Below are 61,130 nucleotides of genomic sequence, written 5' to 3'. Positions count from 1 at the left end.
ATCTCCTTCCAAACATCCTGGCAATTAGTACAGGGTAATTTATTCATTAAACAGTTCAAATAGAGGTTACCACAACTTTCAAAGAGACACATAGACAATAATACTATTTCACTCAAGTACCATCATAAATGTTAATATTCCTTTTTTGCTCTTTGAATTCAAATTATAGCAACAGACAAGACTTGTTTGCTTACATCACAAGACCTGAGCAAAAATCTCCCCTTCTACTTCTAACAATGCAGACTTGCATTTCAAAGCTCTGGTCATTTACATATCTTGCTAAGCAGTTCTTAAGGTTCACCCATGGGTCAGGTCAGTCGGTGAGGTGAGTTAATTAACTCTTTCTGGCCCTGTCACCTTTCAAGGAGATATTAGATTACACTTATAATGTCACAGTGGTGGTGAGTCGACTGCTGCAGCTCCCCGTAGACTCTGCCTGCATGTCTCACCAAGCTGGAGTACAACAGTCAAGGGGAGAGCACTCGATGTGTTGCATCTACACTAGCCACGATATATCGACCCCACTGGATCGATCGCTGCCCACCGATTCGGTAGGTGGTATAGACATACCCCGAGTATCTGATGATCAGAGCTGGACCTCGGAGGGGGACACATTGAAGGAACTCAGGGGTTAAGGTGCCTCTATTGTCAACTGTCAGGGTTGCTGTGGCTCAGAGGAGGGTGCTTGACTACCTGGCAGGCTTAGGTGCCGCAAACCTGGGAGGCAGGAGAAGTGAAGCGGTCACGGTGTGCTTGGGGTGCTCGTGCTCGGAGCAGGGGTGAGCTCGGGGGAGGGGAGGGTGCTGCAGGGCAGAGCGGGGGAGTTGCCACAAGAGGGGCGCCTCAGGGTGGAGATGGGAGCTGCCACGGGTGGGGCGCCTTAGGGCAGGGGCTCGGGGGAGGAGGGCGCAAGGTGGAAGTTTCGCCTACGGCATGAAACATCCTTGCACGAGCCCTGCCCCATGCCCTGCCTGCAGCCAGCCCTGCACCCCCTGCCCTGCCCTGCCCGCAGCCATCCTCTGTCTCCATCCAGCCCTGCACCTTCTGCCCTGCCCGCACCAGCCGCATCCTCCCTGCCCTGCCTGCAGCCAGCCCCACAGCCAGCCCCTGACACACCCCCTGCCCTGTCTCCAGCCAACTCCTGCCGCTCCCCCCTGTGGCCCTGCCCAAAGCCAGCCAGCCCCCACACACCCCCAGCCTGCACCAGCCCTGCACCCCCTGTCTGCAGCCAGCCCCGCACCCCCTACCCTGTCTCCAGCCAACCCCTGATGCACCCCCCAGCCTGAAGCCAGGCAGCCCCTCATCCCTTGCCCTGCCTGCAGCCAGACCCTACCTCCAGCCAACTCCATGTCCACTGGTGCCCTGCAGTTCTCATGGCAGTAACCATGCACATCTGCTTCAATGAACGGGGCAGGCAGCTGGGACCCACACATATGCACACTCTTGGGTGACCAGACAGTAAATGTGAAAAATCGGGACTGGGTGGGGGTAATAGAATCCTAGATAAGAAAAAGACCTCAAAATTTGGACTGTCCCTATAAAATCGGGACATCAGGACACCTTAGCACACCCCCAGGACTCCTGAGTTCCATTGCTGGGTTTCCTATTGGTTCCACTGCTGGTTGTTTTCCTTTTCCTGGGGGGACTTTCGGCAAGTTGCTCCACACTCTAGGGCTCTGTCCCCAGCAGTCAAATGGGGATTTCATACTTTCCCGCTATTGGAAAGTGCTGGGAGAATCCCCCAGCAAAAGCTGCTCTGACAGTGCTAAGCAGCATCTGACCATTCAAGGTCAGAGCTCGGTACCTGGGAGGAGTGTTTGGCTCTGGGATTTCACTTCAGCCCAGTCTAAAGAGAGGGGCCCAACCATGGAGTTTGGCTCAAGAAGACCAAGTGTCCAATTTGTTAAGGGCGTTTTGAATTCGAACCCTGTGCTCCTAAGTGCTTGGTGTCAGTTGCAAATTTTAGAAGCATGCTCTCCACTGCATTTTCCAAATCATTCATGAAAATATTGAATAGTATCGGACCGCGGACTGATCCCTGCCGGACCCACTAGGTACACCCTCTCCGTTGGACAGCCAAACATGGAGAAGGGCTCCTGGAGTCTGGGCTTTCAACCAGCTCTGCACCAGCATTACACTGATTACAGCTGGACTGTATTTCCCTCGTTTGCTTGTGAGAATGTGCTACGGGACTGTGTGAAAAGCCTTAGCAAACCCAAGCTAGATCCCATCTACTGTTTACCCACCTCCACCAGGCCCAAAACCCTGCCAAAGAAGGAAAGAGGATTGGTTTGGAATGATTTGTTCTTGACAAATCCATGCTCACTAGTCCAAAGAACCAAACTATTCTGGAGGTGCTGCTGACAAACTGAGTGCTTAAGAATGTATTGCAGGATCTCTCCAGCAATGGCAGTGAGGCTAGCTAGTCTGTAAGTCTCAGGGGTCTCTTTCTTCCCCTTTTCGAGAAAGGTCCTGTCTTGTTCATGGATGGGAAGATGTTCTTTTTCAGGGATCTCAGACGAGAACTGGGGCACAGCACCTGGTTTGTCAAGGCCACAAAAAAGGAGGCAGGAACCTCTTCTCTCCTGCTGGCAAAGAACCCCAGGTACCTGAAAGACAGGGACTCACATCCCTGAATGGGCTTTTAAAAAGGCACTGTTAAAGATTGGCCCCGACCATTTCTTGTTTCCATAGACTAGACATTTTAGCAAACTTTAGAATTCCTTGGTGCTAAACACTGTGAAACTCCCCTTTCTCCTTCACAGAGGGCTTTAACGCCCCTTATCTCACTCAGGCTCACAACTGCCTGGAGTTTGAGAACTGTCCCTGTTCCCATTGGACTGATGGGAGGAGCCTGAGGTGCAGAGAAGGGAAGTGACCTACCCAAGCGCCTACACAGTAAGGTGGTGGCAGAGCCAGAAAGAGAAGCCACCAGTCCTGACTCCTGTTCTAACAGACAATAACCCCCCCAGAGGCAGGGATAGAGCTCAGGAATCGAGATGGTGGGGAAATTTCATTGAATCCATTTCTGTCAGAAAATCCCATTCAGGCTAATCCGGTTTGTTTCTCAAAATCATAACAAGTGGGATGAAAGTTCTTTGCAAAAATATTGTATTGCAAAACAAAAGCATCTCCTCTTTGTCAGAGTGTGTTAAATTGTCTCCTCGCACACAAAGAGGAGACACTTATATCTCAAACATTAGATAAGAGGCTTCAGTCTGAGCTAAGTCATTGCTGCTCTTAACAATTTCAAAATAAAAAAATGCAAATAAAAAGACTATTTCAGCTATTCTATTACGTGTTACTCTGCTCTGACTAAACGTGATAGGACACCTCATATTATGCCCTACTCCTAGTGACACTCTCCAATGGATCCCCATCCTCCACCCACCGTCAGGTAGGTAAGAGCGGATCATTATTATTTCTACTTGAAAGAGGGAGAAGCTAAGGCTGAGAAAGGAGAATTGACTTGTTTTAGGTCACACAGCCAGTCAGAGGCAGAGTTGGGAATAGGACCCAAGAGCCCTGATTTTCAAACTACCCATTGGATCTTGAATTTCAGACACTGAATGACCTGAATAAAGTGCTCTCAGATGAGCTCCAGACCAACAACAGTGACAGTAACTATTCAGCACGTATTTGAGGAGAACTGCAATGTTAGAGAGAATCATGAACTGCTCAGAGACAACTAATGCAGAGAAGCGGCAAAATTCATCAAACATAGAACTGGTTTTGACTTATAAAGAGAAAAACAAGGCCCTGAGTCTCCTCCCTGTCAATAACCCCCGGCTCAGCCAGTCAGGGTAGAGACTGAGGATGGGAGGCTGAGGGATCTCACCAGAGAGCCCAAAGGATGATCCAGGTCACCAGTGAGGATCACTTCCCGAGCAATAGTTCAGCCTCACATTTTTGGGTAGACCTCCCACAGTGAGAACTGCAGAGCACTGCCCTGCAAAAAACTAAAAAAACCCACACACACTCTCTCTCTCTCCCCCCCGCTCCTGGTGTTGGGAGGGGAACAGGTAAAAGGACAAAGGAAGCAAGAGAAGAGAAAGGAGGGAGGGAGCGATGGAGGAAGAGGTGAAACAAAAAGGACAAACCCTAATGTCCCCAGTGATTTTAAGGGACAAAATCCAAGGTGCAAAATAAAATTCTGCCTCCTTAAGCTCGTGTTTTTCATGCCTCGAATTCACCTGTCACCAGATGGATCAGACTGAACAGCTTTCAAACCTCGAGGAGGCTCTTACCTTCTAAACAGGGACGGCTGTTTTCTAGTAAAATCACTAAAAGGGAAGGAGAAACCTTGAAAGAGGTTCCTCCTGGTGCTCACGTCCGTGAACCCGAATACTCTCTCAGTCCTCAAAGAGAGACCTGGAGAAGGAGACTTGCTGAAGCAAAGCCACAGGGGTCTCTGAGGTTTCCCTGGCCCCTCACCCCTGTCCTGCCTTGCTGATGTCAGCATCTCTCTGTGAGGTCACCATCTCCCCACCACCTTGGACCAATAAGTCTTAGGTCCTGCAAAAGGCCTTTGTGATGTCACTGCCACATCCCTCCTTTGCTGTGCCAATGTCCTGCCCCTGGCCTGGACCTTTGGAGGTTTGAGCTACTCCCTGTGGATCACCCCACTCAAGGAGCGTTCATTCTAGTCAGCAAGCCGGCTAGACAGGAAAACATCAGACGCTGCTCCCAATGCTACACTCAGTTTTTCAGAAATTAGTCGACTTTCTGGCCAGAAGAGACCATTAGATCATCTAATCTGACCCCCTGGATGTCACAGGCCTCCTGTATGACACAAGAGCTACTTTGGGGGCAAACACAATCAAGAAAGGCATCTAGTCTTCATTAAATGACATCAGGAGATGAAGAATCCACCCCTTTCCTTGGTAGCTTGTTCCTGTGGTGAATCATCCTCGCTGTTGACTATTTGTGCCTTAGTTGTAATAGGAATTTGTCTCTTTTCACCTTCCAATCATTGGGTCTTGTTATGCCTTTCTCTGCTAGATTCAAGAGCCCTTTAATAACCAATCTTTTCTCTCCATTAAGGCACTTCAACACTTCAGCGAAGTCACCTTTCAATCTTCTTTTCATAAGCTAAACAGGTTGAGCTCTTTCAATAGCTCACTAGAAGGTATTTTTCTCCAGCCCTCAGAACATTTGGTAGCTCTTTGCTGCCCTAGCTCCAATTTCTCAACATCTTTTTCAAATGAGGACACCAAATCTGAAAGCTATTCCAATATCAGTCTCCCTGATGTCATGTCGCCTCCTGTGACGTTATTAACATAATCTGTAAGTGTATAGATCACCGTTGCGACCACTGTTCTATATTTTCAGTCAATATTGTAGAAAGGTTGTTTTGTAATGGGTCTATGGAGAGGTTCTGATTGGCTGATTATAATGATGCTATCTCTAGATGTGTATCATTTTTGTAGTTGATGTTATGAATATTGGCTCTATGCTGCCCATATTTCAAACTTGTGCCATAATGGGGGACAAAACAGCTACCTTGTTAGAAGTGGCTTTGCCAACAGATGGAATCTGGGATTAAAACTCCCAATGATTGCACTATGTTTAGGATCCATTTGAATTCCTCTCCCAGGTCTTTGACACTTTCATCTCCACTCACAGCGACTCTGATAGAGGATTAAAGAAGTCAAAGCATCATCTCCAAGCACAGACAACGGAGAATGCTTCATCACATGACACTTTGAGAAGTGGATGGATAGAACGTGATGAAGATAAACTCTGCCTGGCTCAGACAAAAGATAACAGTTGTGCAGTGATGAGGAAGCAGGGAATCTCTGAGTCACCCGTCCACGGTCGCGTCTTCACAGTGCTCCCAAGCTGGAGAGTGAAGAACCCCCTCGGTCCCACCGTGAGACTGCGGAACAGGAGGCCTGTCACCCCCATTCCTGCCGTCTTGCATTCCTGGTGTCCAGCATCCCAGCGGGCCTCCGTGCCAGCAACGAAACTCAACCGTCGTCTGGACTCCCCAGTGCTCCTCCTCAACGGTTCTAAATCAGCGGGAGAGTGGAAGGTCCTGGGCGTCGCGCCGGCACCTGGGATCCACTGCACCTGAACAGTGGGGAAAGGTTTCTGTGTTGGGGCATTGTTTAGTGTTTTCTAGTTTCCAAGGGAGGGTTTATGGGCCTGAGCGTTAAGCTCCCAAACCCAGTCACTGTTTCATTGTATTCATTAACTTTGCATTTTCCCTGTTCCCCCAGCTTTCTGTACCTTTACCCTGACTACACTTACCTTTGTTTGTGCCAAACCACCTTGTCTCCTCTTTATTTTATTTACACCTCAGAAGGAGGGAGGCAAAATCCACTGGTGATAGAGACATGAGGGAGTCGAGTTTGTATCTCCTGAGAAAAGGGGCTTTTTCCTTTCCTATTTCTCCACTACCATTTCTAACATTTTCCTTTGAAGCGTTGCCTTATTCAGTTTGAGGAAACATTAGCTTTTAAGATAAAAACTACGAAATACAGAACTAGAGACATTTTTTAGAAATCTGGGATTTAGACATTTTATTTAAAGCCGGGGGGGGGGGGTGTTGGAGTTTCTGAGAAGGTTTCTGTTTGCAAGAAGCAACATTGTTGTGTCTGTTATTGTACCAAGTGGGGAGATGGTTGTCTATAAAGGAAGAGTCAAGACAAAATGCATCTAGTGAAAATGGGATTTGAACCCATGCATGCAGAGCACAATGGATTAGCAGTCCATCACCTTAACCACTGGGCCACCTCAGCTGAGCTGTAACAAAAGGGACAGGAGGAGAAATCTAAGGCCGACAGAGATAGGGACAATAAGGAGTTTTTAAATACTAAGCGTAAGCAGGGTCTGAATGAGCTCCCCCCTCACATCTAGTGAGGAGCTGGGGAAAGACTTCAGGGACAGACCGTGTTTGCATAGATACACCTACTCTGCCTAGCTATGCAGCATGATGGGGCCGCTTCCCCAAAATGACCAGTTTGGGACCGTCTTGGTTTACAAATCACTTTAGGATTGAGTAGAATAAAATGTTATTCTCCTTCCTGTATGAGTGAAGGGCAGCAGAACAGACCTAGTCCATCCTGATGGAGGGGTAGATGGGTGAGGAATAGCTTTTATTGGACTGCAGAGAAGGATTGAGGACATCACGCTAAAACGGTGGTCCCCAAATATTTCACATTGTGCCCTCTTAGCCATGGCTGTGGCCCCTCGGAAGCCACGGTCGAGAAGCAGGGCTGGGAGTGGGGCTGTTGCTTGCTGGGGAGAGGGGTGCGGACAGGGGCAACGGGGTCATCGCTGGGCTGGGAGCCAGAGGCCCAAACTGAGGGTGGGGATGGGGAAGAGCTGGTACAGAGTGGGGCTGAGTGGTGCTTCCTCCCTGCCCTCCATGGGGGCTGACTCAGGCCCTGAGATGCCCCCATGAATTTTCCTTTGTGTCTCCCTAGGAGTCATACCCCACATTATGGGGACCACTGAACCCTACTCGCTAAGCAGCGGCTAGTGATGCCAAAGCCCAGGGAAAGGGAGAACAAGTGTGGGGGCCCCAGCACCAGAACCATGCACCCCCTTCTGTCTGTGGCTCTGCCCCCTTCCACCCATAGCCCCATCCACTATCAACTCTGTTCCACCCCTTTCCCCACCAGCCCCACCCTGTCACTCCTTTACCCCTGCCCCGCTGCGGCCCTGAGACCAGAGAAGCTCCGTACCCCTGCTGCAGTCCCTGGGCTGTAGCAGGGAGTGGGATCTCCTCCAGCCCTGGGGCTGACATAGGGGAGACTTTTTCAGGGTGGCCTAATTTGGCCGGGGTCCCAGTCATGGGCCCCACTGTCCCCTTGGTGATGCAAGGTTTGGGGAGACTGAGCCCCCTCGACCTCCATTATGTGCCGCCCAGGCTACCGCTACTCAGTGTGGGGCGAGTCTCCCTGTGTTTTCTGCTGCTTGCGCTGGGGAGCCTGGCCGGCACTAGGGGTGGGGCCCCCAGCAGCCACCCAAGGCTCCAGGGGGTCAAAGGGCACCGTGTGGCAGTGCAAAGGTGCTCACTGCTCTCCCCTGCCCCAATGCTCCTCCATGGGCCCACAGAGGGTTGGGGGGAGTGAGGAGTAACACTATGTGCTCCATGAGTCCTGGTCACTTTCCCCATCTGGGCTGTGCTGTGAGGGGAGCATCAGAAGCTGCTGTTCTCTGCCCTCCCGTTATGCAGCCCAGCTGAGGAAAGTGACCTGGATGCAGGGAGCTCGGATGACGTCACTTCTCATCTAACCACCCCCACAGCCCCTAGAGGTACCCGGAGGAGCAGCATCCCAGGGAGGAGCAATGCTAGCTGCTCCATGCACACAGATCACTGTCCGCACATGGGTGCAGGAGGGGGCGCAGGGGTTGGGGACAAAAGAGCGGGGAAAGGGGTTGGGGTGAAGGGGGTGCAGGAGAGGGGCAGTGGCTGGTGGCACAGGAGGGGGTGCAGGGGTTAGGGACGAAGGGAATTCAGGAGGGGTCAGTGGCTGGTGGCACAGGAAGGGGTGCAGGGATTAGGGGTCAAGGGGGTTCAGGAGGGGGCAGTGGTTGGTGGCACAAGAGGGGAGTATGGGAGTTAAGGGCAAAGGGGACACAGTGTAGGGGTTAGGGCACAGGAGGGGGCAGGAGTTGGGGTGAAGGAGGTACAAGGGTTGGGAGTGCCGGAGCTAGGGGGTAAAGGGAGAGGGGGATCGTCTAGGGGCGATGGGGAAGTGCCAAAGTCTAAGTATTACCCAGGACACCATTTCCCCTAACGCTGATCCTTGGTAACATTTCTTGCCTGGAACGGGGAGGGGAGAGAGATGAGGCGTTTTCTCTCTATTTATTTCCTCTCCATTTTTTGCTCCTTCCTTCAATTCCAGGATCCTCCCTTGTGTTTCAGACTGTGCAGTGACGCCCTCCCAACCCCAGGCCTCTGGAGCCTTTGGAGCAGAAAGATCCCAGGAGCTGAGGATGAATCCAGGAGTGAGTAGCTGGCAGTAAGGTGTCCTTGCAGTTCTTCTAGGAGCACAGGTGAGGAATGACTCCCCCTTCCCTAGATTCTCCAAATGGGAACAGGGAGGGTTGTGTGATAAATTCCTGTAACTCTTCTGCCCCTCTGAGTTGGCAGAAACAAGGGCTGGGTTCAGTATCTAGGGGTTCTGCTTCAATAAAACAATACCAAACTGGCTCGAGCCCCCACCCAGTGACCTGGGACAATTACGCATCACCCCCCTGGGTGCTTCTAGGAGGCAATACTTCCCCTCTTGCAAGCAGGGAGTCTGAGCCGCTCCACTCCACCAGCCATTCCATGAACCACTACAGTGGTCCCTGCAAACTGCTCTGCTGGGGCAGCAAAGAGCCACCAAATGTTCTGAGGGCTGGAGAAAAATGCCTTCTAGTGAGTAGTGAAAGAGCTCAACCTGTTTAGCTTATCAAAAGAAGATTGAAAGGTGACTTCACTGAAGTGTTGAAGTGCCTTCAGGGAGAGAAAAGACTGGGTATTAAAGTTCTCTTTAATCGAGCAGAGAAAGGCATAACAAGACCCAATGGCCGAAAAGTGAAAAGAGAAATTCATATTACAAATAGGGTGCAAAAATTCAGCAGTGAGGATGATTCATCACAGGAACAAGCTACCAAGGAAAGTGGTGGATTCGCCAACTCCTGATGTCATTTAATGAAGACTAGATGCCTTTCTGGAATGTTTTTGCCCCCAAAGTAGCTCTTGTGTCACACAGGAGGCCTGTGATATTCAGGGGGTCAGATTAGATGCTCTAATGGTCTCTTCCGGCCATAAAGTTGACTAATTTCTGAAAAACAGAGTGTAGCATTGGGAGCAGCGTCTGATGTTTTCCTGTCTAGCTGGCTTGCTGCCTAGAACGAACACTCCTTGAGTGGGTTGATCCACAGGGAGTAGCTCAAACCTCCAAAGGTCCAGGCCAGGGGCAGGACATTGGCACAGCAAGGGAGGGGTGTGACAGTGACATCACAAAGGCCTTTTGCAGGACCTCAGACTATTGGTCCAAGGTGGTGGGGAAGTGGTGACCTCACAGAGAGATGCTGACATCAGCCAGGCAGGACAGGGGTGAGGGGCCAGGGAAACCTAAGAGATCCTTGGGGCTTTGCTTCAGCAAGTCTCCTTCTCCAGGTCTCTCTTTGAGGACTGAGAGAGTATTTGGGTTCACGGACGTGAGTGCCAGGAAGAACCTCTTTTGAGTTTTCTCCTTCCCTTGTAGTGATTTTACTAGAAAACAGCCGTCCCTGTTTAGAAGGTAAGAGCCTCCTCGAAGGAAGGGGTATCATGGGGTTGTCACAGTTCAGATGCCAATGCCCCACCGCCCCCACTGTAAGGAAGCTCCTGCCACCTGCTCTGTGTTTGCAGGGCGGGAGAGAGCAGCATCCATGGCAGAGATTTGCTCCTGGCTGCCGGAGCAGAGCAGCAGGCTTAGCTGTCAGAACTTCCTGGAGCTATGAAAGGGGAGGGTCCCATGGCTCTGTAGCAGAATGCAGGGCAGGCAAGTTCACGGCAGGCATTATGGAATACTGGAGGAGGCCAGTTATGGTTATATAATGAACGGCAGCATCTACACTGGCACTCTGTCCCTTTAAGTTTGCTGCAAAAAACTCTAGGCCTCTCATCGAAGTGGTTTTATTTTGTCACCAAAACAGGGCAGTTTTGTCACCAGATGTGGCATTGCAGTGTGTACACCAGCCACGAGCTGCAGACCGAAGGTGGTCAGACACTGTATTTTAACCAGATGCAAGCACCATGGCTTAGCTGGCTAAAGCACTTGCCTTGTAAGCAGGAGATCCTGGGTTCAGGTCCCTAGGGGAGTGGCTTTTGGGGTACATTGTATTGGCTACTGTCAGAAGACAAGATTCAGAGCTAGATGGGCCTTCGGCCTAGCCCAGTGTGGTTTTTCTTATGGTTTAAATTATGCTCAGAGCCACTGATAATAGAGTTATTGAAAGTTTGGGAGATAAGAGCTGATAGGACAGTGGTCCAGTCCCCTCGCAGCTGACCCCCTCCCTCTGAGACAGGGGCAGGTCTGAGCTCTCGCACCAAATGCTCATTGTGGCTGCCAGAATCTGTGGGCAGCTCATTTAATTTGCATTGAGGGTTGAGTCCTGCTTTGTGCCCAGTGTCTGAGAATGAAAATCCTAAACCGCCCTTTGAAACAACAAAAGCAGCAGGACGTGTTATTGTCCCTGCCCCACATCAGACAGACCAATGGAGAAATGCCACTGAGTCCACGGTAATACTCCACTGCCATTTTACCTTTTTTGCTTGCTAAACTCCCTCTCAACCTTGTGGGGTCCCAGACCCCGGTATTGAGCCTGAGCTGAGATGTCTACACTGCAAATTTACCACCCCACGGCCCAAGCCCCAGGAGCCGGAGCTGGCATGGGGCAGCCCTGGATGTTTCATTGCAGTGTGGACATAGCCTAGCATTATGTCTACACTGCCATTAGCACACCCAAGTCACTATTCTCAAACCCTGGGTCAGCTGATTCAGGCTTGTGGGGCTTGTGCGACAGGGTAATAAAATTACAGTGTAGACACTTGGGCTTGAGCCCAGCCTCTGAGATTCCACAAGGGGTGAGGGTCTCCGAGCCTCGGCTCCAGTCTCAGCCCAAATGTCTACACTGCAGTTTTTAGCCTCACAACCTGAGCCCCAGGAGCCCAAATCAGATCATCCAGGCCAGCCAGGCCACAGGGATTTTATCTCAGTATAGCTGCACTCTCAGGGTACGTCTACATTGCAATGCAAGCCCAGGGTTAGCAGAAGTCATGTCAGCAGCCCCAACACATAAACCTAAACTATGAGGAAAAGACCCACCCACAAATAAGCTGGGCAGTGTCCTTCTCCCTAAGGTTCGTAAGTCCAGCAACCAAAAGTCATTTAACATGAGCCATCTCCTCTCTGCACCCCACTCACAGCTGTTGTCCTTAGTCAGTGCAAGCCCAGAGGTGCCTCTGTAGAGTTCATCTGCCATCCTGGGTGGAAAAGGGGGAAAATAAGAAGGCACCGTACTCACTATGTTGTCTAGGGACTCACTCACCCCTCCACAGCCACCCTGTCCTAAAGTTGGTCTAACACATAAATTTTAGCATGAGGACTCAGGCCCCAGCCCACTTGGCTTTGGAACCAATGTCCCCTGCCTAGCAAGTGCTATTGAATTGAGGGTGAGTCCCTCCATCTGGGTCTGCCAAGCACAGTTCTGCTGCCCTCGATTCACACAACAAGGACAACAACCCTTTATTTCTCCTGTCCCAATAACAAGGAGACTGGGAATCCAACACCAGCCAAAAGTGATCTTTTTGTTAAGCAACCCAACATTTTTCCAACATACTGTAAAATCCACATGAAGACTCATACACGAAACCTTGCAAGAAAATCTTCCTGAGGGGGTCTGAAGCACCTGCTGCTGGGGGGAAGGAAGAAGCTGTGGCTTGAGATTGAGGGGCACTGGGAATAGGAGGGGGTTGTGGGTTGGGACAGAGGAGAAGGGTGAAGAGGAGCAGGCTCTGGTTGGGAGTGAGGAGCAGTGAGCATAGGAGGGACTGAGGGTTGGGACTGAGGGGCACTGGGCAAAGAGGGAACATGGGTTTAGGCTGAAGAGTATCCTCATTTGGGTATCCAGCAGAACAGGGGAAGGCAGCAGGTGATTCTAATTCCATAGGGATATTTTGTGTGTGTGCGTGCAGGGGAGGAACATGCTATATGCCCAGAGGCCTTTATTCCTCCAGCCTGCAAGGACAGAGGGGCTGTCAGGAAGTTGCTCCTTCAATCCCCCCCACACAAAGGCCCTTCTTAGAAAAGGCAAAATCCTGAAGAGAAAAAACATCAAAGAAGACTCCAGAAAGACAGATTTTTAAGATATAATGAGTAGTTTATTACCTGACCAGGGACTTGAACCCTCAGATTAAAAATCTGATACTTTACCAACTGAGCTAGTCACACTCACAAACAAATACAGCAAGTTGGTGCAGAGGAGAAACTAGTCAAGGAAACGAAAGCAGGAAACAAAAGGGGAAACCTGCTGCTCTCTCTGGCCTGGTCAACACTACGAGTTTATGTCACATTAACCCTGCATCCGTCCACACAAAGAAGCCCTTTATATTGATATAAAGGGCTCTTAATACCGGTATCTGTACTCCTCCTTGATGACGAGTAGTGCTGAAATCAGTATTGCCATGTCAGATTAGGGTTAGTGTGGCTGCAATTTGACGGTATTGGTCTCTGGGCGCTATCCCACAGTGCACCATTGTGACTGCTCTGGACAGCAATCTGAACTCGGATGCACTGGCCAGGTAGACAAGAAAAGCCCCGTGAACTTTTGAATTTCATTTCCTGTTTGCCCAGCGTGGAGCGCTGATCAGCACAGGTGACTATGCAGTCCCAGAATCAAAAAAGAGCTCCAGCATGGACTGTTCGGGAGATACTGAAGCTGATCTCTGTATGGGGAGATGAATCTGTTTTATCAGAACTCCGTTCCAAAAGACGAAATACCAAAACATTTGAAAAAATCTCCAAGGCTATGATGGACAGAGGCCACAATAGGGTCTCAAGGCAGTGCTGAAACTTAAGGAACTGAGACAAGCGTACTAGAAAGTCAAAGAATGAAATGGACGCTCATGGAGGGAGGGGCGACTGAGGATTGTAGCTATCCCACAGTTCCCGCACTCTCCAAAAACCATTTGAATTCTTGGCTGAGTTCCCAAAGCCTGAAGGGTCAAAAACATTGTCGCGGGTTGTTCAGAGTATATGTCGTTCCCCCGCCTCCTGCCCCCATGAAAGCAAAGGGAAAAAAATCCTCTCTCACCTTTTTTCAGTGTCACTGTATGTCTACTGGATGCTGCTGGCAGATGTGGTGCTGGAACACTACACAGCAGCATCCCCTTCCCTTCCCTTGCGGACGGCAGATGGTACAGTAGGACAGGTATCCATCATCGTCGTCCCGTGAGTGCTCCTGACTGGCCTCGGTGAGGTCGGCCGGGGTGCCTGGACAAAGATGGGAATGACTCCCAGGTTCATTCATAGCAGCTGGAGGCTGCGCTCTCCTCCCCGCTTTGATCCCTGCTTGCAGAAGCAATAAAGTCAGTGTTTTTTCAAATTCCTGCATTCTTTATTACTTCATCACACAAATGGGAGGATAACTGCCATGGTAGCCCAGGAGGGGTAGGGAAGGAGGGAAGCAATGGGTAGGGTTATTGCAGGGGCACCCACTAGAATGGCATGCAGCGCATCATTTCTGCAGGATCTCTAGGGCTGTGACCCGGAGCGCTCGTATGCCCCTCTGGTTCTTTAGTAGGCTTGCCTGATAATCTAGGCAGAACTGACTCTCCATTAGACAAAACATAAAGAAGAGAATGACCTGGGGAGTCATTCCTATTTTTGTCCATAAGCCCATGGCCGACCCCATCGAGGCCAGCCAGGAGCACCCATGACAGCAGCAGATGGTGCAGTATAACTGGTAACTGTCATTGTCAACTTGCAAAGCAGCAGACGGTACAGTAGGGATGGTAACCATCTTTGCTAACTTGCAAAAAGCAAGGGGATGCTGCTGTGTAGCACTGCAATACCACGTCTGTCAGCACTATAAAGAAGACATACGGTGACAGTGAAAAAAGACTGAACGGGCTCCATGGTTGCTGTGCTATGGCGTCTGGCTGGGCAATCCAGGGAAAAGGGCGCAAAATGATTGTCTGCTGTTGTTTTCATGGAGGGAGGATTGAGTGATGACATTAACCCAGACTCACTCATGACACCATTTTTGCCCCATCAGGCATTGAGATCTCAACCCAGAATTCCAATGGGCAGGGGAGACTGCGGGAACTATGGGACAGTTACCCACAGTGCAACGCTCTGGAAATTGTATAAAGTCTAGGACACAGGCCCATACTAAGCACATTAATTCGGCGGTGTGCGTCCATGTACCAAGGCTAGCATCAATTTCCCTGGCCAGGCCCTTTGGAGGTTTGAGCTACTCCCTGTGGTCACCCCACTCAAGGAGCGTTCGTTCTAGGCAGTAAGCTGGCTAGACAGTAAAACTTCAGATGCTGCTCCCAATGCGACACTCAGTTTTTCCGAAAACTAGTATCTGTAAAATTAGTCTACTTTCTGGCCAGAAGAGACCATTACAGCATCTAATCTGACCCCCTGCATATCACAGGCCTCCTGCATGACACAATAGCTACTTCTGGGGGAAAGGCATCCAGTTTTCATTGAATGACTTCAGGGGATGGAGATTCCACCACTTTCCTTGGTAGCTTGTTCCTGTGGTGAATCATCTTCGCTGTTGACTATTTGGGGCTTAGTTGTAATATGAATTTGTCTCTTTTCACCTTCCAATCATTGGGTCTTGTTATGTCTTTCTCTGTTCCATTCAAGAGCCCTTTAATACCCAATCTTTTCTCTCCATTAAGGCACTTCAACACTTCAGTGAAGTCACCTTTCAATCTTCTTTTGATAAGCTAAACAGATGGAGCTCTTTCAATAGCTCACTAGAAGGCATTTTTCTCCAGCCCTCAGAACATTTTGGTGGCTTTTTGCTGCCCCAGCTCCAATTTCACAGTATCTTTTTCAAATGAGGACACCAAAACTGGAGACAGTATTCCAATATCAGTTTCACTGATGCCGTGTCACCTCCTGTGATGTTATTGACATAATCTGTAACTTTATAGATCACCATTGTGACCACTGTTCTATATTTGCAGCCATTATTATAGAAAGGTTGTTGTGAAAGGGGTCTATGGAGAGGTTCTGATTGGCTGATTATAATGATGCTATCTCTAGATGTGTATCATTTTTGTAGTTGACTTTATGAATATTGGCTCTATGCTGTCTGTATTCAAACTTGTGCTATGCTTCCGAGGAACACCCCAGCCAGACAAGTTGGTGTCAGTTCTGCCTAGCTTGCTTGATGGCCCATTAAGGACCATCAGCTCTACAATCAACCCATTGAGAGAAGGTAGATATGCCTTGTGGCTCAGCAAGGTATGCAGGGACCTACCTATGGACAAAACTCAAAGGTTTTTCTGTGCCACGTGCTGGATAGAGTGTCCTTGGGACAAAGAAAACAAAGACCACATGGCAAGAGACTCTAAAAGGCTGATGCCTCGTCTCCATCTTGTCTTCAGTCCTGCTTCATACCTCTGAAGGGACTTTGCTACAAACTGAAGCTCTGTACAAGGGACTGAATGACCCATCCCAGCAGTGGATGGACTCCAGAGACTTGATTTGAACCTGCAGTTTATTCCATCACTGCTACAAGCCTGAACCAAGAACTTTGCCATTAATGTATGTGAAGCGTTAAAATTCATGTGCATATTATATAACAACCTGGTCTATGGATTGTGCCACCTCTTTTCCAGACCCAAAGTCCAGAGTATAATCAAGGGACCAGAAGCCTAGCAAATAGTGACCAACTAAAAGAAAGCTGGGTAAACAGAAATCCTTGCTTGCTAAGATAGGCTTGGTCAGCAAATTGCCAGGTGTTGGAGCTAAGAACTAAAGAATTGTATCTTATTCAGAGTTGCAGATTGAACAAAGAATCCCTGTTCCTATTGTGTAAGTCTCTTCTGTAGGGAGACGTTCTTCCCAGAGATCCAACCTTGAGTTTATGAAAAGTTGGCAGATGTCAATATAAGATATGGCATCCTTCCACCTCCCTTCCCAGGGACCAATGCCTTGCCTTAAGACACACAGAAAACAATCTTTATTGCCATATACTTTCACTGTTTCTTTGCTTTAAACCCTAGGAATGTACCTGGAGGACAATCAAAGGAGTTGCTCCTTTCCTATGGACCTCAAATCAGAATTCAGCATAGATATTTTATACTAATAACATTTTATCCAAGTAGTCATGAAATGTTAACTTGCTAACTTGAGACCATGGGTGGAGACATTATGTAACCTGTTAACCTTTGGCTACTGTGCTTATCATGTCTTGCTGCAAAACCTATCCCAGAGCTTGGAACTCCCTACCCCGTCTCTTTCCCCCACCCATGGAAAATCTATATATTCTATTGTAATCAATTAACAGTGTCTCTGAGCCTAATAAGCAAGGTGACACTCTGCCAGTTCTGTGTGTAATAAACTCCTATTCTTGCCCTCTACATGGTGGAGATTTATGTCCTTCACAGACACCTGCTGAACAAAGAGGAGATTCAGCATCCAGCTTGGCTGAATGTGTCTTCTCTCCCCACAGCTTGGTGATCTTCTGAGGAAATGGAGAAGACTGCCTTTGCCTAGCTGCACATTGCTTGCAAAAGAAACAAGTCTTTTTGGTGGCAAGTGTTGAAAGGAGCCATTAGACAAATGTGTAGACAGCAAAAATGTCCCCCAACTCAACTGGCATCTGTGGATGCTGAAGTCACAACACAAAGTGCTAAACAGTATATGAGCACAGGCTGGTGTCAGAAGAGTCTCTACCAAAGCCTTTTCCACCAGCAGGGGCCTCTCTGTGCGCAGAACTCCTGGTAGTGTGATGGCTGCAGGCAGTGGAGAACTCTATTTTGGCATCTCTTTGTCAGTAAACATCTACAGAGGCTGTTTAAAGGTCTTTAGATAGTGATCTTTGGGAAGAGCTGGCTGAAGTGTCTTCCTAGTAACCAGAAGATCCTGGCTTGGCCTGCCAGTTCTTCCGTGCAAGTCTTGAGGGAAATGGGGAATGTCTGTAGTTTGGAATTTGCAGGTGTTGTCCTGGACCATCAAAGGGAACAGCTGCAAATATTTTTTTCAAGGCAGGCACCATGGCTTGGATGGCTAAAGCACCTGTCTAGTAAACAGGAGATTTTGGGTTCAACTCCCAGTAGTAGCTTGTTCTACAGGTTTTGTCTCCTCTGCTCAAATTTTCCTGTGTCTTTCTAGGAAACAGAAGAGACCTCCCTTGGTATCCAAGTCATTGCTTGCTAAGGAAAAGGCTTCTTTGGAGAGAAACATTGGAAAGAATCAAATCACAAGCCTCGAGTTGATGAAAAGGCTGCTGTGACTGTCATTGGCATGGTGGTTGCTTTGACTGCAATTGCTGCAACACAAAAGCCTGCACCACACGTCCTTGTGATTCTCTGGGGATGTCCACACACAGATGTCATGTCATCTTCCTTTTGATTGTCACTGATGAAAAATGGAGCAGCTGGGAGAAAAGTCCCAGAGGCACTTGCCAGGTAAAGTAGAGGTTAGAGATGCAGCACCCAGTGGTGCGTTGCCAAATCTGTCCACTCCTCCCACTTTTTGGTCAATCTTTTGAAGAAGCAGAGAAGACTGCCTCTGCCTTGCAGTGCAAATGCTTCCAAAAGAAACCGGTCATTTTTTCTGACAAGTGTTGGAAGAGGCACCTAAGAAATGTGGAGACAAGGAAAAGGTCATCGTAACTCAACTTGCATCCATGAATCTTGAGGCCACAACGCAGAGCACTGAGCACTGTACGACCACAGCTGGGGACAGAAGGGCCTTTTTCAAAGGCATTTTCCACTAGCAGGGTCTTCTCTATTCATAGAATTTCTGATAGTTTGATGTCTGCTGGCACTGGAGATCACTATTTTGGCATCTCTCTCTCTGTCTCAGTGAGCACCCGCTGTGGTTGTTGAAAGTCTGTGATGGGATCTATGGGATGCAACTGAACAGTGGGACCCCTGAGCCCTTTGTCCCACCACCTGGGCTCCCTCTCACACATGTGATGCTGAGACAAGCTGTGAATCTCTGGCAGATATTGCACTTACACAGACATCCGTAGGTAGGGACACAGCCAACTGAATTACATGAATGCTTCTGCAGCCACTCATAACACTAATGATAGAAAGTCGCCCCCCCTACAGCTCTGCAGCCTTGCACCCCTGGATCATACCATCTTGCCTTAATCAGAAGCCTGATCAGTGTGAGTTTATTACACAGGGTCCACCCCTCCCTCACTGTGAATAGTACATGAACCAGCCTTGTAATGGAGCTGAGATTTCCCAAGAACTTCAAGCAAAATACACCAGTTTAAGTAGAGCATAAAACAGATTTATTAACTACAGAAAGATGGAGTTTTAAGGATTATAAGTGGTAGGAATCAAAGATCAAAGTAAATTACCATGGAAATTAAAGATAAATTCACAGTCTAAACTTTACACCTTATAACACTAGGGCATAGTTCAGTTATGTACACAGGAAGGCTTAATGCTCGAGCTGCTGCACATGCTGGGCAGGCTTAAGGTCGGGCTCCCCATGGCAGGAGAGAAGAAGACTCGGCCCCTGGAGGGGCAGGCTGGGGCTTCCTGGATCCCATTTGCTCACAGCCAGCGCCCTGCCCCCACTCCCAAGTCATCCATGGCGCCCCCAGGTCGGCCAGAATGGAGCAGCAGTTTTCACTGCACTACGTCCACTTATGGCTTACAGGCAACTCCCAGACTCACCACAGTCCACCATCTCGGCCAGAAAGGAGCCCACTCAGCCTCACCATTGCTGCTTTTCCTTCCCCCCAGAACCCCACTTCTCCTGGGCTGCAAGTAGCCATCCCTGGGATGCCAACAGGCAGCCACAGGGGTCTGTCTCCCAGCAGCCAACCGCACCTCCATGGGTTCAGCCCTCAGAAGGGCAGGTGGGGGTTTACTGGATCCCAGTTGCTCACAGCCAGCCCAGCCTCCACCTCTAAAACCATCAGTCATGCCCCCAGGTTGGCCATAAAGGAGCCGCCATTCTCCACTTGGACTCAGCTTTGCTTGTTTTCCTTTCACCCAGAACCTCCCTTCTTCTCCTGGGCTGCAAGTAGCCACTCCTGGGAAGCCAAGAGGCAGGCACAAGATTCTACCTCCCAGCAGCCAACCACACCTCCCCAGGCTTTGCAGAATGAAGGGGGTGCTCTACTAACCCCACTTAGCCGCACAGCTTCTTCCCTGCCTTCCTCAGCTCAACTTTCCTCTATTGCCACATTCCTGCCTCACTTCCTCCTTTGGCCAGTCACGCAAAGGAGCCCAGCAGGAAGTGAGCGCCTCTATAGGCCAACCTCCAACAGCAGAGGTGGCCAAGCCACAAGCCTGCAAATGGTGACTGGCCTAACTACTCTAGGTTCTCCAGCCTGACACCAAGGTGCTTTCTCCACTGCTGTCAGCATCCTCTGTCATGCAGGGGTTGGAGTTATCTCTGGGACAGGCCAATAGGAGGAGTGCCCTTTCTGAATAACAAGGGGATCTGGGAAAAGGAAGCCAGCATGTTTCTGCCTGGTTTTGAACCAAGGACCTTTTGCGTGTTAGGCAAATGTGATAACCACTACACTACAGAAACTCCACCTACTGGGTTGTTGCTCACTCTGGCACAGACTGATGGACAAATCTAGAGAATGTGGTGGTAGCCCCTCGATAGGTCAGCTGGCAGGGCAGAGGACTGGAGCCAGCACTCAGGAAGTCGTCCTTACCTCACCCGTGTGACTCCAGCTTGAGGGAGAGCTTCTTTTTCTTCTCCTTGCTGACAAAGAGCAAGAGAAGAATGAAAGGTCAGGTGGGCCAACTCGGTGCAGAAGCCCATGCTGTCTTTTCCTGCTGCATAGCCTGAAATGAGGGACTCGTGGCAGTTAAAGGAACTGCTGCACTCTCAGAAAACATCCCGCCCGTGCATAAAGGAGTACAGAAGAGCCTGTTAGTCTAGCACGCTCCCAACTGAACTGTTTCAGCAGCTGCTAGGTTTCTTTTTGGCCTGTTACTTTTCTGTCTGGGATGTTGTTGTCAGCTGTGGCACAGAAAAAGGACGTCATTGCGAGCTGCCCATGAAGATAAGATTAACTTTTGCCTTCCTTGCTCGGCTTTACTTGCTTTCTCACCCTATTCCTGCCTTAGTTCCTGTGTTACCTGAAGGCAACGGGGGCCCAGCAGTACGAAGAGGAAGTTAGACAGCTAGACCCTGGTGGCAAAAGTTCTACCTCCGCTTGCCACCCCACTCTCTTCTCCCAGCTTCACATATTAACCGCCAGGGACTTGGTGCCCAGCAGCGCAACGGAAGGCAGTGGACAGAGCCACCCTCGCCTTGAAGCTCTGGCTCATTAAACCGTATCTTCAGTCACTGATGGCCAATGAGAGACCAACAGCGCTTGCTATTTTAGCACTTGAAAATGCCATTGGTCAGTCACTGGATCTCTGTAATGCTGTTAAGTAACAAATGAAAATAGAATCTCAGTGTTACATTCTGTACCTTTGGGGGAGTGTGCTGTAACCCCCATATTCCTCACTTTCATGTAATCGTGATCTTATATACAGAGCATGCCTTGTAAGGTATCACGGGAAAGGATATGATCTGCTGAAAGTCATTTCTCTACCCATAGATGTTTACCATTCATGCATATGAAGTTATGAGAATTGTGCAGTGTGGTTATCACTATGCTGTAAGGTGGGGGAGTCAGCCAAATATTAGCTCCCCAGTGACAACAGCAAGGAAAGTAACCAACACCCGGACAGGGTGTCAAATAACCCATCAACAGCCATTGTTCAGCAAGGGAGCTACAGTGCAATCACTTACCTGCAAGAGGACACCCCAGGAGAATTGCTCAGACTTGCTTGGAGAGACGCAGTGATGCTCACCTGACTCTGAAGGGGGAGCAAAGCCAAGAGGGAAGAAAGGACATGATAAAAGCAGAGACATTTGCCATGCTTTGTCTCTCTCGTCCACCTACATCTACAGACACCCCCACACCAAGCCCCTGAAGCGCTGACGAAAGGGGAGAGCCTGGCTGAAAAGCCACCAGCCGGCCTGTGGTGAGAAGCATCTAAGTTTGTACGGGCATTGAAAGGGTTAAGATCAGCTTAGAGTGCATTTTACTTTTATTTCACAAAAACAACGAGGAGTCCGGTGACACCTTAAGAACTAACAGATTTATTTGGACACAAGCATTCGTGGGTAAAAAGCCCTCTTCTTCAGATGCATGGAGTGAAAATTGCAGATAGAGGCATAAATATATATTGGAACATGATGTAAAGGGAGTTACCATACAAGGGGAGAACCAGTGTTGAAGGCTAATTCAGTCAGGGTGGATGTGGCTCTCTCCAAGTAATTGACAGGGAGATGTCAATACCAAGAGAGAGAAAATTGCTTTTGTAGTGAGCCAGTCACCCCCAGTCCCTCTTCAAGCTCAAATTAATGGTGTTAAGTTTGCAGATCAGTTGTAACTCTGCAATTTCTCTTTGAAGTCTGTTTTTGAGGTTTTTTGAATGGCTTCTTTTAAATGGCTACTTTGAATGGCTACGTTTAATTGTGTTATTGAATATGAACATGTAAACGTGTTATGGAAGTCCCGTGTGGTCTAGTGGTTAGGATTCTTGGCTTTCACCCAGACAGCCTGGGTTCAATTCCCCACACAGGAACAATGCAGAGCTTCTCCTTGGAGGGGAGACAGGAAACAAAAAGAACGGGAAGGGATCCTGCCAGCAGCAGAGCTGAAGAGATTTGGGAGTAGTACTGAATTTGACATGGTGCCATAGTGCTAAGCCCAAGCTCTGAAGGGACCTGTAACAGTAACTTCTTCCCCTCTGCAGAAAGGGAGCCTCAGAGCAGCCCGGATTCAGTAGGGGAGCTGAGACCCCATAGTGCCCTGCGAGCTGTAGTTCTTTGACCAGCTCCTTGCCTTGGAGCAGAGAAGGAACGTTTCCCAGCGTTTCCTTGGCTGCTATCAACAGGAAAGGGAGGGGGGAAGCTGTGAGACTCCATGTGCTGCAGCTTGTTGTGGCTGGGGGGCTGGCTGCTAGAAGGGGGTGCCAGCTGTGAATAGGGAAGAGGTGTGACCAAGGAGTAGAAGGCTTTGGCCCAGGTAGCACCCTCAGAAGACTTCCCCAGACAGGCTTAGGGAGGCTGGTGTGACCTCGCCTGGCAGTCCCCAAAGATCGAACTGGGTGGACTAACTGGACAGGGCCCCTCTCTATCTGAAGCTGGGCAAGGGAGATATGTGGATCCTACCAGAAGGTAAAATGGTAAGTAAGGAAGGGGAGGTTCTACTGGACCTGGACAGCTTCAGATACAGGACAGGAGGATTTCCACTTCTGAGCTGTAAAAATAGAAATTGACTTTTCCTTTCCAGATGTATCTAATATTCATAAAGGGAATCTAGCCCCTCCCTTCCAGATCTGAACACCTCAAAATCAGGAGTGCTCAAGCTCAATTTGGGCAGCTGTTACTTCATTTCTCCCAAATCAAATATGCTGATCCACTGTCATTTACTGTAGAAAAAGTAGGAGAAAATTGAGCAACAAACGTTGGGGTCTTCACAGTGCTAACGAGGGCTGGAATTTCTATTTTCAACAGCCATTACACTTTTTTATTTAGTTTTGTTTGTTTAAAAGGAAGACAGTGATATTGCACTGGCAAATTCCCCATAGAAACAAAGAATGGAACAAAAGAATAATAAAGGCACCTCAACTTTCCTCATTTATGTAGGACAGTCTTATTAGATGGATCCAGACATCTTCCAATCACAGAAGCTGATAATTGTTCCACTTTACTGCAGTTCTGTAACCATGCAGGAACCTAGAGGAGGAAAGTGCCTAACTCCAGAGTCTGCAGCTGCCTAGGGCCAGTGCTGAGGATTTAGAGTCCCTAGTGCTTCCCTTGCAAGATTCAAGCATGCTCAGCCTTGGCATTGCCTCCGCTCCTGCGGCTAGTAGCTGCAGCTGTCTAAGGCTGGCCTCTGGCAGTTGCCCCATGGCTGTAGCTAGAGAAACTACAAGTGGCTCTATGACTCCTGGGGCCATTAAGCTAGAGCACCTAAAGACACTGGAGTTAACCTCAAGGAACAGAGGTCACCAGTAGGAAAGGAATGTCGGGGGAGCAGGGAAGGCGGGAGCAGGTCAGGCTTGCAGAGGGAGCTTCCAGCTGGTTGGGAGCATGTCCAAAGTAGAAAGGAAACAAGTATGGGGAGAGGTGGTGGTGACCAGGTAGCAGACTAGCATGTAGATGGGAGCAGAGGGAGAGACGCTGGTGTCTTCAGATTCCCAAGGGCTAAGTCCTGACTTTGGGGAAATGGTGTTTGCAGGTGGCTTGCTCACATGGCAGGATGGGGGCTGAGGGAGGGATCTGTCAGAACTGATCAGGTGTCTGCTGGCTTTAGGACTTTGAGCTGAGACTAGGACCACATGCAGTGACTGGTGACATGGGGGGGTAATGGAGACATGGCTAGAGAAGGTCTGAATGAGGAAAGAGAGAAATCTGTGGGGAGTTTCCTTGGTCACTATGAAAGTTCTGCTCACTGTGGACACTGGTAAACCCACATGGGTGTACAGCTCAATAAGAAAACCCGCGGGCTGAGGGAGCTGTGTATGGCAAGGCATATAGTCATGGAGAGGTGTGTGATCAAAATGAAAAATGTCTCTGAGGTTCAGTACCGGGTATACGAAGGCACCAATGGCACTGCCCCACCAGGCCCACACTCGGAGCCCACAGTGACTACACTGGGGCCCACAAATATGTTTGGTGCCAGGGCCAACAAAAGGTTAATCCAGCCCTGACTGCCTGAGCACTATTTCAGCCTCACCTTTTTGGGTGGAACTCCCACAGTGAGAGCTGCAGAGCACTCCCCCGCAACACACACGCACACACTCGTCCTGGTGTTGGGAGGGGAACAGGAGAAAGGACAAAAGAAGAGATGAAGAGAAAGGAGGGAGGGACAGGTGGATGGAGGAAAAGGTGAAACACAAAGGACAAATCCTAATGTCCCCATGATTCTAAGGGACAAAATCCCAGGTGCGGAATAAAATTCTGCCTCCTTAAGCTCATGTTTTCCATGCCTAGAATTCAACTCTCACCAGATGGATCAGACTGAACAGGTTTCAAACCTCCAGGAGGCTCTTACCTTCTAAACAGGGACGGCTGTTTTCTAGTAAAATCACTACAAGGGAAGGAGAAAACTGGAAAGAGGTTTCTCCTGGCGCTCACGTCCGTGAACCCGAATACTCTCTCAGTCCTCAGACAGAGACCTGGAGAAGGAGACTTGCTGAAGCAAGCCACAGGGGTCTCTGAGGTTTCCCTAGCCCCTTATCCCTGACTGATGTCAGGATCTCTCTGTGAGGTCACCACCTGCTCACCAATAGTCTTTGACCAATAGTGTGAGGTCCTGCAAAAGGCCTTTGTGATGTCACTGCCACACCCCGCCCTTGCTGTGCCAATGTCCTGCCCCTGGCCAGGCACTTTGGAGCTTTGAGCTACTCCCTGTGGATCACCTCACTCAAGGAGCTTTTCTATAGAGCATCCTCAGATGTCTAAGCACGAGTGCCATGGCAATGAACTGACACACATGGCACCAAGATGAGATCATTGGTAGACTAACCTATAGGAGAAGGACACCCCAGCATTAGTAGGGGAGAAATCCCTGCTGAACATGCATTACAACTAGCAGCCCCTGCGTGGGGTCGGGCGGGGGCTGCGGAGGGGGGAGACCTGGGAAAGGGATGGATGGAAATTGTCTGTGCAGTCGGGACATGGCCGGGGGGAGAGGGGAGAAGAGCAGGTGACCCCTGAGGAGCGGGGAGAAAAAGGGAGGGCTGAGATCCCCTCGGAATTACCACTGCCCCCTCCGTGGAGACCCCCCTCCTCTCCTGTCCTGCCCCCTTTCTCCCTAGAGAGCAACAAGCAACATCCAGGCTGACACCCCCTTCCCTCAAACCCCTGAGAAGTTCCCTGTTCCCCTCCCCCCATTGTGCCCCATTTTCTCTCCCCTTTGCCAATGGCCAGTTCAGATCTCAGGTTTGGGGTGTTTCCCTCCATTTTCACCTGCAGTGATTTGTCCTTGTGTAGGTGGGAAATGGTTCCCCCTTGTGATTTCTGAACTGGGCAGAGGCTGGGGGGGGCCTGAGACAGGGACACCTCTGGGCTGGGCTGGGGGGGCCACTCTTTGCTGGCAACACGGCGTGGGAAGGGCCAGGAAGGGGAGGGGGGAGCAAGTGTCCCCCATAGAGAGGGTCCAGCCCCAGGCTGCTACCAGTAGCACATTCCTATCCTGGCCGTGGGGGGGGCTTTCTCCAGCTGGGACCTGCCCCCTAGGCAGCCCCAGGCTCTGACTGCACCAGCCCCGCCTGGATTCCCCAGTGAGTGAGAGACCCCGGAGGGAGAGGGGGAGGGAGCACTGGGCTCTGACAGGAAAGTGACTCTCTCCCCTCAGATCTTGGTGTTTTCCTCTCATGTTATCAAATATGCAGTTTGTGACACAATTTCTTTGCAAATCTCAAAGATTCAAATAAAATAACCTAAACATTTGCCCCACTTCTCTCTAGTTGTCTATTTCTAATTGAATATGCCCTGAGATTTTCCTGTCTCTAATTATAAAATAATACGAAAATCTCAGATTTAAACCTTTTCTCAGATTATTGAACACAAAATGTTTGCAAATGTTGCCCATTTCCTCTTTATTCATTTATCAAGTATTCATGTGAAACACTCAGATTTTACCTCCTATCAACAACTGATATAAAATCCCTCTGATTTTCCACTTTCCTCTCTATAATTTGCAAAATGGATTCAAAATCTCTAATTTCCACCCTTTGTCTTTCATTTCTGAACACTGATCTGAAAGCTCAGGTTTTCCCTCTGTGTCATTATCAAATGTCAATTAACAATCCTCTCAAGTTTTGTGCTGTTCCTTATGTTTCTAAATCCCAAAAACTTCTTCCTTCGGGGGAACCTGTTGCCCTGAGTCGCTCTCCATTCTGGATGTTGCAGGGGATTAAATTTCCCAGTGATTGTCTTTCCCCTCTCCTTTGAGGATCATTTGTTCCCTCTTTTAGCTCTGTTAGATATTTGCCAAAGAAAGAGACCAGCCTGATATTTAATACACATCAAAGCCAGAGGCCTCCCCCTGTTTGAGGATCAGTGGTTCGCAGCTGGTAGTGGGAGAGTTGGCTGGCCCCTTTTCTTTTCTCCAGCTGGCACAGGATGAGGGGGTCACTCTGAGTACAGCATGTCTTGAGAAGTATCCCAAACCACAAGACAAATGGTCTCTGTGAAGGTTTGCTTCCCACAGTGCTAAGATGTAGCCACCTCTGGCAGGATCCATGGTGGCTACGATTTGCTAGTGACAGGCCATGGAAATTTTTTACCTATTTTGCCCCTCCATGCCAGGCCTGCACAACATACGGCCCAAGGGCAACGTGCGGCCCGTGAAGTCTCACTGTGCGTCCCGCAGCCGGGAATCAAAGGGCTCTGGGCTGCCCGTAGCCGTGGGGAATCCAAACCTCTTTAAAGTTCAGCCGCGGCCGGGATTCAAAAGGTTCTGAGCTGCCCGCAGCCGCAGGGAGCCCAGAGCTCTTTAAATCTCAGCCGCGGCCAGGATTTATAGGGCTCTGGGCAGGCGGGCGGGGAGCTCAGAGCTCTTTAAATCCCAGCCACCAGGGCCGGCTTTAGGCCAATTTAACCAATTCCCTTGAATCGGCCTCGCTTCTAAGAGGACCCCGCACCCAAGCCCCAGTATCAGCAAAAGCCAGTGCGCTGTACCAGGGTGGCCCAGTTTCCCCAGGGGGCAATTTAAAAGGCCTGGGGCTCCCAGCAGGGGCTGGAACCCCAGGCCCTTTAAATTGCCACTAGAGCCCTGCTGCTGGAGCCCTGGGGTATGGCTGCGGGGCTCTGGGGGCTATTTAAAAAGTCCAGGACTCCCATTGCTTCTACCTTCCCGGCCCTTTAAATAGCCACTGGAGCCCCGCCGCTTCCCCAGGGTTCCCGCGGCTATTTACAGAGCTGGGGCAGTGGAAGCAGGGGCGCCCCGGGCCCTTGAAATAGCCCCCAAGCCCCAGGCTGCTGCTGCTACCCTAGTGGGAGAGGGGGGAGGAGGAGGAGGAGAAGGAGGCACTCACCATAGAGGATGCGATGTACCCCCTGTACCTGCACCCCCTGCCCTGCCTACAGCCAGCCCGTCCCCAGCCAGCCCCTGCTACACCCGCTGCCTGCACCAGCCCCGCACTTCCTGCCCAGCTTGCACCAGTTCCTGCCTGCAGCCTGCCCATCTCCAGCCAGCCCCACACCCCCTGCCTTGCCTTCAGCCCTGCACCAACCCCTGTCTCCAGCCAGCCCTGCACCCCCTTCCATGTCTCCAGCCAGCCCCTGCCACACTGCCTGCCCTGCCCGCACCAGCCCTGCACCCCCTGTCCTGTCTCCAGACAACCACTGCCATACTGCCTGCCATGCCAGCACCAGCCCTGCACCCCCTGCCCTGTCTCCAGCCAACCCCGTACCCCCTGCCTTGCCTTCAGCCCTGCACCAACCCGTCTCCAGCCAACCCCTGCCGCACCCCACTGCCTGAAGCCAGCCAGTCCCGCACTCCTTCGTCTTCAGCCCTGCCAACCCATGCCGCACCCTCCCTGTGGCCCTGCCTGAAGCCAGCCAGCCCACCCCACACCTCTTGTCTCCAGCCTGCCCCACACCCCTTGCCCAGCCTGCAGCCAGACCCTACCTCTCGCATCCTCCCCCTCCCCCACCTCCAGCCAGCCCCATGTTCACTGGTGCCCTGCAGTTCTGAAGGAAGTAACCCTGCACACCTGCTTCAATGAGATGGGCAGGGAGCAGCTGGGACCCACACATGTGCACCGTAGCACACCCTAAGGGAGTGGCAGAGCTCATTTCTAGTTCAGACCCATCTTTTTAAAAAAGAACTTTTAGGTGGCGTTAACATACATCTGTACTTTCCCGGACATGTCAGGCTTTTAGGTTCTTAAATCGCCATCTGGGAGGAAAATACGGATGTATGGTAACCCTACTGGTACAAAAAATACATACTGTGGCAGAACTTTTTATAGGGAACCGGTTGTTAAGAACTGAAAGACTTTTTTTTTCCCATTCATCCCTGCGGGGTCCCGCCAAAAATGTTCAAATTGGGCCCCGCACTTCCTAAAGCCGGCCTGCCAGCCACGGCCGGGATTCAAAGGGCTCTGGGCTGCTCGCAGAGATTCCCGGCCGCAGCTGAGGTTTAAAGGTCTCAGGGCTCCCCACCGCCGCGGGCAGCCCAGAGCCCTTTGAATCCCGGCAGCAGCTGAGATTTAAAGGGCTCAGAGATCCCTGTGGCTGCAGGCAGCACAGAGCCCTTTGAATCCTGGCGGCAGCTCCAGGGGATGGAGTGAGGCTGGGATTTCAAGGGCTCAGGCTCCCCTCAGCAGCAGGAGCTCTGGGACCTTTAAATCCCTGCCCCAGCCCTGAAAAGCTCCGGGTTCCCCCAGTCGTCAGAGCCCCAGGCCCTTTAATTGGACCCTGAGGGCTCCCAGCCACCTCTTTGGCTGGGAGTCCCTGGTTGATTTAACATCAAGTAACACCTCCCCACCACCAACCTTCCTTTTTGACCCACAGCTGTTTTGGTGGGGCGGCGCTGGGGAAGGAGGGTTTGTTTCTGCAGGGCTGTGGGGGGTGTTTCGGCCATTCTGGGAGGTCCTGAGTGGGGGGTGTTTCCGCAGGGCCGGTGGGTTTCGGTCCTCAGCTGTTTTCTTTGGAGTATTGTGGCCCTCGCTGTTTTACTCAAAGTACTGCACAGGAACTTTTCAGGGGGATTAAGGCAAAATGCCACATTTATTAGTAAAACTGGTATCAATTAGTACTCTATGATATGCACATGAGATATATATCACAGTCATGCATTCACGCACACACACAGACATAAACACACTCCGTCTTGCTGTTGTTACCAACTAGTTGCTCCCCTTAACTGCACTGGCCAGGTGAGTTAGATGGGGGAGGGGTGGAGCCGGGCTTCTACCGATCCAAATCGATGGTCCGATGGTGACAAGACGAGATCCGGGGTTCTTCTGCAAGACACCTCGCATTTATAGCAGCTTCCCTCTTATGCAAATCAGTTCGGCTTCTGGAGCTGGGGTTGGGATTCCCAGGGCCTGGACCCCTATTTCTGGGGTTGGGGCCCCCAGGGGTTGGGCCCCTGGAGCTACTTGTGTGGACCCCAAGGGTTTGGCCCCTGGAGCTACGGTTGGGGCCCCTGGGGTTGGTCCCGTGGAGCTGGGGTTGGGGCCCCCAGGGGTTGGGCCCCTGGAGCTATGAGTGGGGCTCACAAGGGTTGGGCCCCTGGAGTTACGGATGAGGCCCCCAGGGGTTGGGCCCCTGGAGCTGGTGTTGGGGCCTCCAGGGACTGGGTCGCTGGAGCTACGGTTGGAGTCCCCAGAGGTTGGGCCCCTGGAGCTGGGGTTGAGGGCCCCAGGGTTTGTGTCCCTGGAGCTGGGGTTGGGGCCCCCAGGGGTTAGGCCCCTGGAGCTACGGTTGGGCCTCACAGGGGTTGGGCCCCTGGAGTTACTGTTGGGGCCCCAAGGGTTGGGCCCCTGGAGCTGCGATAGGGGCCCCCAGGTGTTGGGCCCCTGGAGCTACGGTTGGGGCCCCCAGGTTTTGGGCCCCTGGAGATATGGTTGGGGTTCCAGAGTTTGGGCCCCTGGAGCTGGGGTTGGGGCCCCCAGGGTCTGGGCTCCTATTGCTGTTGTTGGGGAACCCAGGTGTTGGGCCTCTGGAGCTACTGTTGGGGCCCCCAGGGGTTGGACCCCTGGATCTGGGGTTGGGGGCCCCAGGGGTTGGGCCCCTGGAGCTACGGTTGGGGCCCGCAGGGGTTGAGCCCCTGGAGTTACGGTTAAGGCCCCCAGGGGTTGAGCCCCTGGAGCTGGGGTTGGGGCCCCCAGGGATTGGGTCCCTATTGCTGTGGTTGGTGCCCCCAGGGGTTGGTCCCCAGGAGCTGGGGTTGAGGCTCCAGGGGTTGGGACCCTGGAGCTGGGTTTGGGGCCCCCAGGGGTTGAGCCTCTGGAGCTACGGTTGGTGCCCCCAAGGTTTGGACACCTGGAGCTGAGTTTTGGGCCCCCAGGGACTGGGCCCCTATAGCTGGAGTTTGGGCCCCCAGAGGTTCGGACCCTGGAGCTCGGGTTGGGGCGTCCAGGGCCAGGGCCCCTATTACTGGGGCTGGGACCCCCAGGGTTTGGGCTCCTGGATCTTCTGTTGGGGCCCCCAGGGGTTGGGCCACTGGAGCTACATTTGGAGTCCGAGGGATTGGTCCCCTGGAGCTGGGGTTGGGGCCCCCAGGGGTTGGGCCCCTGGAGCATCGGTTGGGGCCCCCATTTGTTGGGCTCCTGGAGTAACGGTTGAGGCCCCCAGGGGTTGGGCCCCTGGTGCTGGGTTTCGGGTCCCCAGAGGCTCTGCCAATATTGCTGGGGTTGGGGCCCTCAGGGGTTGGGCCCCCGGAGGTACGGTTGTGGCCCCCAGGCGTTGGGCCCCTGGAGCTGGGGTTGACACCCCAGGGGGCTGAGCCCCTATTGCTGGGGTTGGGGCCCCCAGGGTTTGGGCCCCTGGAGCTACGGTTGGGGCCCCAGGGGTGGGACACTGGAGCTAGGGTTGGTGCCCCCAAGGGTTGGGCCCCTGGAGCTGGGGTTGGGGCCCCCAGGGGTTGGGCTCCTATTGCTCGGGTTGTGGCCCCCAGGGGCTGGGCCTCTATTGCTGGAGTTGGGGCCCCAGGAGTTGGGTCCTTGGAACTACGGTTGTGGCCCTCAGGGTTTGGGCCTTTGGAGCTGGGGTTTGTGCCCCCAGTGCCTGGGCCCCTATTGCTGGGGTTCGGGCCCCCAGGGGTTGGGCCCCTGAAGCTACTGTTCTGTCCCCCAGGGTTTCATCCCCTGGAACTACGGTTGGGTCCCCAGGGGTTGGGCCCCTTTAGCTGGGGTTTGGGCCCCCCGGGATTGGGCCCTTAGAACTATGGATGGGGCCCCCAGGGGTTTGGCACCTGGAGCTGGGGTTGGGGCCCCCAGGGGTTGGGCCCCTATTGCTGGGGTTAGGGACCCCAGGGGTTGGGCAACTGGAGGTACGATTGGGACCGCCAGGTGTTGGGCCCCTGGAGGTGGGGTTGGGGCCCCCAGGGGTTGGGCCCCTGGAGCTGAGGTTGGGGTCCCCAAGGACTGGGCCCCTATTGCTGGGGTTGTGGTTCCCAGGGGTTGGGCCCCTGGAGCTGGGGCTGGGGCCCCCAGTGTTTGGGCCCCTGGAGGTACGATTGGGACCACCAGTGGTTGGGCCCCTGGAGCTGAGGTTGAGGACCCCAGAAGTTGTGCCCCTGAAGCAGTGGTTGGGGCCCCCAGGAATTGTTCCCCCGGAGCTGGGATTGGGTCCTCCAGGGGTTGGGCCCCTGGAGCTGGGGTGGGCCCCTATTGCTGGGATTGGGGACTCAGGGGTTGGGCCCCTGGAATTACGGTTGGGGACCCCAGGGGTTGGGCTTCTCGTGCTGGGTTTGGGGCAACCAGGGGTTGGGCCGCTGGACCTGTGGTTGGGGCCCCCGGGGGTTGGGCTCTGGAGCTACGGTTGGGGCCCCCAGGGGTTGGGCCCTGGTTCTGGGTTTGGGGACACCAGGTTTAGGGCCCCTGGACCTGGTGTTTGGGCCCCCAGGGGTTGGGCACATGGAGCTACGGTTGGGGCCACCAGGGGCTGGGCCCCTCGAGCTGGGGTTGAGGGCCCCAGAGATTGGGCCCCTGAAGCTGTGGTAGGGGCCCCCAGGGGTTGGGCCCCTGGAGCTGGGTTTGGTACCCCCAGGGGTTAGACCCCTATTGCTGGGGTGGGTGCCCCCAGTGGTTGGGCCACTGGAACTACGGTTTGGGCCCCCAGCGGTTGGGTCCCTGGAGCTGATGTTGTTGCAATCGGGGATTGGGCCGCTGGAGCTACGGTTGGGGTCCCCAAGGGTTGGGCCCCTGGAGTTGGAGTTGGGGCCCCCAGGGGTTGGGCCCCTGGAGCTACGGTTTAGGCTCCCAGGGGTTGGGCCCCTATTGCGGGGGTTGGCGCCCCCAAGGGTTGGGCCATTGGAGCTACGGTTGGGGCCCCCAGGGGTTGGGCCCCTTGAGCTGGGGTTGGGGCCCCCAGCGGTTAGACCCCTATTGCTGGGGTGGGGGCCCCCAGTGCTTGGGCCCCTGGAGCTATGGTTGGGGCCTCCAGCGGTTGGGTCCCTGGAGCTGGGGTTGGGGACCCAAGGGGCTGGGCCCCTATTGCTGGGGTTGGGGCCCCCAGGGGTTTGGCCTCTAGAGCGACGGTTGTGGCCCCCAGGGGTTGGGCCTCTGGAGCTACAGTTGGGGCCCCAGGGGTGGGCCCCTGGAGCTGGGGTTGGTGCCCCCAGGGGTTGGGCCCCTGGAGCTACGGTTTGGGCCCCCAGGGGTTGGGCCTCTGGAGCTACGGTTGGGGCCCCAGGGGTTGGGCACCTGGAGCTGGGGTTGGAACTCCCAGGGGTTGGGCCCCTGAAGCTACGGTTAGGGCCCCCAGGGGTTTGGACCCTGGAGCTACGGTTGTGGCCCCAAGGTTTGGGCCCCTGGAGCTACGGTTGAGGGCCCCAGGGTTTGGGACCCTGGATCTACGGTTGGGGCCCCAGGGGTTCGGCCCCTGGAAATATGGTTGGGACCAGCAGGGGTTTGGACCCTGGAGCTACGGATGGGACCCCCAGTGGTTGGGCCCCTGGAGCCACAGTTGGGGCCTCAGGGGTTGGGCCCCTGGAGCTGGGGTTGGGGCCCCCAGGGGTTGGGCACATGGAGCTCGGGTTGGGGCTCCCAGGGGTTGGGCCTCAGGAGCTTCGTTTGAGGGCCCCAGGGGTTGAGCCCCTGGAACTGGGGTTGGGGCCCCCAGGGGTTGGGCCCCTATTGCTGGGGTTTGGGCCCCAAGGGGTGGGGCCCCTGGAGCTACTGTTGGGGACCCAGGGGTTGGCCCTGGAGCTACGGTTGGGGACCCAGGGGTTGGGACCCCGGAGCTACAGTTGAGGGCCCCAGGGGTTCGACCCCCGGAGCTGCAGTTGGGGCCCCAGGGGATGGGCCTTTAGCTGGGGTTGGGGCCCCCAGGGGTTGGGCCCCTATTGCTTTGGTAGGGGCCCCAGGTGTTGGGCCTCTGGAGTTACGGTTGGGGCCCTAGGGGTTGGGCCTCTGGAGCTACGGTTGAGGGCCCCAGAGGTTGGGTCTCTGGAGCTGGGGTTGGGGCTCCCAGGGGTTGGGCCCCTGGAGCTGGGTTTGGGGCCCACAGGGTTTGGGGCCCTATTGCTGGGGTTGAGGCTTACAGAGGTTGGGCCCATGGAGCTACGGTTGGGGCCTCTAGGGTTTGTGCCCCTATAGCTATGGTTGGGGCCCCTAGGGGTTTGGTCCCCTGAGCTGGGATTGTGGCCCGCAAGGGTTGGGCCCCTGGAGCTATGGTTGAGTGCCCTAGGGGCTGGGCCCCTGGAGCTGGGGTTGGATCCCCCAGGGGTTGGGCCCCTATTGCTGGGGTTGGGGCCCCACGAGGTGGACCCCTTTAGCTACGGTTGGGGCCAGAGGGGTTGGGCCCCTGGATCTACGGTTTCGGCCCAGGGGGTTGGGCCCTGGAGCTACGGTTTGGGCCCAAGTGTTTGGGCCCCTGAGCTACGGTTTAGGGCACCAGGGGTTGGGCCCGTGGAGCTGGGGTTGGGACCTCTAGGGGTTGGGCCCCGGGAGCTGGGGTTGGGGTCCCCAGGGGTTGTGCTCCTATTCCTGGGGTTGGGGCCCCCAGGGGGTGGGCCCCTGGAGTTACGGTTGTGGCCTCCAGGAGTTGGTCCCCTAGAGCTACGGTTGGGGCCACAGAGGTTGGGCCCCTAGAGCTACTGTTGGGGCCCCAGAGGTTGAGCTCCTAGAACTACGGTTGGGGCCCCAGGGGTTGGGCGCCTGGAGCTACAGTTGAGGGTCCCAGGGGTTGGGCCCCTAGAGCTGGGGTTGTGGCCCCCAGGGGTGAATCCCTATTTCTGGGGTATGGGCCAACAGGGGTTGTCCCCCAGGAACTGGGTTTGGGGCCCCCAAGGGTTGGGCCCGTATTGCTGGGGTTGGGGCCAACAGGTGTTGGGCACCTAGAGCTGGGGTTGGGGCCCCCAGGGTTTTTAACCCCTATTGCTGGGGTTGGGGCCACCAGGGGTTGGGCCCCTGGAGATACGGTTGAGGTTCCCAGGGGCTGGGCCCCTATTCCTGGGGTTGCGGCCCCCAGGGGTTGGGCAATTGGAGCTACGGTTCAGGCCCAAAGGGGTTGGGCCCCTGGAATTACGGTTGGGGCCCCCAGGGGTTGGGCCCCTTGAGCTGGGGTTGGGGCCCCCATGGGTTAGACCCCTATTGCTGGGGTTGTGGCCCCCAGTGGTTGGGCCCCTGGATCTAGGGGTTGGGCCTACAGGGGTTGGACCCCTGGAACTACAGTTGGGGCCCCCAGGGATTGGGCGCCTGTGCTGGGATTGGGGCCCCCAGGGGTTGGGCCCCTATTGCTGGGGTTGGGGACCCAGGGGTTCAGCCCCTGGAACTACGGTTGGGGCCCCCAGGGGTTGGGTCAATGGAGCTGGGGTTGTGGGCAATGGGGCTTGGGCGGCTGGAGCTTCGGTTGGGGCCCCCAAGGGTTGAGCCCCTGGAGTTGGTTTTGGGGCCCCCAGTGGTTCGACCCCTGGAACTATGGTTGGGGCCCCCAGCGGTTGGGTCCCTGGAGCTGGTGTTGGGGCCCCAAGGGGCTAGGCCCCTATTGCTGGGGTTAGGGCTCACAGGGGTTTGGCCCCTGGAGCGACGGTTGTGTCCCCCAGGGGTTGGGCCTCTGGAGCTACGGTTGGGGCCCCAGGGGTGGTCCCCTGGAGTTGGGGTTGGTTCCCCCAGGGGATGGGCCTCTGGAGCTACGGTTGGGGCCCTAGGGTTTGGGCCCCTGGAGCTACGGTTGAGGGCCCCAGGGGTTGGGCCTCTGGAGCTACGGTTGGGGCCCTAGGGTTTGGGCCCCTGGAGCTACGGTTGAGGGCCCCAGGGGTTGGGCCCCTGGATCTAGGGTTGGGGCCCCAGGGGTTCGGCCCCTGGAACTATGGTTGGGAGCAGCAGGGGTTGGGAACCTGGAGCTACGGATGGGACCCCCAGTGGTTGGGCCCTTGCAGCTGGGGTTGGGGCCCCCAGGGATTGGGCCCCTATTGCTGGAGTTGGGGCCTCAGGTGTTTTGCCTGTGGAGTTACGGTTTGGGCCCCAGGGGATGGGCAATGGAGCTACGTTTGGGGCCCCATGGGTTGGGCCTCTGGAGCTACGGTTGAGGGCCAAAAGGGTTGGGTCTCCGGAGCTGGGGTTGGGACCCCCAGGGGTTGGGCCTCTGGAGCTGGGTTTGGGGTCCGCAGGGGTTGGGGCCCTATTACTGGGGTTGGGGCTCGCAGGGGTTGTGCCCATGGAGCTACGGTTGGGGCCCCCAGGGTTTCGGCCTCTGTAGCTATGCTAGGGCCCCCCAGGGGTTTGGCCCCCGGAGCTGGGATTGTGGCCCTCATGGGTTGGGCCCCTGGAGCTACGGTTGGGGCACCAGTGGTTGGGCCCCTGGAGCTACGGTTGAGGGCCCCAGGGGTTGGGCCCTGGAGCTACGGTTGGGGCCCCAGGGGTTGGGCGCCTGGAGCTACGGTTGGGGCCCCCAGGGGTTGGGCCCCTGAAGCTACGGTTGCAGCGCCCAGGGGTTTTATCCCTGGAGCTACGGTTGGGGACCCAGGGGTTGGACCCTTGGAGCTACGGTTTGGGACCCAGGGGTTAGGCCCTGGAAACAGGGTTGGGGCCCCGGGGTTGGGCCCCTGGAACTATGGTTGGGGTTCCCAGGGGTTGGGTCCCTGGAGGTGGGGTTGGGGCTCCCAGGGGTTGGTCTCCTGGAGCTGTGGTTGGGGCCCCAGGGGTTTGGCCCCTGGAGCTACGGTTTAGGGCCCCAGGGGTTGGGCCCCTGGAGCTACGGTTGGGGTCCCCAGGGGTTGGGCCCCTATTGCTGGTGTTGAGGCCCCAAGGGGTTGGACCCCTGGAGCTACGGTAGGGGCCGCAGGGGTTGGGCCCCTGGATCTGGGGTTGGGGCACCCAGGGTTTGGGCCCCTGGAGCTACGGTTGTGGCACCCAGGGGTAGGGCCTCTATTGCTGGGTTTGGAGCCCCAGGGTTGGGCCCCTGTAGCTATGTTTGAGGGCCCCAGGGGTTGGGCCCCTGGAGCTACGGTTGGGGCCCACAGGGGTTGGGCCCCTGGAGCTACGGTCAGAGCCCCAGGGGTTTGGCCCCTGGAGCTACTGTTGAGAGCCCCAGCGGTTGGTCCCTTGGAGCTCCAGTTGGGGTCCCCAGGCGTTGAGCCCCTGGAGCTACGGTTGAGAGCTTCGGTTGGGGCCCCTGGGGTTGGATCCCTGGAATTATGGTGAGGGCCCCAGGGGTTGGGCCCCTGGAGCTGGGATTCGGGCCCCCAGGGGTTGGGCCCCTGGAGCTGGGGTTGGGGCCCCCAGGGGTTGTGCACCTGGAGCAATGGTTGGGGACCCAGGGGTTGGGTCCCTGGAGCTACGGTTGGGGCCCAAGGGCTTAGGCCCCGATAGCTGGGGTTGGGGCCCACAGAGGCTGGGCCCCTGGACCTGGGGTTGGGGCCCCCAGGGTTTGGATCCCAGTAGCTGAGGTTGGGGCTCCCCAGGGGTTGGACCTCTGGAGCTGGGGTTGGGGACCAAGGGGTTTGGCCCCAGTATCTACGTTTGGGGTGAACAGGGGTTGGGCCACTGGAGCTGGAGTTGGGGCCCCGAGGGGTTGGGCCCCTGGAGCTGATGTTGAGGCTCCCTGGGGTTTGGCCCCTGGAGCTGGTGTTGAGGCATCCAGGGGATGGGCCCCTGGAGCTACGGTTGGGGCCCCCAGGGATGGGACCCCTGAAGCTAGTGTTCTGACCCCCAGGGTTTGGGACTTTGGAGCTGGGTTTGGTGCCCCTAGGGGTTGGGCCCCTCGAACTGGGGTTGTGACCCACAGGGGTTGGGCCTCTGGAGCTACGGTTGTTGCCCCCAGGGGTTGGGCCCCAGAAGATGGGGTTGATGGCCCCAGGGTTTGGGCCCCTGGAGCTGGGACTGGGGCCCCCAGGGGTTGAGCTCCTGGAGCTGGGGTTTAGGAACCTAGGGGTTCGGCCCTTGGAGCTATGGTTGGTGCCCCCCCGGTTGAGCCCCTTGAGCTACGGTTGGGGTCCCAGGAGTTCGGCCCCTGGAGTTGAGTTTGAAGGCCCCAGGGATCGGGCCCCTAGAGCTATGGTTGGGTCCCCCAGGGGTTGGGCCCCTGAAGCTGGAGTTGAGGCCCCCAGGGGTTTGGCCCTGGAGCTACGGTTGGGGCCCCCAGGTGTTGGGCCCCTGGAGTTGGGGTTGAAGTCCCCAGAGCTTGGGCCCCTGGAGCAATGGTTGGGGCCCCCAGCGGTTGGGCCCCTGGAGCTGGAGTTGAGGCCCCCAGGGGTTGGTACCCTGGAGATGAGGTTGTAGTCCCCAGTGATTTGGCCCCTGGAGCTACGGTTGGGGTACCAGGGATTGAGCCTTTGGAGCTGGCGTTGAGGGCCCCAGGGGTTGGGCCGCTGGACCTGGGGTTCGGGACCCCAGGGGTTGGGCCCCTGGAGCTACGGTTTGCGGCCCCCAGGGGTTGGTCCCCTGGAGCTGAGATTGGGGCACCTAGGGATTGGGCCCCTGGAGCTACGGTTGGTGCCCCTAGGGGCTGGGACCTTGGAGCTGAGGCTGTGGCCCCCAGGGATTGGGCCCCTGGAGCTGGGTTTGAGGTCCCCAGGGGTTGGGCCCCTGGAGCTACGTTTGGGGCCCCAAGAGTTTCAGCTCCTGGAACTATGGTTTGGGCCCCCACGGTTGGGCCCCGGAGCTGGGGTTGTGGCCCCCACGGTTTTGGCCCCTGGAGCTACGGTTGGGGCACCCAGGGTTTGGGCCCCTGGAATGGGGGTTGAGGGCCCTAGGGCATGGGCCCCTGGAGTTGGGGTTGGGTCCCCCAGGAGTTGGGCCCCTGGATTTGGGGCTGGGGCCTCCAGGGGCTGGGCCACTGGTTCCGAGGTTGAGGCTCCCAGGGGTTGGGCGCCTGGAGCTGGGGTTGAGGGCCCCAGGGGTTGGGCCCCTGCAGCTGGAGTTGGGACCCCCAGGGGCTGGGTCTCTGGAGCTACGGTTGGGGCCACCTGCGGTTGGTCCCCTGGAGCTGGGGTTGAGGGCTCCAGGGGATGGGCACCTGGAGCTGGGGTGGGTTCCCCAGGGTATCGGCCCCTCGAGTTGCGGTTGTGGCCGCCAGGAGTTGAGCCACTGGAGCTACGTTTGGGTCCCCCAGGGGTTGGGCCCCTGGAACTGGGGTTTTGGACCATAGGGGTTGCGTCCCTGGAGCTGGAGAGGAGGGCCCCAGGGGTTGGGCCCCTGGAGCTTCGGATGGGGACCCCAGCGGTTGGGCACCTGGAGCTACGGTTTGGACCCCAGGGGTTGGGCCCCTGGAGCTGTGGTTGTGGCACCCAGGGGTTGGACCCCTGGAACTGGGGCTGGGGTCCCCAGGTTTTGGGCCGCTGGAGCTACGGTTGGGGCCCTCTAGGGTTGGGCCCCTGGAGCTGGCGTTGAGGGCCCCAGGGATTGGGCCTCTGGAGCTGGTGTTAGGGCCTCCAGGGTTTGGGCTCCCGGAGCTCCGTTTGCGGCTCCCAGGGGTTGGGCCCCTGGAACTAGGGTTCGGGCCCCAGGGGTTGGGCCCTTGGGGCTAGAGTTCAGGATCCCAGGGGTTGTGACCCTGGAGCTACGGTTGGGGACCCGAGGGATTGGGCCCCTGGAGCTGATGTTGAGGCCCCCAGGCGTTTAGCCCCTGGAGCTGGTGTTTCGGCCTCCAGGGGATGGGCCCCTGGAGCTACGGTTGGGGCCCTCAGGGGTTAGGTCCCTGGAGCTGGAGTTGAGGGCTACAGGGGTTGGGCCCCTGGAGTTTGGATTGGGGCCCCTCGGGTTTGGGTCCCTGGAGATACGGTTGGGGCCCCCAGGGGTTGGGCCCGTGGAGATGGGTTTGGGATCCCGAGGGTTTGGCACCTTGGAGCTACGGTTGTGGCCCCCAGGGGTTGGGCCCCTGGAGCTGGGGTTGGGGTCCCCAGCGGCTGGCCCCTGGAGCTACGGATTGGGTCCCGCTATGTTGGGGCCCTGGAGGTGGATTGGTGCCCCCAGGGGTTGGGCCGTTGGAGTCACGGTTAGGGACCCCAGGGGTTGGGCCCGTGGAGGTGGGGTTGCGGCCCCGAAGGGTTGGGCCCCTGGAGCTGGGGTTAAGGGCCCCAGGGGTTGGGCAAATGGACCTAGGGTTGGGGCTCTTAGTGGTTGGGCCCCTAGAGCTACCGTTTGGGGCCCCCAGGGGTTGGGCCCCTGGAGCTCGAGATGAGGGTCCGAGGTGTTGGGCCCGTGGAGCTGGGGTTGGGGCCCCCCGGGGTTGGGCCACTGGAGCTACGGTTGTCGTCCCCAGGGGCTGGGCCGCTGGAGCTGGGGTTGATGGCCCCAGGGTTTCGGCCCCTGGAGCTGGGCTGGGGACCCCAGGGGTTGGGCTCCTGGAGCTGGGACTGGGGCCCCCAGGGTTTGGGCCCCTGGAGCTGGGACTGGGGCCCCCAGGGGTTGAGCTCCTGGAGCTGGTGTTTAGGGTCCTAGAGGTTCGGGCCCTCGAGCAATGGTTGGGGCCCCCCTGGTTGAGCCCCATGAGCTACGGTTGGTGCTCCCAGGAGTTCGGCCTCTGGAGTTGGGTTTGAAGGCCCCAGGGGTTGGGCCGCTAGAGCTATGATTGAGGCCCCCAGGGGTTGGGCACCTGGAGGTGGAGTTGAGGCCCCCAGGGGTTTGGCCCCTGGAGCTGCGGTTGAGGCCCCCCGGGGATGAGCCTCTGGAGCTGGAGCTTGGGGCCCCCAGGGATTTGGCCCCTGGAACTAGGGTTGGGGCCCTCAGGGGTTGGTCCCCTAGAGATGGGGTTGGAATTCCCAGTGATTTGGCCCCTGGAGCTACGGTTGGGGCCCCCCGGGGTTGAGCCTCTGGAGCTGGAGTTGGGGCCCCCAGGGATTTTGCCCCTGGAGCTACGGTTAGGGCCCCCACAGGGTGGGCCCCTAGAGCTATGGTTGGGGTCTCGAGGAGTTCGACTCCTGGAGCTGGGGTTGGAGCCCCGAGCGGTTGGGCCCCTGGAGCTACGATTGGGGCCCCCGGGGTTGGGCCCCTGGAGCTGGGGATGAGGGCCCCAGGGGTTGAGCATCTGGAGCTGTGGGTGGGGCCCCAAGGGGTTGGGCCCCTGGAGCTGGGGTTTAGGACCCCCAGTGGTTGGGTCTCTTGAGCTATGGTTGGGGCTAACAGGTTTTGAGCCTCTAGACCTGGGGTTGGGGCCCCCAGGGGTTGTGACCCTGAAGCTGTGGTTGGGGCCCCCAGGGGTTGGGCCCCTGGGGCTGGGGTTTATTGCCCCCAGTGGTTGGGTCTCTGGAGCTACGGTTGGGGCTAACAGAGGTTGGGCCTCTAGACCTGCGGTGGGGGCCCCCAGGGGTTTGGGCCCCTGGAGTTGAGGTTGGGGCCCCCAGAGATTTGGCCCCTAGAGCTGGGGTTCGGGCCTTCAGGGATGGGCCCCTGGAGCTGGGGTTGAGGACCCCAGGGTTTGAGCCCCTGGAGCTGGGGTTGGGGCCTCCAGGGGTTGGGCCCCTGGAGCTACGGTTGGATCCCCCAGGGGTTGGGTCCCTGGAGCTGGGGTTGGAGCGCCCAGGGGTTGAATCACTATTGGTGGGGTTGGGCCCCGAGAGGTTTGGCCCCTGGAGCTGGGGTTGATGACCCCAGGGGTTGGGACCCTAGAGCTGGGGTTGAGGGTTCCAGGGGTTGGGCCCCTGGACCTCGGGTTTGGGCCCCCAGCGGTTGGGCCCCTGGAGCTACGGTTAGGGCCCCCAGGGTTTGGAGCCCTGGAGTTGGGGTTGAGGGCCCCAGGGGTTAGGCCCCTGGAGCTGGGGTTGGAGCCCCCACGGGTTGGGCCCCTGGAGCTACGGTTCGAGCCCCAGGGGTTAGTCCCCTACTGCTGGGGTTGGGAACCCAATAGCTTGGACCCCTGGAGCTGGGGTTGAGGGCACAAGGGGTTGGGTCCGTTGAGCTGGGGTTTGGGTCCCCAGGGATTGGGCCCGTGCAGCTGGGGTTGGGACCCCCAAGGGTTGGGTCCCTGGAGCTATGTTTGGGGTCCCCAGGGGTTGGGCCCCTGGAGCTGGGGTGGAGGGTCCCAGGGGTAGGGCCCCCGGAGCTACGGTTGGGGCCCAAAGGGGTTGGGCCCCTGGAGCTGGGGATGATAGCCCCAGGGTTTGGGCCTCTGGAGCTGGGGTTCGGGCCCCCAGGGGTTGGGCCGCTGGAGCGGGGTTAGATACCACAGGGGCTGGGCCCCCGGAGCTACCATTCGGGCCCAAAGGGGTTGGTCCCCTGGAGCTGGGGTTTATGGCCCCAAGGGTTGGGTCTCCTCAGCTGAGGTTGGGGTCCCCAGGGGTTGGTCCCCTGGAGCTGTGGTTGGGGACCCCAGGCTCTGGGCCCCTGGAGCTACGCTTTGGGGCCCCCAGGGGTTGAAGCCCTGGAGCTCGGGTTCAGAGCCCCAGGGGTTGGGCCGCTGGAGCTCAGGTTGGAACCCCCAGGTGTTGGTCCCCTGGAGCTTCGGTTGGGGCCCCAGGGGTTGGGCCCCTGCAGCTGGGGTTTGGGCTGCCAGGGGTTGAGCCCATGGAGCATCGGTTGGGGTCCTCAGCGGTTCGGCCCCTGGAGCTCGGGTTGGGGCCCCCAGGGTTTGGGCCCCTGGAGCTGGGGTTGGGGCCCCCAGGCGTTGGGCCCCTGGAGCTGGAGTTGAGGGCCCCAGAGGTCGGGCCCCTGGAACTGGGGTTCAGGGCACCAGGTGTTGGGCCTCTGGAGCTGGGGTTGGGGGCCCCAGGAGTTGCGCCTCTGGAACTATGGTTTGGCACCCCCAGGGATAGGGACCCTGGAGGAGGGGTTGGGGCACTCAGGGTTTGGCCCCTGGAGCTGGGGTTCAGGGTCCCAGGGGTTGGGCCCTTGGAGCTGGGGTTGGGGCCTCCAGGGTTTGGTCCCCTGGAGCTGGGGTGGAGCACCCCAGGGGTTGGGCCCCTGGAGCTGGGTTTGGGGCCTCCAGGGGTTGGGCCCCTGGAGCTGCGGTTGGGGCCCCCAAGGGGTTAGGCCCCTGTAGCTGCGGTTGGATCCCCCAGGAGTTGGGCCCCTGGAGCGTGGGTTTGGGCCCCCAGGGGTTGGGCCCCTGGAGCTGGGATTGGGGCTCCCACGGTTGGGCCCCTGGACCTACGGTTGTGTCTCCCAGGGGTTGGGCCCCTAGAGCTGGGCTTGGGGCCCCCCTGGGTTAAGCCCCTGGAGCTGGGGTTGGGGGCCCCAGGGGTTGGGTCCCTGGAGCTAGGGTTGGGGCCCCCAGGGGTTGGACCCCTGGAGCTACGCTTGGGGTCCCCAGGGGTTGGGCTTCCGGAGCTACAGCTGGGGCCCCCAGGGGTTGGGCTCCTAGAGCTCAGTTTGGGGCCTCCAGGGGTTGGGCCCTGGAGCTGGGGCTGGGGCCCCCAGGGGTTTGGCCCCTGGAGCTGGGGTTTGGGCTTTCAGGGGTTGGGCTCCTGGAGCTGAGGTTTAGGGCCCCAGGGGTTGGCCCCATGGAGCTGGGGTTGGTGCCTCCAGTGGTTGGGCCCCTGGGGCTACGGTTGGGTCTCCCAGGGGTTGGGTCCCTAGAGCTGGGGTTAGGGCCCCCCGGGGTTGAGCCCCTGGAGCTGGGGTTGTAGCCCACAGGGGTTGGGCCCCTGGAGCTACGGTTCGTATCCCAGGAGTTAGTCCCCTACTGCTGGGATTTGGGCCCCAAGAGCTTAGGCCCCTGGAGCTGAGGTTGAGGGCCCCTGGGGTTGGGCCTGTGGAGCTGGGGTTGGGACCCCCAGGGGTTGGGCCCCTGGAGCTACGGTTGGGGCCCCCAGGGGTTGGGCCCCTGCAGCTGGGGTTGGGAACCCAGGTGTTGGGAACATAGAGCTTCAGTTGGAGTCCTCAGCGGTTTGGCCCCTGGTATTGGGGTTGGGGCCCCCAGGGATTGGGCCCCTGGAGCTGGGGTTGGGGTCCCCAGGGGTTGGGCACCTGGAGCTGGGGTTGGAGTCCCCAGGGATTTGGCCCCTAGAGCTTGGGGTGAGGGACCCAGGGGTTGAGCCCCTGGAGCTGGAATTGGGGATCCCAGGGGTTTTGCCCCTGGAGCTACGGTTAGGGCTCCCAGAGGGTGGGTCCCTGGAGCTACGGTTGGGGCCTCGAGGAGTTCGACTCCAGGAGCTGGGTTTGGAGCCTCGAGTGGTTGGGCCCCTGGAACTATGGTTGGGGCCCCCGGGTTTGGGCCCCTGGAGCTGGGGTTGGGGACCCCAGGGGATGGTCCCCTGGAGCTGGGGTTGAGGGCCTCAGGGGTTGGGCCCGCGGAGCTGCGGTTGGGCCCCCCAGGGGATGGGCTCCTGGAGCTATGGTTGGGGCCCCCAAGGGTTGGGCCCCTGGAACTCGGGATGGGGCCCCCAGGGGTTGGGTACGTGGAGCTATGGTTGGGGCCCAAAGGGGTTGGTCCCCTGGAGCTGGGGTTGATAGCCCCAGGGATTGGGCCCCTGGATCTGGATTTGGGGCCTCCAGGGGTTGGGCCCCTTGAGCTGGGGTTGAGGGCTCCAGGGGTTCGGTCCCTGGACCTGGGGTTTGGGCCCCATGCGATTGGGCCCCTGGAGCTACGGTTAGGGCCCCCAGGGTTTGGAGCCCTGGAACTGGGGTTGAGGGCCCCAGGGGTTGGGGCCCTGGAGCTGGGGTTGGGACCCTCAGGTGTTGGGCCCCTGGAGCTACGGTTGGGACTTCCAGGGGTTGGGCCCCTGGATCTGGTGTTGGGGCCCCCAAGGGTTTTGCCCCTGGAGCTGGGGTTAGGGCCCTAGGGATTGGAGCCCTAGAACTGTGGTTGAGGGCCCCACAGGTTGGGACTCTGGAGCTGGGATTGGGGCCCCCAGGGATTGGGCGCCTGGAGCTACGGTTCGGGCCCAAGGGGTTAGTCCCCTACTGCTGGGGTTGGGGCCCGAAGAGTTTGGGTCCCTGGAGCTGGGGTTGAGGGCCCAAGGGGTTGGGCCCCTGGAGCTGGGATTGCGGCCCGCAGGGGTTGAGCTCTGGAGCTACGGTTGGGGCCCCCAGGAGTTGGAGCCCTGGAGCTGGATTTGAGGGCCCCAGGGTTTGGGCCCCTGGAGCTCGGGTTCGTATCCCCAGGGGTTGGGCCCCTGGAGCTGGGGTTGGAGCCCCCAGGGGTTGGGCCTCTGGAGCTACGGGTCGGGCCCCAGGGGTTAGTCCCCTACTGCATGGTGTTGGGGCCCCAAAAGCTTGGGCCCCTGGAACTGGGGTTGAGGGCACAAGGTGTTGGGTCCGTGGAGCTGGGGTTTGGGTCCCCAGGGATTGGGCCCGTGCAGCTGGGGTTGGGACTCATAGGGGTTGGGCCCCTGGAGCTACGTTTGGGGTCCCCAGGGGTTGGGTCCCTGGAGCTGGGGTTGGGGACCCCAGGGGTTGGTCCCCCGGAGCTACGGTTCCGGCCAAAAGGGGTTGGACCTCTGGAGCTGGGGTTCATGGCCCCAAGGTTTGGGCCTCCTCAGCTGAGGTTGAGGTCCCCAGGGGTTGGGCCCCTGGAGCTGTGGTTGGGGACCCCAGGGGTTGTGCCCCTGGAGCTACGGTTTGGTGCCCCCAAGGGTTGAAGCCCTGGAGCTCGGGTTTAGAGCCCCAGGGGTTGGGCCCCTGGAGCTGGGGTTTGGGCCGCCAGGGGTTGAGCCCATGGAGCATCGGTTGGGGTCCTCAGCGATTCGGCCACTGGAGCTCGGGTTGGAGCCCCCAGGGTTTGGGTCCCTGGAGCTGGGGTTGGGTCCCCCAGGGGTTGGGCCCCTGGAGCTGGGGATGAGGGCCCCAGGGGTTGTGCCCCTGGAGCTGGGGTTGAGGGCCCCAGGGGTTGGGCCTTTTTAACTGGGGTGGGAGCCCTCAGGGGTTGGGCCCCTGGTGCAACGCTTTAGGATCCCTAGGGTTTTGGCCCCTGGAGCTGGGGTATGAGCCAGCAGGGGTTGGGCCCCTGGGGCTACGGTTGGGGCCCTTAGGGGTTGGGCCCCTGGAGCTTGGGTTGAGGGCCCCAGGAGTCGGGCCCCTGGAGCTCGGGTTGGGCCCCCCAGGGGTTGGGCACCTGGAGCTATGGTTGCGGCTCCCAGGAGTTGGAGCCCTGGAGCTGGGGTTGAGGGCCCCAGAGGTTGTGCCCCTGGAGCTGGGGTTGGGGCCCCCAGGGGTTGGGCCCCTGCAGCTGGTGTTGGGGCCCCCAGGGGTTGGGATCATGGAGCATCGGTTGAGGTCGTCAGCGGTTCAGCCCCTGGAACTGGGGTTGAGGCCCGCAGGGATTGGGCCCCTGGAGATGGGATTGTAGTTCCCTGTGATATGGCCCCTGGAGCTACGGTTGGGGCCCCCAGGGGTTGGGCCCCTGGAGCTTCGGTTGAGGGACCCAGGGGTTGGGCCCCAGGAGCTACGGTCGAGGCCCAATGGGGTTGGGCCCCTGGAACTTTGGTTGATGGCCCCAGGGGTTGGGCCTCTGGAGCTGGGGTTGAGGATCCCAGGGGTTGGGCCCCTGAAGCTACGGTTGGGGCCCCCAGGAGCTGGGCCTCTGCAACTGGGGTTGGGGCCGCCAGGGGTTGAGCCCATGGAGCATCGGTTGGTGTCCTCAGCGGTTCGGCCCCTGCAGTTGGAGTTGGGGCCCCCAGGGGTTGGGCCCCTGGAGTTGGGGTTGAGGGCCCCAAGGAGAGCTCCTCTTGAACTGGGGTTGAAACCGTCAGGGGTTGGGCCCCTGGAGCAATGCTTTGGGACCCCGAGGGTTTGGGCCCCTGGAGCTGGGGTATGGGCCCCCAGGTGTTGGGCCCCTGGAGCTTCCTTTGGGGCCCCCAGGGGTTGGGTCCCTGGAGCTGGGGTTGGGGCCCCCAGGAGTTGGGACCCTGGAGCTGGCGTTGAGGGCCCCAGGGGTTGGGAACTTGGAGCTGGGGTTGGGGCCCCCAGGGGTTGGACCCCTGGAGCTACAGTTGGGGCCCCCAGGGGTTGGGCCCCTAGAGCTGGGTTTCGGGCCCCCAGGGGCTGGACCCCTGTAGCTGGGGTTGGGGCCCCCAGGGGCTGGGCACCTGGAGCTGAGGCTGGGGCCCCTGGAGCTACGGTTGGGGCCCCCAGGGGTTGTGCCTCTGGAGCTACAGTTGGGGCCCCGATGGGTTGGGCCCCTGGAGTTGAGGTTGCGGGCTCCCGGGGGTGGGCCCCCGGAACTACGGTTGGGGCCCAAAGGGGTTCGGCCCCTGGAACTGGGGTTGATAGCCCCAGGGTTTGGGTCTCTGGAGATGGGGTTCGGGTCCCCAGGGGTTGGACCTCTGGAGCTGGGGTTGGGGACCCCAGGGGTTGGGCCCCCGGAGCTACGGTTCCGGCCCAAAGGGGTTGGGCCCCTGGAGCTGGGGTTGATGGTCCCAAGGTTTGGGCCTCCTCCGCTGAGGTTGGGGTCCCCAGGGGTTGGGCCCCTGGAGCTGTGGTTGGGGACCCCAGGGGTTGGGCCCCTGGAGCTATGGTTTGGGGCCCCCAGGGGTTGGGCCCCTGGAGCTGGGGTTGAGGGCCCCAGGGGTTGGGCCCCTGGAACTGGGGTTGGGGCCCCCAGGGATTGGGCCCCTGGAGATGGGATTGTAGTTCCCAGGGATATGGCCCCTGGAGCTACGGATGGGGCCCCAAGGGGTTGGGCCCCTGGAGCTGGGGTTGAGGGCCCCAGGATTGAGCACCTGGAGCTAGGGTTGGGGCCCCAGGGGTTGAGCACCTGGAGCTGGGATTGGGGCCCCCAGGGGTTGGTCCCCTGGAGCTGGGGTTGAGGGACTCAGGGGCTGGGCTCGTGGACCTGCTGTTGGGTCCCCCAGGGGTTGGTCCCCTGGAGCTGGGGTTGAGGGCCCCAGGGGTTGAGCATCTGGAACTGGGGATGGGGCCCCCAGAGGCTGGGCACCTTGAGCTACGGTTGGGGCCCCGAAGGGTTAGACCCCTGGAGCTGGGGTGGATAACCCCAGGGATTGGGCCCTTGGAGCTGGGGTTGGGGCCTCCAGGGGTTGGGCCTCTGGAGCTGGGGTTTGAGCCCCCAGCGGTTGGTCCCCTGGAGCTACGGTTGGGGCCTCCAGGGGTTGGAGCCCTGGATCTGGGGTTGAGGACCCCAGGGGTTGAGCCCCTGGAGTTGGGGTTGGGGCCCCCAGGGGTTGAGCCCCTGGAGTTGGGGTTGGGGCCCCCAGGGGTTGGGCCCCTGGAGCTACGGTTGGGGCCCTGAGGATTTGGAGCCCTGGAGCTTGGATTGAGGGTCCGAGGGGTTGGTCCCCTGGATCTGGTGTTGGGGCCCCCAGGGGTTGGGCTCCTGCAGCTGGGGTTGGGGCCCCCAGGGGATGGGAACATGGAGCTTCGGTTGGGGTCCTCAGCGGTTTGGCCCCTGGAGGTGGGGTTGGGGCCCCCAGGGATTGGGCGCATGGAGCTGGGGTTGGAGGTCCCGGGGGTTGGACCCCTGGAGCTGGGGTTGAGGGACCAAGGGGTTTGGCCTCTGGAGGTTGGGTTGGGACCCCCAGGGTTTGGGCCCCTGGAGCTGAAGTTGAGGGCCCCAGGGGTCGGGCCCCTGAAACTGGGGTTGAGAGCCCCAGGTGTTGGGCCTCTGGAGCTGGGGTTGAGGCCCCCAGGGGTAGGGACCCTGGAGGAGTGGTTGGAGCCCTCAGGGTTTGGCCCCTGGAGCTGGGGTTCAGGGTCCCAGGGGTTGGGCCCTTGGAGCTGGGGTTGAGGCCCCCAGGGGTTGGGCTCCTGGAGCTGGGGTTGAGCACCCCAGCGGTTAGGCCCCTGGAGCTGCGGTTGGGGCCTCCAGGGGTTGGGCCCCTGGAGCTACGGTTGGGGCCCCAAGGGGTTGGGCCCCTGGAGCTGCGGTTGGAGCCCCCAGGGGTTCGGCCACTGGAGGGACGGTTAGGGACCAAGGGTTGAGTCCCTATTGCTGGGGTTGGGGCCCTGAGAGGTTTGGCCCCTGGAGTTGGGGTTGAGGGCCCCCGCGGTTGGGCCCCTGGAGCTACGGATGGAGCCCCAAGGGGTTGGACCCCAGGAGCTCGGGTTGAGGGCCCCAGGGGTTGTTCCTCTGCAGCTGGGGTTGGGGTCCCCAGGGATTGGGCCCCTGGAGCTGGTTTTACGGTCCCCAGGGGTTGGGCCCCTGGAGCTAGGGTTTAGGGCCCCAGGGGTTGGGCCCCTGGAGCTGGGGTTGGGGCCCCCAGGGGTTGGGCCCCTGGACATACGGTTGGGTCTCCCAGGGGATGGACCCCTAGAGCTGGGCTTGGGGCCCCCCGGGGTTGAGCCCCTGGAGCTTGGGTTGGGGCCTCCAGGGGTTGGGCCCCCCCGAGCTATGGTTGGGGCCCAAAGGGGTTGCGCCCCTGGAGCTGGGGTTGGAGCCCCCAGGAGTTGGTCCCCTGGAGCTACGGTTTGGGTCCCAGGGGTTAGTCCCCTACTGCTGCGGTTTGGGCCCCGGGAGCTTGGGCCCCTAGTGCTGGGGTTGAGGCCCCAAGGGGTTGGGCCCCTGGAGTTGGGGTTGGGGCCCCTAGGGGTTGGGCCCCTGGAGCTACGGTTGGGGCCCCCAGGGGCTGGGCCCCTGCAGCTGGGGTTGGGGCTGCCAGGGGTTGAGCCCATGGAGCATCGGTTGGTGTCCTCAGCAGTTCGGCCCATGGAGTTGGGGTTGGGGACCCCAGGGGTTGGGCCCCTGGAGTTGGGGTTGAGGGCCCCAGGGAGAGTTCCTCTTGAACTGGAGTTGGAACCGTCAGGGGTTGGGTCCCTGGAGCAATGCTTTGGGACCCCGAGGGGTTGGGCCCCTGGAGCTGGGTTATGGGCCCCGAGGTGTTGGTCCTCTGGAGCTTCCGTTGGGACTCCCAGGGGTTGGGTCCCTGGAGCTGGGGTTGGGGCATCCAGGGATTGGGACCCTGGAGCTGGGGTTGAGGGCCCCAGGGGTTGGAAACTTGGAGCTGGGGTTGGGGCCCCCAGGGGTTGGGCCCCTGGAGCTACAGTTGGGGCCCCCAGGGGTTGGGCCCCTAGAGCTGGGTTTGAGGCTCCCAGGGTCTGGGCACCTGGAGCTGAGGCTGGGGCCCCTGTAGCTACGGTTGGGGCTCCGAGGCATTGGGCCTCTGGAACTACAGTTGGGGCCCCCAGGGGTTGGGCCCCTGGAGTTGAGGTTGAGGGCCCCCGGGGGTGGGCCCCGGGACCTGGGGTTGGGGCCCCCAGGGGTTGCACTCCTGGAGCTGGGACTGGGGTCCCCCCACGAATTCGGCGTCTGGAGCTGGGGTCAGGGCCCCCACGGGTGTGGTCCCTGGAGCTGGGGTCATGGCCCGTATGGGTGGGGCCTCTGGAGCTGGGGTCAGGGCCCACACGGGTTTAGCCAGTGGAGCTGGGTTCATGGCCCCCACGTGTTGGGCCCTTGGAGTTACGGTTGGGGTCCCCAGGGGTTGGGCCCCTTGAACGAAGGTTGGAGCCCCCAGGGGTTGGGCCCCTGGGGCTAGGGTTGGGGACACCAGGGTTTGGGCCTCTGGAGCTACGGTTGGAGCTCCCAGGGGTTGGGCCCTTGGAGCGGGGGATGGAGCCCCCAGGGATTGGGCCCCTGGAGCTGCGGTTGAGGGCCCCAGGGGTTTGGCCCCTGGAGTTGGGGTTGGAGCCCCCAGGGTTTGGGCACCTGGAGATATGGTTGGGGCCCCCAGGGGATAGGCCCCTGGAGCTGAAGTTGGGGCCATAGGGGATGGGCCCCTGGAGCTGGGGTTGGGGTCCCCAGGTGTTGGGCTCGTGGATCTACGGTTGGGGCTGCCAGTGGTTGGACCCCTGGAGCTGGGGTTGGGGCCCCTAAGGGTTTGGCCAATGGAGCTACCTTTGGGGCCCCCAGGGGTTCGGCCTCTAGAACTGGGGTTTGGGCCAACAGGAGTTCGGCCACTGGAGCTGCGGTTGGAGCTCCCAGGGGTTGGGTCCCTGGAGCTACAGTTGGGGCCCCCAGGGGTTGGGCCCCTGGAGTTGGGGTTGAAGGCCCCAGGGGGTGGGCCCCGGGAGCTGGGGTTGAAGGCCCCAAGGGGTGGGCCTCTGGAGCTATGGTTGGGGACCCCAGGGGTTGGGTCCCTGGAGCTGGGACTGGGTTCCCCCCACGAGTTCGGCGCCTGGAACTGGTGTCAGGGCCCCCACGGGTGGGGTCCCTGGAGCTGGGGGCATGGCCCGTAGGGGTGGAGCCTCTGGAGCTGGGGTCAGGGCCCGCACGGGTTGAGCCAGTGGAGTTTGGGTCAGGGCCCCCACGGGTTGGGCCCCTGGAGCTGGGGTCGGCGGACGCACGGGTTGGGCCCCTGGAGCTGCGGTCAGGACCACCACGGGCTGGGTCTCTGGAGCTGCGGTCAGGGCCCACACGGGTTGTGCCCCTGGAGCTTGGGTCAGGGCCCCCACGGGTTGGGCCCCTGGAGCTGGAGTCAGGGTCCCCACGGTTTGGGCTTTTGAAGCCGGGCTCAGGGCCCGCACGGGTTGGGCCCCTGGAACCGGGGTCAGGGCCCGCACAGTTTGGGCCCCTGGAGCTGGGGTCAGGGCCCGCACCGGTTTGGCCAGTGGAGCTGGGGTCAGGGCCCCCACGGGTTGGGCCCCTGGAGCTGGGGTCATGGCCTCCACGGGTTGGGCCCCTGGAGATGGGGTCAGGACACCCACGGGTTTGTCCCCTGGAGATGGTGTCAGGGCCCCCACGAGTTGGGACCTTGGATCCGGGGTTAGGGTCCACACGGGTTGGGCCTCTGGAGCTGTGGTCTCGGCCCACACGGGTTGAGGCCCAGGAGTTGGAGTGAGGGTTCGCACGGGTTAGGCCCCTGGAGCTGGTGTCAGAGGTCAGACCCCGCAAGGGTTGGGACTCTGGAGCTGGGGTCAGGGCCCCCACGGGTTGGTCCCCTGGAGATAGGGTTAGGGGACGTATGGGTTAGGCCCCTGGAGACGGGGTAATTGCCCCCACGGTTTGGGCCACTGGAGCTGGGGTCAGGACCCCCACGGATTGGGTCCCTGGAGCTGTGGTCAGGACCCACACGGGTTGGGCCCCTGGAGCTGTGGTCAGGACCTCCACGGGCTGGGCCCCTGAATCAGGGGGTCAGAACCCGCACGGGTTGGACCCCTGGAGATGGGGTCAGGGCCCACAAGGGTTGGGCCCCGGGAGTTGTGGTGAGGGTCCGCACGGGTTGGGCACCTGGAGCTGGGGTAAGTGCCCCCACGGGTTGGGCCCCTAGAGCTGGGGTTAGGGCCCCCACGGGTTGGGCCCCTGGAGCTGGGGTCAGGGCCCGCACAGGATGGTCCCCTGGAGCTGGGGTTAGGGCCCCTACGGTTTGGGCCCTTGAGGCTGGGGTCAGGGCCCCCAAGAGTTCAGCGCCTGGAGGTGGGGTCAGGGCCCCCACGAGTGTGGCCCCTGGAGGTGGGGTCAGGGCCCCCACGGGTGGGGCCCCTGGAGCTGGGGTCAGGGCCCAGACCGGTTGAGCCCCTGGAGCTGGCGTCAGGGCGCACACGGGTGGGGCCCCTGGAGCTGGGGTCAGGGCCCCCACGGGTGGGGCCCCTGGAGCTGGGGTCAGGGCCAAGACCGGTTGAGCCCCTGGAGCTGGCGTCAGGGCGCACACGGGTGGGGCCCCTGGAGCTGGGGTAAGGGCCCGCACTGGTGGGGCCCCTGGAGCAGGGGTCAGGGCCCCCACGATTTGCGCCCCTGGAGCTGAGGTGAGAGCCCCCACGGGTGGGGCCCCTGGAGCTGGGGTCAGAGCCAACACGGGTGCCGCTCCTGGAGCTGGGGTCAGGTTCCTCACGGGTTGGGTGCCTGGAGCTGAGGTCAGTGCCCCCACAGTTCGGGCCCCTTCAGCTGGGGTCAGGGCTCCCACGGGTGGGGCCCCTGGAGCTCGAGTCAGGGCTCCCACGTATTTGGGCTCTGGAACTGGGGTCTGGGTCAACCCGGGTGGGGCCCCTGGAGCTGGGGTCTGGGTCAACACGGGTGGGGCCCCTGGAGCTGGGGTCTGGGTCAACACGGGTGGGGCCCCTGGAGCTGGGGTCAGGGCCCAGACTGGTTGAGCTCCTGGAACTGGCGTCAGGGCCCACACGGGTCGCGCCCCTGGAGCTGGGGTCAGGGACCGCACTGGTGGGGCCCCTGGAGCTGGGGTCAGGGCCCTTACGAGTTGGGCGTCTGGAGCTGGAGTCAGGGCCCACACAGGTTGGGCACCTGGAGCTGTTGTCAGGGCCCCCATGGGTTGGACGCCTGGAGCTCGGGTCAGGACTCGCATGGGTGGGGCCCCTGGAGCTGGGGTCAGGGCAGGCACAGGTGGGGCCCCTGGAGCTGCGGTCAGGGTCCCCAAGGGTGGGGCCCCTGGAGTTGGAGTCAGGGACCCCACGGGCGGGGCCCCTGAAGCTGGGGTCAGGTCCCAGACTGGTTGGGCCCCTGAAGCTGGCGTCAGGGCCCACACAGGTCAGGCCCCTGGAGCTGGGGTCAGGGCCTGCACTGGTGGGGCTCCTGGGGCTGGGGTGAGGACCCCCACGATTTGCGCCAATGGAGCTGGGGTCAGAGCCCCCACGGGTGGTTCCCCTGGAGCTGGGGTCAGGGTCCCTATGGGTTGGGCCTCTGGAGCTTGAGTCAGGGCTCTCATGGGTGGGGCCCCTGAAGCTGAGGTCAGGGCCCCCATGGATTGGGATCATGGAGCTCTGGTCAGGGTCCCCACGGGTGGGGCCCCAGGAGTTGGGGATAGGTCCCATACGATTGAGGCCCCTGGAGCTGGGGTCAGGGCCCCACGGTTGGGTCCCCTGGAGCTGGGGTGAGAGCCAGCACGAGTTGGGCTGGTAGAGTTGGGATCAGGGCGTGCACGGGTTGGGCCACTGGAGCTGGGCTGAGGACCCCCACGGGTTGAGCCCCTAGAGCTGTGGTAAGGGCCCGCACGGGTTGGGCCCCTGGAGCTGGGGTTAGGGCCCACACTGGTTGGGCCCCTGGAGCTGGGGTCAGGGCCCCCACGTGTTGGGCCTCTGGAGCTGCGGTCACGGCCCCCACGTGTCGGACCCCTGGAGCAGGGGTCAGGCCCCGCACGGGTTGGGACCCTGGAGCTGGGGTCAGGGTCGCCAAGGGTGGGGCCCCTGGAGTTGGGGTCAGGGCCCCCACGGGTGGGGCCCCTGGACCTGGGGGGAGGGTCTGCACGGGTTGGGCCCCTGGAGCTGGGGTCAGGGCCCGAACGGGTGGGGCCTCTGGAGATGGGGTCAGGGCCCGTGAGGGTTGAGCCCCTCGAGCTGGTGTCAATGCGCCCACGGGTGGGGCCCCTGGAGCAGGGGTCAGAGCCCTCACGGGTCGGGCCCCTGGAGCTGGGGTCAGGGACTGCACTGGTGGGGCCCCTGGAGCTGGGGTCAGGGCCACCACGGGTGGGGCCCCTGGAGCTCGGGTCAGGGACAACACGGGTGGGGCCCCTGGAGTTTGGGTCAGGGCCCCCACGGGTGAGGCCTCTGCAGCTCGGGTCAGGGCCCCCATGGGTTGGGCGCCTTGAGCTGGGGACAGAGCCCATAAGGATCGGGCCCCTGGAGCTGGGATCAGGCACCGCACTGGTGGGGCCCCTGGAGCTGGGGTTAGGGTCTTCATGATTTGCGCCCCTGGAGCAGGGGTCAAAGCTCCCACGGGTGTGGCTCCTGGAGCTGGGGTCAGGGCCAACACGGGTGGGGCCCCTGGAGTTTCGGTCAGGGCCCCCACGGGTGGGGCCCCTGTAGCTGGGGTCAGGGCCCCCATGGGTGTGGCCCCTGGAGGTGGGGTCAGGGCCCCCATTGTTTCTGCCCTTGAGGCTGGGGTCAGCGCCCCCATGAGTTCGGCGCCTGGAGCTCGGGTCAGCTCCTCCACTGGTTGGGCCCCCGGAGCTGGGGTCAGGGCCCCCACGTGTTGGGCCCCTTGAGCTGGGGTCAGGGCCCACACAGGTTGGGTCCCTGGAGCTGAGGTCAGGGCCTCCACGGGTTGGGCCCCTGGACCTGGCGGGAGGGCCCGCACGTGTATGGCCCCTGGAGCTGAGGTCAGAGCCTGCACGGGCGGGACCCCTAGAGCTGGGGTAAGGGCCGGCAAGGGTGGAGTCCATGGAGCTGGGGTCAAGATTCCCACGAGTTGAGCCTCTGGAGCTGCGGTCACGGCCCACACGTGTTGGGCCCCTGGAGCAGGGGTCAGGCGTCGCAAGGGTTGGGCCCCTGGAGCTGGGGTCAGGGCCTTTAGGGGTTGGGCGCCTGGAGCTGGGGTCAAGGCCCACACGGGTTGGGCGCCTGGGGCTGGTGTCAGGGCCCCCACGGGTTGGGCGCCTGGAGGTCGGGTCAGGGCCCGCATGGGTGTGGCCCCTGGAGGTGGGGTCAGGGCCCCCACGCGTTGAGCCCTTGAGGCTGGGGTCAGGGCCCCCACGAATTCGGCGCCTGGAGCTGGGGTCAGGGCCCGCACGGGTGGGGCCCCTAGAGCTGGGATCAGGGTCCCCATGGGTTGGGCGCCTGGAGTTGGGGTCAGGGCCCGCACGGGTGGGGCCCCTGGAGCTGAGGTCAGAGCCCCCATGGGTTGGGACCCTGGAGCTGCGGTCAGGGTACCCACGGGTGGGGCCCCTGGAGTTGGGGATAGGGCCCGTACGATTGGGGCCCCTGGAGCTGGGGTCAGGATCCCCACGTGTTCGGCCTCTGGAGCTGCGGTCACAGCCCCCACGTGTCGGGCCCCTGGAGCAGGGGTCAGGCTCTGCACGGGTTGGGACCCTCGAGCTGGGGTCAGGGCCAACACAGGTGAGGCCCCTGGAGCTGGGATCAGGGTCCCCACAGGTGGGGTCCCTGGAGTTGGGGTCAGGGCCCCCACGTGTGGGGCCCCTGGAGCTGAGGTCAGGGTCCCCACGGGTGGTGCCCCTGGAGCTGGGGTCAGGGCCCCCACGTGTTGGGCCTCTGGAGCTGCGGTCACGGCCCCCACGTGTCGGGCCCCTAGAGCAGGGGTCAGGCCCCGCACGGGTTGGGACCCTGGAGCTGACGTCAGGGCCCACATGGATCGGGCCCCTGGAGCTGGGATCAGGGACCGCACTGGTGGGGCCCCTGTAGCTGGGGTCGGGGCCCCCATGAGTTCGGCGCCTGGAGCTGGGGTCAGCGCCCCCACGGGTTGGGCCCCTTGACCTGGGGTCAGGGCCCCCACGGGTTGGGCCCCTGGACCTGGCGGGAGGGCCTGCACGTGTATGGCCCCTGGAGCTGGGGTGAAGGCCCCCACAGGTTAGGCCCCTGGAGCTAGGGGCAGGGCCTGCACGATTGGGGCCCCTGGAGCTGGGATCAGGGCCCCACGGGTTGGGCCCCTGGAACTAGGTTCAGGGCTTGCACAGGTTGGACCTCTGTAGCTGGGGATAGGGCCCCTACATGTTGGGCCCCTTGAGCTGGGGTCAGGTCCAACACGCGTGGGGCCTCTGGAGTTGGGGTCAGGTTCAACACGGGTGGGGCCTCGGGAGCTGGGGTTAGGGTCCCAACGGGTGGGGCCCCTGGAGCTGGGGTCACAGCCCGCACGGGTTGGGCCCCTGGAGCTTGGGTCAGGGCTTGCACGGTTTGGGCCCCCGGAGCTGGGGTCAGGGCCCCCACGTGTTGGGCCCCTTGAGCTGGGGTCAGGTCCAACACGGGTGGGGCCCCTGGAGCTGGGGTCAGGGTTAACACGGGTGGGGCCCCGGGAGCTGGGGTCAGGGCTTGCACAGGTTGGGCCCCTGGAGGTGGGGTCAGGGCCCCCACGGGTAGGGCCCCTGGAGCTGGGGTCAGGGCTGGCACGGGTTGGGCCCCTGGAGCGGGGGTGAGGGCCCTCACGCATTGGGCCCCTGGAGGTGGGGTCAGGGCCCCATGGGTTTGGCCCCTTGAGCTGGGGTCAGCGCCCCCACAGGTTTGGCCCCTGGAGCTGGGGTCAGGGCCCGCACGGGGTCGGCCCCTGGATCTGGGGTCAGGCTCCGCACGGGTTGGGCCCCTGGATCTGGGGTCAGGCTCCGCACAGGTTGCGCCCCTGGAGCTGGGGTTAGGGCCCCCACGGGTTGGGCCACTGGAGCATGGGTAAAGGCCCGCACAGGCTGGCCCTCTGGAGCTGGGGTCCTTGCCCCCACGGCCTGAGACGCTGGAGCTGGGGTCTGGGCCCGTACAGGTGGGGCTCCTGGAGCTGGGGTCAGGGCCCGTACGTGTGGGGCCCCTGGAGCTGGGGTCAGGGCCTGCACGTGTGGGGCCCCTGGAGCTGGGGCAGGGGATGCACGGGTTGGGACCCTGGAGCTGGGGTCAGGGATCCACACGGGTTGTGTCCTTCAAGCTGGGGTTAGGGCCTGCATGGGTTGGGCCCCTGGAGCTGGGGTCAGGGCCGGCCAGGGTTGGGCCCCTGGAGCGGAGGTCAGAGCCCTACGCGTTGGGCCTCTGGAGCTGGGGTCAGGGCTCCCACGGGTTTGGCCCCTTGAGCTGGGGTCAGGGCCCCCACAGGTTCGGCCCCTGGAGCTGAGGTCAGGGCCCGCATGGGTAGGGCACCTGGAGCTGGGGTCAGGGCTCCCAAGGGTTGGGCCCCTGGAGCTTCGGTCAAGGCTCGCACGAGCTGGGCCCCTGGAACTGGGGTCCTTGCCCCCACGGGCTCAGCCGCTGGAGCTGGGGTCAGGGCCGGCACGGGTTGGGCCCTTGGAGCTGGCTTCAGGGCCCGCACCGGTTGGGTCCCTGGAGCTGAGATCAGGTCCCGCACGAGTTGGGCCCCTGGGGTGCAGGAGCCCCATCTGTGCGGGCCCCGACCCCAGCTCCAGCGGCTCAACCCATGCGGGAAAGAGCCCAGCTCCAGAGGCCCAGCCCATGCGGGCCTTGACCCAAGCTCCAGTGGCCAAACCCGTGGGGGCCCTGACCCCAGCTCCAGGGGCCCAGCCCATTGGGGCCCTGACCCCAGCTCCAGGGGCCCAACCTGTGCGGAGCCTGACCCCAGATCCAGGAGCCCAATCCGGTGAGGCCCTGACCCCAGCTGCAGAGGCACACCCCGTGCGGGCCCTGACCCCAGCTCCAGGGGCCAAACCTGTGGGGGCGCTGACCCCAGCTCAAGGGGCCAAACCCGTGGGGCCCTGACCCCAGCTCCAGAGGCCCAATGCATAACGGCCCTCACCCCCGCCCTGACCACAGCTTCAGGAGCACACCCCATGCAGGCCCTGACCTCAGCTCCAGGGACCCAACCCATGGGGGGCCCTGACCCCAGCTCCAGGGGCCTAACCCATCGGGACCCTGACCCCAGCTCCTCGGGCCCAACCCGATCAAACCCTGACCCCAGCTCCAGGGACCCAACCCATGGGGAGCCATGACCGAAGCTCCAGGTGCCCAACCCGTTGGGGCCCTGACCCCAGCTCCAGGGTCCCAACCCATGAGTCCCCTGACCCCAGCTCCAGGGGCCCCACACGTGCGGGCTCTGACCCAAGATACAGGAGCCTCACCCATGGGGGCCCTGATCCCAGCTTCAGGGGCCCCACCCGTGGGGGCCCTGACCCCAGCTCCAGGGGCCCCACACGTGCGGGCCCTGACCCGAGATACAGGAGCCTCACCCATGGGGGCCCTGATCCCAGCTTCAGGGACCCCACACGTACGGGCCCTGACCCAGCTACAAGAGCCCCACCCGTGGGAGCCCTGATCCCAGCTCCAGGAGCCCCACCTGTGCGGGCCCCGACCCCAGCTCCAGCGGCTCAGCCCGTGGGGGCACGGACACCAGCTCCAGAGGCCCACCCCGTGCAGGCCTTGACCCAAACTCCAGTGGCCCAACCCGTGGGTCCCTTGGGTCAGGGCCGGCACGGAGTGGGACCCTGGAGCGTGGGTCAGGGCCCCCACGTGTTGGGCCTCTGGAGCTGGGGTCAGGGCCCCCACGGGTTTGGCCCCTGGAGCTGGGGTCAGGGCCCCAACTGGTTGGGCCCCAGGAGCTGGGGTCTGGGCCCCCCATGGGTTGGGTTCCTGGAGCTGGGGTCAGGGCCCCACCGGATTGGGCCTCTGGATCTGGGGTCAGGCCCCGCACGGGTTGTGTCCTTGGAGCTGGGGTCAGGGCCTGCATGGTTTTGGTGCCTGGAGCTGGGGTCAGGGCCTGCACGGGTTGGGCCACTGGAGCATGGGTCAAGGCCCGCACGGGCTGGGTCTCTGGATATGGGGTCCTTGCCCCCACGGGCTGAGCCGCAGGAGCTGGGGTCGGGGCCCGCACTGGTCGGGCTCCTGGAGCTGGGGTGAGGGCCCTAACGGGTTGGGCCCCTGGAACTGGGGTCAGGGCCTCCCATGGGTTGGCTCCCTGGAGCTGAGGTCAGGGCCCGCACAGGTGGGACTCCTGGAGCTGTGGTCAGAGCCCCCACGGGGTGGGCCCCTGGAGCTGGGGTCAGGGCTGGCACGGGTTGGGCCCCTGGAGCGGGGGTGAGGGCCCTTACGCATTGGGCCCCTGGAGCTGGGGTCAGGCCCCACGCGTTTGGCCCCTTGAGCTGTTTTCAGCACCCCCACAGGTTTGGCCCCTGGAGCTGGGGTCAGGGCCCCCACAGGTTGGGCCACTGGAGCTTGGGTCAAGGCTCGCACGGGCTGGGACTCTGGAGCTGGGCTCTGTGCCCCCACGGGCTGAGCCGCTGGAGCTGGGGTCGGTGCCCGCACAGATGGGACTCCTGGAGCTGGGGTCAGGGCTCCCACGGGTTGGGTCCCTGGAGCTTGGGTCAGGGCCCGCATGGGTTGGGCCCCAGGAGCTGGGGTCAGGGCCCGCACGGGGTGGGCCCCTGGAGCTGGGGTCAGGGCCAGCACGGAGTGGGCCCCTGGAGCGTGGGTCAGGGCACCCACGTGTTGGGCCTCTGGAGCTGGGGTCAGGGCCCCCACGGGTTTGGCCCCTGGAGCTGGGGTCAGGGCCCCCACGGGTTTGGCCCCTGGAGCTGGGGTCAGGGCCCTAACGGGTGGGGCCCCTGGAGCTGGCGTCTGGGCCCCGCATGGGTTGGGTCCCTGGAGGTGAGGTCAGGGCTCCACCGGATTGTGCCTCTGGATCTGGGGTCAGGCCCCGCACGGATTGCGCCCCTGGAGCTAGGGTCAGGGCCCCCACGGGTTGTGTCCTTGGAGCTGGGGTCAAGACCTGCACGGCTTTGGAGCCTGGACCTGGGGTCAGGGCCCCGACGGGTTGGGCCCCTGGAACTGGGGTCCTTGTCCCCACAGGTTGGGCCCCTGGAGCTGGGGTCTTTGCCCCCGCAGGCTGAGCCGCTGGAGCTGGGATCAGGGTCCGCACGGGCTGGGCCCTTGGAGCTGGGGTCAGGGCCCGCACGGGTTGGGCCCCAGGAGCTGGGGTCAGGGGTCCGCACAGGTGGGGCTCCTGGAGCTGCGGTCCTTGCCCCCACGGGCTGAGCCGCTGGAGCTGGGGTCGGGGCCCGCACAGGTGGGGCCCCTGGAGCTCGGGTCAAGGGACGCATGGCTTGGGACCCTGGAGCTGGGGTCAGGGCCCCAACGGGTTGGGCCCCTGGAGCTGGGGTCAGAGCTCCCAACGAGTTGGGTCCCTGGAGCTGGGGTCAGGGTCCGATCGGGTTGGGGCCCAGGAGCTGGGGTCAGGGTCCCGAGGGGTTAGGCCCCTGGAGTCTCGGTCAGGAATCGCACGGGTTGCACCTCTGGAGCTGGGGTCAGGGCCCCACTGGATTGGGCCCCTGGATCTGGGGTCAGGCCCCGCGCGGGTTGGGCCCCTGGAGCTGGGGGCAGGGCCCAAACGGGCTGGGCCCCTTGAGCTGGGGTCAGGGCCTCCACGGGTTGGGCCACTGGAGCTGGGGTCAGGGCCTGCACGGGCTAGGCCTCTGGAGCTGGGGTCCTTTCCCCCACGGGCTGAGCCGCTGGAGCTGGTGTCGGGGCCTGCACAGGTGGGGCTCCTGGAGCTGGGGACAGGGTTCCCATGGGTGGGGCTCCTGTAGCTGGTGTCAAGGCCTGCACGTTTGGGGCCCCTGGAGCTGAGGTCAGGGCCCCCACAGGTGGGGCCCCTGAATCTGGGGTCTGAGTCCCCACTGGTGGGGCTCCTGTAACTTGGGTCAGGGCCCGCACATGTGGGGCCCCTGGAGCTGAGGTCAGGGGACGCACGGGTTTGGACCCTGGAGCTGGGGTCAGGGTCCCAACGGGATGGGCACCTGGAGCTGGGATCAGGGCTCCCCATGGGTTGGGTCCATGGAGCTGAGGTCAGGGCCCACACGGGGTGGGCCGCTGGAGCTGGAGTCAGGGCCCGCACGGGGTGGGCCCCTGGAGCTGGGGTCCGGGCCCCCATGCGTTGGGGCTCTGGAGCTGGGGTCAGGGCCCCCACGGGTATGGCCCCTTGAGCTGGGGTCAGAGCCCCCACAGGTATGACCCCTGGAGCTGGGGTCAGGGCCCACACGGGGTGGGCCCCTGGAGCTGGGGTCCTTGCCCCCACGGGCTGAGCCGCTGGAGCTTGGTTCAAGGCCCGCACGGGTTGGGCCAGTGG

The 61,130-nt window shown here is 59.9% G+C and overlaps 2 non-coding genes across 2 annotated transcripts; both read right to left on the bottom strand.

Annotated features, from left to right (window-relative positions):
- Positions 1–6,655: 6,655 nt before the first annotated feature.
- TRNAS-GCU (transfer RNA serine (anticodon GCU)) lies at positions 6,656–6,743 on the bottom strand. Its single transcript has one exon. It is a non-coding gene; the product is annotated as a tRNA-Ser (tRNA).
- A 13,430-nt stretch (positions 6,744–20,173) lies between these two features.
- TRNAV-AAC (transfer RNA valine (anticodon AAC)) lies at positions 20,174–20,246 on the bottom strand. The gene has a single exon. It is a non-coding gene; the product is annotated as a tRNA-Val (tRNA).
- Between the last annotated feature and the right edge of the window lie 40,884 nt (positions 20,247–61,130).

The sequence above is a fragment of the Gopherus flavomarginatus genome, chromosome 7, assembly GCF_025201925.1.
Source record: "Gopherus flavomarginatus isolate rGopFla2 chromosome 7, rGopFla2.mat.asm, whole genome shotgun sequence".
NCBI classification, from domain to species: domain Eukaryota; kingdom Metazoa; phylum Chordata; order Testudines; family Testudinidae; genus Gopherus; species Gopherus flavomarginatus.
The sequence above is the reverse complement of the archived record's forward strand: the minus strand, read 5'-3'. Positions and strand labels throughout refer to the sequence as shown.